The sequence below is a fragment of the Accipiter gentilis genome, chromosome 3 (genome assembly GCF_929443795.1).
Source record: "Accipiter gentilis chromosome 3, bAccGen1.1, whole genome shotgun sequence".
Classification (NCBI taxonomy): domain Eukaryota; kingdom Metazoa; phylum Chordata; class Aves; order Accipitriformes; family Accipitridae; genus Astur; species Astur gentilis.
Genome location: NC_064882.1, coordinates 43,449,483 through 43,521,571, shown reverse-complemented (window position 1 = coordinate 43,521,571; position 72,089 = coordinate 43,449,483).

The following is a 72,089-nucleotide window of genomic DNA, read 5'->3' as shown; positions in this document are numbered from 1 at the left end:
CACGTCTACCTTAGTCTGCTTAACCTCAAGCCAACGCCGAGCCTTTTACTCACAACCCCCACATTGTGCAGAAATGAAAAGAAGCGAAACAGGTTGTTCCTGATGAGACAGGAGATGTAGAGCAGGCTGGGAATTGGCCCAAGGGCTGGTGCTATTAGTCTTTTCTGCACACATAAGCATGGTATATTCTGTGCCTTACAAACCTACGGTGCCAGGTAACCCTCCACTTGTTCATCTTGCCCTACCTGCGAAAAGCACGTCTTTCACACAACCATAGACGTGCTGAAAGTCCAGCTCAGGAAGCCATTTCCAAGCGTCTCAGAAGGCATTTCCTGATATGGGAATAGGACAACCTCTGCTCTATGCTCAGAAGGAAAGGCAAAACCTCCTAATTCAATGAGAAATGTCTGATAAGAAGGTCAGTGCACAAACTGAATGAAAGATGCAGTTACATAACTTCCAGCATCTCTCCTATAATACATCTAGTATATAGTATTTTGTTTTCTACTAGATGCTTATAGTCTAGGACTTAGCCACGAGTTTCTATTGAAGAAATCCTTTTCCTCTTTTAAGTGACTTGCCATCAGATTAACTTTATTCTTTGTAATATTATCACCTTTGGTTTTGTGGGGATTTTTTTGTTTGTTTTTTTTTTTAATTTAAGTACGTGGATGTGAACTCAAGGCTCGCATGTAAAACTCTTGGACACAAAGATGCTGCAAACTTGGCATCTGATTTTTCTTTCCAATGTGCTATGTCTGAAATATGAAATATGAAAGAGTCTTCAGGCTTTTTGTAAAAGCATAAGGAAAATTGAATGACTGATCACTGACTCTACAAAATTACTTCTGCACCACTGCTGAAAATTGCCAATCCCCCACTTGACAAACTCGCACCAAAGAAACTGGCTTTGACCTGCAGGTTTACAGAGCAGATGGTATATTGCCAAAAGACGTTGAGGCTTCCTTCTTGAAGATGGAAGTCTGCTGTCGCTCAGGAGTAAAGAGGTGAGTTGGTGCAGAGCATTCTTCCTCGGGACAGCTTGCCAAAAATGCTTCCAGAGCTCCCTGCTTCAGACCACGACTGACCAACCTCAGACTCGGACATCAGGCATCAGCCCTCTTGAAACAGAGGTTTAGCAGCTTTCTGACCATATATGAAAATTTTGTTTGGCCATCATAGAAATTATTGTGTTTTACACAGTCTTCAGCCACTGCCAGAGTGGGTGAACAAATCCAGCCGAGAATTTTCTGTCTTGTTTCTCAGATGAGAATATTTCAGCTGTAAACTAGAGACTACTATTTTGTTCTTTACATACTGTCATTTTTCAGGAATGATTTGTTTACATTTACATTTATATGATATTGAAAAATATAAAATAATATATTTCCTAAAGTTATTCTATTCTTCTCTCTTAGAAATAAGCAGTAATTGCACTACCAGCAAACTTCCATGGGATTGATGCCAATAATTTAAGCAGCTGTATTTTTACATTTTGCTTAATAAAATTGCTTTTATGTAAAGGTCTGCTATTAAATATTTGATAGCTTCACACAAAAACAAATCTCTGGTATGGAAAGGCAATTATAATTTGAGGAATTATTGCTATAAACTTTAATGTTTTTCAATTTCAATCTATTGTAAGGCTAGAATCTCACTAGAGCAGTCGCATTCAATGTTTCATCATAAAAAAGAGTAATGGAATAAAAAATATTGTGCGATGTATGGAATTTTATGACTAAAAGGCAAACCCCCTCAAATCTCTCTCTGTAGTCATCTCAACCTTTAGTCTAATTAGTTGGCAGGAAAAATATCTCCAAAGATGCCTTTAAGCCCAAATAATTGTATACCTGGTCACATAACTTTTTGATAGAAGCTGGATATCTAAACATTCTTTTTGCCTTGGCCTTGCGGCTAATTCATCTTGCCAGTGCTGCATCTAGATTTACGCGTTTCAGCTAAACTCTCTCTCTAGACACTGGAGAGACATATCTCCAAAAGGTGATTTATCCTGTTTGTCTCTTTTGGCATTAGATAACCAGGTAAAGGCAGTTCATTTCGCTCCTAGGTGGCTAAGATTAAGGGAAGTCCTATTCTGGGTAACTAACTTCACAGAGAATTAGGCCTTCAATGATCTTGACATCCCTAGTATTGCTCAAGTCTTATACAGCACCGAGATAAGGTAGCGGTTCAACTAAATCAGTGGGAAAGAGGGTCTGAGTGTCGTAAAGTGGTGCCCTCGTCGATGCTCGGGTGACTTCAGGGTGTCTGGAAAGGCGAACATTTTCCAGCTGCTTTGCTCTACCCAAAAGCTACGAACCGCTCACCGTGGAAGCACTGAGGGAGAAGGGTCAACTTAACACACACGAAACTCTTTGCAAGGTATTAAGGCAGTCCTGCGAAATCAGTAATATTCCACTGATGCAGAATGACTCTGCACTCACGAGCTGTACGGGGCCAGCTCTGCGGACTTAAAGCTTTGGCCGTAGGAGCTGAGCTCAAGGTAATCCACCTCACCTATTTTTGACCTGCTGAAAAAAAAAAGAGCAACTGGTGACTCCATGAAAGCAACCGCTGACCTAGAAATCGCTCTCAGGCAGTCAAAGGGAAGATTGTTTGCAAAAACTGATTACTGTTACTTAAAAGTTAAAACTAAGTGACTGTCTCAAATGTTCCAAATCCTTCCAGTGATGGATTGTGAGTGGCTTTGAATCACAGTCCAAACCCTTCCAACTGTAAAACTTCGCTATAACAATGGGCTAAAAGGAGGAAAGAAATAACAAACTTGAGGACCTCTCTTGACTTCAGTGATAATAAAACTGCTGATCTGTTGTAATTCATCAGAGCAGTTAAGCATATGTTTATTTTTAAGCTTGCAGGCTGGCACAGTGATTTCAATGGAAGATGCATTTTATGAAGTACACCGACTTAAGTGCTTTGCTGGCTCCCAGTTTCATGCAAATGCCTGTTGAAATGTTTGTCAGCTTATTTCTGTAAGAGAAATCAGTGACTAAAAAGAGTTGGAAGTGAGCCTAAATAAGTCACATTAACTTTGAAGTCTTCAGGATGCCAAAATAAGATTTAGTGTGACATTATTCTCTTGGGAATTCATCTTAAAGTCCAAGAAAGGGGGAAAAGTATCTTCATTATAGTTACAAGATCTTATATTACAATCAAAATCTCTATCTACTGAAATATAGGCAAATAAAAAAAAAATACAATAACATTACATTATTTAGGAGATTATTTTTTTTTTTTAACATTTGGACCATCAGGATAAATATCTTAGATAAAAACATCGTTCTAATCAGATTTTTCTTGTTATATATTTTCCTTCCAAGTAGCATGCTGTACAGTCATTTATAAATGAAAAATAGGTAAGAATCAGAAAACAGAATCTTCTTCATAAAGACATCTCCTAAGCTAGGATCACATAACTGGCAGCTCAGATTATTGTCAGACAAAATCATAGGCAGTTCTCAAATACTTCCATCCCTCAACTTATCTCCTTCTGTCATGGGTATGTCCGTATCCCTTGGCTGCTCCTCCAACCGCTTCTTGCTTCAAACTCAGTCTTTCCTGGTGAGAGAGAGATTGAAAATATACCTTTGTTTTTCCAGCATGATTTGGTGTCTAAACCATTCTCAGGAATGAGAAAATATCTTCTTATTTGTGGTAAACAGCTGAAATTCAAAACTAAACCATATCTCAGCAAAGGTAGAATGTATTTCTGTAAGTACCTCTTATACAGTCATTGTTCATGTACACTGTAGCTAGTGAATTTTTTGCTCCTTTCTCGTGTTTTCAGGTAAAATACTGAACTGCATTCTTTTGGGTTGCCTACTGTTTGATTGCTATGTCCATAATCCAAGTAACACTTCAGATCTTTTGGTGCCAAAGACGAGAAATGCTATTTTTCTTTTACCAACTGTGATGAACTTTGGGTTAACATTACATTTTAGTTACATAAAGATAAGTAAATATTTTCAAAAGTTAATTTCTTTGAGGACGCTAAATTATTCCCACTATTTGGGAAGAAATAGGGAGGAAATTTTCAAAATGTTGTGTCAAAAATGCCATCATGCTTTATGTTGTTGTTGTAAAGCATCATTTTAAAAATTCAGGTTTTATTTTAAAATATGTAGTAAATGGAAGGGTTAATACAATGTGGAATTTGAAATTAAATCTTTGCGTTTAGGGTGGAAAGTAATTTCTAGTTTAACATTAATTAACCTAGGGATGCTCATTGTAAGCAAACCCATTCCACTATTCTGTCTCCACAAAACAAACAAAAAACCCCCCCAAAACCCCCCACAACCAAAAAAACCCCAAACCCCCTAAAAACCAAAAATCCCTATCTTGTGTCCTGTATTTCATTTTTACATCAGGAAAGCCATGCTCCGAGTTCTGTAACTGAACACAATGCAGGAGAGCAGGTGCAAATAAGACAAGAAAATAGGCTGGTGATTTGTCTAATAAACCTAAAAGAAGGTCTATTTTGGAGAGTAATATAGGTAAAATAGATTCTAGAAAATCTCAGGGCAGTGATTAAGCTACCTAAGGGTCCAATGCTGCATGCATCTTAGTGACTACTGTCTTTAACTGCAGATATTAAGTGATTTTTCTGACTCCGTTGGAGAGATGTGGTTTTTTGTTTAACCATCTTCGTTCCAATTTGAAACATAAGTGTTTTCATGGGGATTGGTCACAAAGGTTGCAAAGTTTAAAAAGAATGGGCAAACAAAACATCAAGGTAGTGATTATCCAATGTTTTCAGACATAATCTCCGATGCACTTTCCAGTGGGGGAGACAGGAGGGGGGGTGGATACTCACGGCTTGTTCCGTGCCCCCAAGCCTGTGGGTAGATGACGAAATTGTACAGAGTGTACCCGCTCCCTTCCGAAATGTGCTTCTGATTCTTCTTTTCCAGCTTGCGTGCTGATGTTAATAACTGGTTTTAGAGTAAACTACACAGCTGATGACTAACAATACCTTGCTTCTCTAACTAAATAAACAAATTGATCTTCTCTGGACAAGTGGTGCAATGGAAAATCCATAGATTTTACTTCCAGAGCTGCCTGGTTTTCCCTGATAACACCTTGAACTTGGCACCACAGGTACCCAATTCGGAGTTCTCCCTGAAATCAGCTAAGCTCAATGAACTTAAGGTAAATACGTGGGTTCAATTTTCCAAATAGATACAAACTACGACACACTTGTAGGTCACACGAAGTTGCCCAACGGTGAGTAACATCATAACTGACACTGCTATACATTTATGATCATGAGACAGATGATGAGCACGGGACTGTTCCTATAGAGGGATCTTGGCCAAACCAGCTCAGGCAACGACATGCAACAAGTGCAGCTGAAAGCAATCCCCTCCCTGACTTTTGCAGAACCAATGAGCCTCCGTTGCAGTTCACCTGGGACTTGGGGTGTCAGCACGCCTTAAATCTCAGCGTAGTGTCAGAAAGAAATGTCTGACCGCAGTCCAAACAATCATTGGAAGAGATTTAGCTCACGCTCATTTAAAAATGGAGTTTTGCTTGCAAACTGTTTGTTTCCAAGCACAGTAATAAATTTGGGGTTTGAACATGTACAACTTAATTATTGGGTTTTTTCCTATAGAGATTACAGCTCTGAGTATTTTTCTCTTTCGATCGGCTTGAGTTTCGTAATAACTCTCACAAACACCTCTGCTATTTTAAAATACTGAAATTTTCACATTGTATAGGAGCTATTATTCTGACCTAGGGATCAATCTTGTGGGTTATAGAAGGTAGCACAGCAGAAGGAAGTAGATAGGTGAGCAAAACTAGTAATTTTAACTTTAGTTCTGCTGGGTTGAGGTAATGCAATTTAGCTTTTTAAAATCGAAATTTACCTTTCCAATGGCACGATAAGCACATTCTGTCCTGTTACGTAGTGACCGGTATATGTATGCTAAGTTTCTGTAAAGACAGGTGTGCCCTCACTGGGTCATGTCGCCAGTAGTTGGGAAAAGCCATTTCAGGATCTTAAAACTCTATGAAGGACAGGGGTAAAAGCAGAGCATTTTCAGATATCAGATTCTCTGGGGAAAATCCATTTCACATTTACCTTAAACCTTTATATTTATAATTTTGTTCTGTGATTCATTACCATCCCAACTGCATCTGGAAGGGAAATGTGGTTTGTTTACAGCTGAGTCCCTGAAGAAGGTTGGATTTCTGAGGGTGGAATGTTTTTAGCTACCAAACTATTAAAAAGGGATCTTGTGCAGCCAGGAACTATGTAAGATCCAGGGAGATACAGAATTTCAACAGCTCGGATGATTAGTAGGGCTGCTTGCACACTTTTATAAAAAGCTATGGTTATATTTAAGCAGTTGTTTGCCCTGTCCCTGGTGTGATGACCACTTGCAGGCTTTGAACTAGGGGTCCTTAGCAGGTGAATCCTTTTGCATCTATTGTGCTAAACAGCATCATTTTTATTATTATTTTTTTTATTCTCCCTCTCTGCAGCTAATGTACAAACTTGCGGTTTAGCTGCTAGAAGGGTACTGGACCACATTAAAAGATGCTGGACTGAGTTTAGTTAATTAGATAATGATTTTCATCTTTTGTCTAGTTTGGTGATACATCATATGATGCATAGCATCAGCTAAGAACAAGACCCTCTTCTTCATTGACCATTTAGCCTGTCATCATAGTAGTACTTAAATACATTTATTTTTTATTAAAGCTGTTGTTTATATGCAGCTTTCTGCAGCTTTAATCTCAAGTGCTAGTTTCAGCTATAGTATTTTGTAGCATTCAGTGAAATTGCATAAAATTCAGATCAATAAAAACTGGCATGGTGTGATACATGTGGTGTTTAGTAAACAAAGCAGATGAGGTTGACCTGACTGAAAGCTGTGATCAGCACAAAACACACTGAATACAAAATGTGGTGTTGATGCATAGCAGAGCTGGGCTGTATGTACGCACATTTATCCAGCTATTTTGGGAAGATCTTCTCTTTTAAAAAAAATTAAATGCTCCAATCTCGGGTATAAACCCCACTATCATGTTTGTGAAGCCTTCAGATTTGTTTCAGTGTTTAAAAAATGAAAATAAAAGTGGGATACATTTATATTCTGAGATCTAACAGACACTACTGCTTTGCTCAAAATTTATTGAATTCAGTGGACTGCTTTTGCTATTTATATATTCCCTAAAGAGAAAAAAACAGGGTAACAGAACAAATTTTTTAAAAGCTAATAAATTTCAGATGGGCTTTTAGCTGGCTTTGGGTGGAAAAGTGTTACAGCAAAAATCCTGCTAAGTAACATTTTCAGGTGTGGATGCTACAGTGAAAAATCCAACAGGTTTATTTAAATCCTTTTTTCCTTCTCTCTCTCTCTCTTTTAAGTAAACAAAAATATGGAATGTAGACACAGGTGGGAGCAAATCTTTGGCACAAGAAATACATCAATTGGCTAATGAAATGTCTGTTTGTTTTCCTCAGTATTAAATTCTAATTCTTTTCATTTAGGACAAAACAACTATGGGAAAGGAAATGAGAATACAACTGCAGGTTACAGAGGTTGGCAGTCAAACATTTCCTACACCTTCAAGAGTCCACGGCAGCGTTTATTTCCCATCCAGATCTGCTGTGTTGGGACTGAGGGACTTAAAGCTAATGAAGTGTCTGGCAGGCAAAGCATTAATTGATGTGTCCATAGGAAGATATATGTCGTTATAACAGTTTTATTGGTGGGGACCTGGAATACAGTAGCCAGATGCTATGACTGAGTCCATATATTAGGTCAGTGGAAAACAACTTCCTTGACTTCCATCTTTCCATCTCTGTGAATTATCCAATTTCTGCTAATAAATGCATTATTAATTAAAACACAATACCTGCTGATTCTCTCTGATTCTGCCCTGCTGGTAGGGCATTTGCTATGAAATGGTCTTTTAATCTAGATGCATTTGCTAAAGCTAGGAGATTGTCAGTGAATACAACGATAAAATAAAGTATTACTATGAAGTCTGAGGAATATATGCCAAACTGTCTTTAAGCTAAGGTGGCTAAATATTATCCCAGTTTGAATTGTTTTCTGCTGCTTTTTGTTGTGGGTTATTTTTTTCCCCTCCTGAAAATCATACCATCCCCCCTCAATTTTACCCTCTAAAGCTGATATCCAGGTAAATTTTTAACCTACATACTGGTAATATAGGTAGGAAATGGCATATGAATAGACATGTTTTCTTCTAAATCTCCCAGAAAGCAGCAGAGAAACAAAACCAAATTCTTAGGCTCAACCAAAATAGGACTCAGAGGACTTTGGGGGAGATTTAGGCAATCAACTTTTAAAAACCTGCTATCCGCAACCTCCTGGAGATTTTTAAACTTTGTATTTTCAGAGTGATAGTTTTATTCTATGTACAGGCAGAAACACCTTAATCTTGTAAGTACTAAATGTCCCATAAATGGTCTTTGTTTAAAAAGATTTTAAAGCATATATAAACTCAGAGGTTTTGATTTAAGTAAACAGTGTAATTCATCTTTCCAAGTGGAGGCAATATATTTTTTTATTATTATTAGCAAAGCTGCATGTTGTGGTTTAGCCCCAGCCAGCAACTAAGCCCCACGCAGCCGTTTGCTCACTCACCCCCAGAGGGATGGGGGAGAGAATCAGAAGAGTAAAAATGAGAAAACTCACAGGTTGAGATAAAGACAGTTTAATAAGTAAAGCAAAAGCTGCACACACAAGCAAAGCAAAGCAAGGAATTCACTCCCCATTTCCCATGGGCAGGCAGGGGTTCAGCCATCTCCAGGACAGGAGGGCTCCAGCACGTGTGATGGTGACTTGGGAAGAAAAAACACCACCACTCTGAACATCCCCCCCTTTCCTCCTTCTTCCCCCAGCTCTATATGCTGAGCATGACGTCCTATGGTCTGGAATATCCCTTGGGACAGTCGGGGTCAGCCGTCCCGGCTGTGTCCCCTCCCGACTCCTTGTGCCCCCCCAGCTCCTCGCTGGTGGGGTGAGGAGCAGAAAAGCCCTTGGCTCTGGGTAAGCACTGCTCAGCAGGGACAAAAACATCTATTATCACCATTGTTTTCAACACATAATCCAAACCATAGCCCCATACTAGCTACTATGAAGAAAATTAACTCTATCCCAGCCAAACCCAGCACACTGCACTATAAAGAAGTGTGATACATTCTCTTATCAATGAAAATTATCTTTCAGCACCCAACTCTCCAGGCTCCAACGTCCACAGGACATGAAATTTGGAAGATTACACTGTTATTATAGTGTGAAATTAAAAGATGGAGAGTCATGGTAAAATCTGAAAAATTTTCACACCCTAAGGGAGGGGTCTGTCAATGCCTAATTTACATAAATTTAGGTGGATGATGTCAGAGGTAAAAACAGAGCAGGAAGGCAGCTGCATAACACGGGGCCTGGCCCACCACTACTGTCGGTGAACAACTTTGTGACCATGGACAATTCTTATTATCTTTCTCTCTTTTATCCATTTTTGCCTGATCAGGTGATTGGTTCCTTCCAGTTCACTAACTGACAGGAGCCAATATTTAGTCATCTTCACCCCTTTCTACATCACCCATGATTTTCTGGGGTTATCCAGAATGGCAGTGGGGGATCATCGTGTTCAGTTCGAAGGACTTAGAAAGAAGAGACTTGACGTAGTCCCTCCAGCAACTGGGTGTTATCTGGATAACTGGATGCTATCTGCAGGTTGTTTCTTGATCTCCTGAAACTAGGAAATGAAAGAGTCACTAATCACATCAGCAAAATAGAGGAAAGATTCATTAAAAGTTAATGCAGCAGGATGGAGCTAAAAGAAAACAAGGACAGAATTCATGTTGTAAGATATTATCTTATGAGACACCGAAGGTTTTAACAAAACAGTCTATGTTAAGATATTCTTCCAGCACTATTTTTATCTCCGTGCTTTTGAAATCAAGCTCCATTAAGTTTTCATGAATCTTTGGACATGTGCTTTGTTCTGTCAAGAACTGTTACATAGCAAATGATGTGTAAAAAACAACAGTAAAAAAATCTGGACAGAGATAACTACTTACTATAGCATATCACATTTTGTTAATTTATGAGGGTTTTTTAGCCCTCTGTCAAGAGTTACTTACAGCAGCTTTCCAACTTCAGTAAGATCAATGTCAAACCTCTTCTTGCTTATGAAGGGATGAGGCTGGATCTTTGCTAGTTATTTAGAAATACATATGAAAATTATATTTGAAAGTTAAGTATGCTTAGAACAGCACTATTTGAAAAAAAATAAAAGGGAATTCAGTTTTTCTACCCTGGTCATGCAGTTCTGCAAGGCTGCAGCTTTGATCAAGTTATCTCTATGAAAAAGGTTTTGCTTAAGGTCCTGAAACTGGTAACAGCTAGAATAGGGATCTTTCTCAAAATGCTATGGAAAAAAAGAAGGGCTTGCCTATTAAATGTGCTACAAAATATCTCAAACATTACTTCAGATTACTAAGTAGCAGAAAGATCCCTATTGTGTCATCTCTAAGAAGCTAAGTTACTTAAAATGGTACTGAAAACAGTTTTGATTCATGAAGCACACTGCCCACAGAGTAAATGCAGGGACTGTGGGCTCAATCCTCACACCTATTTCTGGCTATTTTGTCATTTTTTACAGCAGATAAGACTTTTCAAACAGGTTCCCAGAAGAAATATTAATTTCTAAAATCTGAACATGATTTCAGAAAAATTAGCTTTTATAGTTATTTTTTTACTTGAGGGTGATACTGTTGAAGCCCTGATATTTCTGCAATTAAATTCTTGGTTTATTCTGTTTTGTAATTTTTTTTTTTCCATGTAGAACATTAAAAGAGAGGAAAAGTTGGAAAACTACCAAATGTTTTGACTGACTGACTTCTTCACTTGAAAAAGTACTTTGAAATCTTAAATGCAAGAGTAATGGATAAACTACTTCCTTCACAGTCCTACTCACTCTTAATTCACTGCTGGTTTTAGGGGTCATCATCTCTGTGACTGGTTTGGACCAGGACCAGATCACGTTGTTGCAGTTGCTAAACCAGTAAGAAGCCAATCAGAAAAAAAAAAAAAAAAAAAAAAGAAAAAAAAAAAGAAAAAAAAAGATATAGTGCTTTTCAAGATCAGCTATCTAACTAATGCATTGTAGTAAAAGTCTGGATCTACATTAGCATGAATAAAATATCAGGCAAGGGAAAACAGATTGAATAACTTGGTTTTCCAGATCCTTGGATGCCTATCATTTTATAGTTTGCAAAATTATATTCTCTCCTCTCATGAGCAAATTACATAGAGATGTACACCTGTGCATCAGAAAGCAACTCCAAACCCTTTTGCCAACATAGGATAAGAAACTCATTACCCTCTGCCTAAAAGCAATTCAACTCACGCAGTTGAGAAAGTTTTGCAGTCAAACGTAGTGATTGCGAGACAGAAGCCTTAGGCATTGCTTGGAAAACCTGAAACAAAATAGGAAGGAAAGACAAAACAGACCAGAAGCTGAAGACCCTTTGTTCCCCTCATTTTGAAGTATTACATGATAATAAATTAAAGAAAGGGAGGACTGGGTAGGAACCTAACATATTTGAAAATATGTATTAGTATGATGGTTTTTATTGGGGAGAAATATATCACGTCAAAGATATACCTCAATTTATAGGTCTACAAACCTTTCTATACTATCATCATACTGTCATCCAGCTCATGACAAGACTGGAACATACATGGAGTTTAAAGAAACAATTAAAATTCACAAAGAGTAATGATGACACTCTTCAGCTACCTTCATCATCTGGCAAGGTTAAAAGAGATATTTTCTTCTTGAGAGAAATAAGAAAACCAGCTTGTTGTCCTTTCTTTTGTGGTGTATTTTTTTATTCTCTCTCAGAAAAAAATTACCATCCATCAAACTTGACATATAAAATGTCTGGACTGGTGATTTTAAAGCTGATTTCTAGGAAAAAAAACATGTCAAACACCTTTTCTTCTTCAGCAAATATTTAGTCTGATAATTCAGTTTTCATCTGCACCTAGAATGGGGAAAAAAAGAAAAAAAGGTTTTGTGCTTTCTGACAAATCCCACAAATGTTTCAAACAGCTGTAAGGGGAAGCAAAAAAAAAAAAGAAAACGGCAAGAAGCACATATAAGAACTGGGAAGAAGACACATGTAGCTGCACAATACTTATTTTATAATGCCTTGTGTAGGAATCAGAAGAGATTTTTTTTCAAACTTCAAATGTTATAACAGCTCAGAGTTGGTAAGAGGGAGCTCTACACACTTTGTGACATCTGCTGGGAGGCAGGAAGGGCCACAAGCCCAAAGATATCTGCTGATTTGTTCCACACAAAGAAGAATTAAGTCTTCCTACCTTACAGAGGAAAAACCCCACCTATCTTTATTTCAGTTATGATAATTTCTGTTCAGTCTCTACCTAAATAAGAAGTATAATATTTAAACATTCCTTATTTGCTTAAAGTTTGAATGCAAAGACCTTCATCCGATCCAAATTCAGTCACTGGAAAGGCATCCTTTGACTTCAGTGTACTTGAGTCACTGTATTCCCTTCCTCATTTTGGGGACCCACTTCTGGTCTTGTTTCCAGAACTGTAGACACTGCTCAATGGTTAAGAAGAAATTGAGTCCTCCTGTTCTTTCTTCAGTATCATTCAAAGCACACGTGCACCTATTTCTAGCCAAAAGCAGACTTTATCTTCAATGCAGCTACATTATCCAAAGTTTTTCTTTCTCCTGTTCTAGTATATAACAAAATAAATAATGGAAAGGACAAAAGGATCCTAATAACAATCAGAATGAACAGAAATAATATATAGGCTGCTTCCTGGGAAAGATGAACTCTATTAGGCATTTACTAAGTCTTTGGTGCTGATGGTTTTGTTGTCCATATACCATAGACACATAAAGGATGTTTCAATATAGTTTCTGTGTTGTTGGATTTATTTTGCTTTAGAAGTGTTAAGTTGCTTTAGAAGGTTTAAGGTATAAGTTCTTGCCACTGTATCATCTTTCGCATTATCTGGTAAAGGAAATCAGAGAAATTTCTTATCTATGACTACTATGGCTTAGTGTCATAATGGAAGTAAAATAATATGGTTCACGTGTGATACCATATTTTTTTTACTTTAACTAAAAACAAAATAAGGAAGTCCCAAAGTGTGGAGGGGAAAAAATCCCTGCATGCATGCAATGTAGAGAAGTAGCAATTATCATCTAAAATCTCTTTGAACCCTTCTTTGGGAACATTGAAACATTTATTTTAGTTGTGAGGCCATGAGGCTAGCTCCAGAAACACGTGCTGGTGGAACCAGAGTCCTACCCAACTTCCCTGAAAGCACCTGCCATTTTGGTCTTCAAAATCCATTATTGCAGGTCATCATAGCAGTTTTCTGTAGACTGAAAGCATCTATGTTTCATCTAACACATTTCCATGGAATGGTGACCTCTGCTTCTAGCCCAGACCCAACTAACTCAGAACAACACTGAACATAGTGATAGCCAAAAGCCATTCGGATTCATATTTGAGGAATTCTTCAAGTTCCCTCACTTGTTGGATGAACTTGCTTTGTGTCCTCAGGAAACTCATTCAGTCTAGGAACTAGAAACTTTTTGAAATCCCAGCTGTGATCTCTCCAGCTCTCTTGAATGTCTAAGATGATAATCCTTGATGGGTTTAGTACAGTTTTATTAATGTTTGGCAAAGTACTTAGGCTAGATAAACTGTTTAAATAATTAGATAAGTACAATAAGATAGTACTTCAAGATCAAAATTAAGAGTGTGTGATTCATTCAGCTTCCCTAAATACAAAAAATGAAGGAAAAAGACTCTGCTGGCATAAATTAGCATTGACTTTACTTGAGCAACACCAATTTGCATTAACGTGTACTCTGGAACAAAGAATGACTTACACTCCAAACAACACAACATGCCAAGTTTTTTTTCTTTAACAGGAAGGATAAATCCTCTGTGTGATCCAGCGTACTGCAGCAGTGAGCACCTCCATTACTCGCACAGGAAAGAATACCTGAAAACAGAACAGGTCAGTCACTATATCAGCTTGGTTTTTCTGACAGATGTTAGCTATGTCTCCGTCTTTCACACTACTAAGAGGTAAAGATTGGCAGTTCACTGACTTGGCTGTGACCTATTCCTCTTGTTTTTTCCTCTAATCTCTGATGATTATATTGCTGCGTGTGGCTTTGCATGTTTCTCTCATGCTGCTGGTTCTCTTTCAACTGTTTCTTCAAACACTCTGCGCTCTTCTTCACAAGCTGACATACAGACATGCTTCTTTACACGAACATCTCACAGCTCTGCAGCGGCCAGTATCAGAAAGGGGAAAAAAAAACCACCCAAAAAAAACCCCCAAAGCTAGGATGTTCCCTTCTTCCCCTTCCTGTTGGGAATAATGTTGTGATTCTCCTCCACTCTTCTGATGTTCATGCAGGGCATCACTCACAACATTTACAAAAAGTTTCATATATAGAGGGAAACAATACTTTAATAGTGAGGCACTCTCTCCAGCAGAAATAGGCATAACAAGTCAGAGAATGACTGGAAGTTTTTTGTATTTGTTCAAACTTAACGTAGGGCACATTTCTTTGGAGTGAAAGTAATTAGACATTGGAACAACTAACTAGAATCTTCTAGCATTGGTCTTTGTAAAACTTGAAGCTGGCAAACTATAGAGATATATGTAGAAGCCTATGTATATTAAATGTATATTTAAGTATGTATTGGAAAGATAAGAACTTGTTCAGCGAAGAATTACACTTGGAAATTCTTAATCTTTTGTTATGAAGGGAAGACAAACCAAAATTGTTGTATCCAGCCTGTGCTCCATGGATCTGTGGAGTACTAGTCAGGAATCTGCCAGAGGTAAATAAGAAAAACATGTTATTCACAGTCCTAAATTCGCTACTAGGGGAACTTTATCTCTGCTGAAAAATAATCAGGGGGTGTGCAAATCTCAGTGATTGGAAAACCCTGGGTGTACATGCTGAAAATGGCTCCTTCTGGTCCCACCATCAACACATCGATGAAACTCTCTGCTGCCATCTCATGCCATTTTCCTGTGAGTCTCTCTGCATTGGTTTCCTTAAAAGCTCCAGCTATTGAAAAAAAAAAAAAAAACCCAAACCTCAGCAAACTGTCAAATGAGTGTAATCCAGAAATCAAAGCCCAAATGGACCATATTTTTACTTTCCATCCTAAGTCCTTTGAGGTTATTACCCCCTGTTAGTTGCCATGAATTTATTTTCCAGTATGAGAGAAGCAGGATTTCCATACAGACAGTAGAATGTACATATACTTATCATTTTTATTACTTCATTATAGTCATATTTAGCAGAGCTACCATTGCATAACTTGATATTTAATACCTCATTCTATTCTATTTCTGCAGAAAGGACCTTTCTTCTTCTTTCCCCTCAACAGGAAAAAAAGATTACAGAAGATTAGTAAAACAGTTTGTTGGTAGCTTTTATTGTCTAGAATGTTTTTTTATTTTTCCATCTTACAGTTTTGCACAGAGCAAAAGAAAGGAACTCACTGTGCATTTCGCACACAAACACAGCCAAATATTTGGTTCTGCTCCCAGAACTGAATCGCCAGCACTGCTGTGAAGCAGCTGGGAGCTGGAAGTGCAATCTTGGTACTGGCATACCAGGAGGCATACAAACTAGCCCAGCTTGGTGTCTCAAATTCCTAGAGCTGGAGCTGCTATGAGTAACTTTCACAATCTAGGGCAGGTTTTTGCCTGCTGGGGGGTTCATTACTGCAGTCACCTTTTCTCTTTTACAAATCTTCAGCTCTGCTTGTGTACTTCTCTCTGCTTGTCCTTTGCCTGCCTCCTGTCTTAATCTCCCTCTTTCTCTCCCTACTCCTTTCCTTACATCATTTTGGCTTTGTTTTCTTTTTGTCCTTAAAGCCTTTTGCAGACAAGATAACAATTTCCATTGAAGACAGGTGTTTCTAAGATATATAAGAAAGGGTATGGCTTGGCACAGACGCTGGGACTGTAGATCAAGGACTGCAGTAGACTATCTTCTACTTCACTCCAGTTGCAGCTGTGGCTATGTTTATATTCAGAACTGGTACAACTGGGGAAGGCAGACCTCCCATCTCCAGTCTCCACTGTAATTAGAGAGGACAGAAATAACAAGTTGAAAGTATCAAAATACAGTTGTGTCCCTTTCTGTATTTTAAACACAAACTTTCACTGGTGTATGTATTGTTTCAGTCTTTAAAATATACCAAATGTCTTACATTAAATCTTAAAGAAAAAATTATCTTCATTCTGACCTCCATACTGCCTGTAGGGCACAACCTAAGATGTCTATGTTATTCATAAACTTTGCCTGAGTCTCAAATGTAGGTACTATCTAATTTCTCTTTTCTCACTGCCTTTTGTAAGTGCTTGTTGCTTTACAGATGGGGAAAGCTAACTCAGTATCAATATACTTGGTAATATATTTTAGCATTATCAGTATCTCAGCGTTAGAGTTCTTAATACACAGCTATGCCCACCTACAACTCCTCAGCCTACAGACGTTGATAGTGTCAGGGACTCTTCTGTACTTGTCCCTTGTAAAGGAGCATGCCTAGAGAAAGTGGAATGGGAAGAGATGAATAGGATAGGAAGGACCCCTGTGACCTCTATGCCTCACGGTGCACAATTTTTAAAAATTCTGTTGTAGAGAAAGAGAAAAAAAAAGGTAGCAAGCTCAAGGATGCAAACATCCAGATTCTTTGTCTTCATTTCCGTATTGCGACTAGCACTCAGGTTGCAAACCTTCTGTTTTCCTACTTATATCTGAAATATCCAACACTGTCATTAGAAAAGACAGCACCTCTCTGCCCTGAACTAAAGAAAGAAAAAAAGATATATGGCAAGTAAAAAGTTCAAATCCAAGTCTTGGCAGCTAAAAAAATCCACCTTTTCACCTAATCAGTTCCCCTTTCAAAGCCAGGAAGAGGCCTTGCACTAGAGATTTTACAATCTAAATAGAAATAACAGATAGAGAAAACTATCCTCCGGCCTCCCAAGTTGTTGCATCTCCATTATCTATTTTCTCTGACCTTGACAACTTGAGTGCTGTCTTGTTCAGCTCCACTTTTCATTTTGGCCCTTGCACACTATTTTATATACATTTCCCCATGTGCATCTGGCAAGTCCTTTACCTCAAATTCTTTCATATCACCATTCTACTGCCCTCTATTATTAGGTATTCAGAAATTAATTCCCGCTTTCATCCTGCCCGTTGCGCAAACATCCATAAGCACATAGGTATGTTCATGCTTTTTCCATGGGCAGATACTGCTTCCTGCATGCTGGGAAGAAACTGTCCTTTCTTTCCATTATCTCAGGTCAAAACCTTCCTTGAGACTTACCTTTGCCTTGATACTTCTAAGAAATCTTGACAGAAGTTCGGGTGTATAAGAAGCCCTGCCTCCCCTACAGAACAATAAAACATCAATATTTCCCTGTACTTTCAGATCTGTATTAGAGCCATTTCTTGCCTCTAGTCTCCTATTGAGATTAAAATCTGCTTTAGATCCACATTTTAAAAGTTCTTAAAGTCAGGTCCTGGCTTATGTGAAAGGTCATAAGTGTCACGACGGAAATTATGAGGTTGGATGGAAAAGTGTTATTATCTCCCTCTTACAGAGAGCTAAATCAGGAAGACGGCAAGTAACCCAACGGTGGCAGAGCTGGCAACTTAGTCCCCATCTTCAGAATCCCCAAATGGGCTTTCCATATGAAAACAGCCTTTCTTTCTTGTTAAATATGCATTGGAACTGTGCATTGCATCTCCCTTAATGTTATGCTCTGTGTGTGATTAACCTGAAGTCTTGTTATTGGACTTTCATTGCCATTCCTTGCTGTCAATGAAGAGGTCTTTCTATTTAACCCTTTACCCATACCTCATTTAAGCAAATGGTATTGTTCTGCCACTTTTGAGAGTCCTACATTTATCATTCCAGGAGTCAGAGGCAAAAATAAACAACTTATTCATTTAATCAATATTATGGCCAATTTTCTCTATCCCACATTCCCCTTTACTCTCCCAGCAGTTCTCTTCTTGGTCTCAGAAATGCCTAACTTCTAGGATTTTTTTTACCCATTTAGCTATTCATTTTTCCAGTGCCCTCACTTCTTTGCTTATAACAAAGACAGATGTGTGTTGATTTTTGTTAAGTTGCTCAATTTCAGGTGTAGTGTCTTATTTATCTTTTTATTTTATTTTACTTGCAGCCACTGAAGTGTAAGTATGGGCAATACCAGTATTTCACGGTGGCTGTCTGGTTTGTCCATTACAGTACCTTACCAAACTGTGCATATTGGTAAACTTTAGTAGTTTCCAAACTGACTATAAGGCAAATTGATTTGAAGAAGTTTGCATTGGAATTTAATATTATTATCATTGTTAATATGCATATAGTAGACCTCAAATTTGCAAATAGCAAGAAAAAAATTCCATCTTTTCACAAGATGAACTGCACATAGACTGTGTTATAGCAAGACCTGCTTAAGTTTTATAACATCTATGAATGGATGAATTTTATTACGTCTTTTTCGTAACAGAATGGATTGAGGCAGAAGATAGTCAAGCCAGCATTTCTTGATGTACATGCTTAGTCACGTTTGTGTGCCCTAAGACCTTACCACTTGCTTTTTTCTTTGGAACTGTTTGCAGTACCTATGCCCCATGGACACTTCTACACATAGAGAAAATCATCCTACTGATTTAAGGGTCTGAAAACACATTTAGATATCTACCTTCAGGGGGTGAATTTTATTGAGAACAGCATGTTCTTTGCAAGCTGTGTTTCAATGCCCAGGACATCACATCACACTGGCACTCAGCTGGTGTAAACTGGAAGGGTCCATTAACTTCCCAATGGGGAGTTAAGCATTACCCAAGTGTGATCTCTTGGAAATGATGCAGTTCAGGAGGACTGTCCATGTGAGTGTGTAAAGTACACTTTTTTTGTAATATCAGGAGTGCTAGCAATTCAGCGCTGTCAATTTTAAACTTGGATGATTGTTGCCCACCTAGTCTGCCCAAGTTGTGATTGATTATAATAGTCGTCCTCAGTTTCCTTGATACCAAACTGACGTGTAAAGAGCTGCACCATTTTACAGTCACTCAGATTTGCCTCCATCTTTCCCATCTATGGGAGGGTTGCTCCTACCTGTGGTGATGCAGTGCATTTCTTTCTGGAGTTTGAAATCATGTGGCAGTACTAGAGCTGTGTGCTGTAAGAAGGCATGCATACACCAAGCCTCACAAATTAACTTTATTGCATTTGGAGATAGCTCATTAGTAATGGCTAGATTTTCTCCCAGATCATATACTTCTGCAGAGCATAAGGCAGCTATAACAGGACCCTTGGGTGAGCACTTCAGATACAAATGTCTACATCCATCTAATATTAGGTGAGAAGACTCCCACAGTAGATATCTAGATGTTTGGCATCTAGGTTGCATTGAATCCAGAATTGCTGCAGTGATCTTAATGCTGCTATGAATGAGAAAAAAAATTGGTTCAACTGGTACTTTGAATGAATTTTTTTTTTTTAATATGAAATAAATCCCATACCAGCTGAAGCTAGTAACTTCTATTGCAAAGTTTGTCCAGTAGATGTTCTATGCATTCTTTTCTTGTTTTAGGTTTCTAGGATCAATAACAGCTATGACAGGTAATTTATTCCACAGTTCTCTTTAAAATTCCAGTTCTTATACTGTAGCTAATAATCCCAGATATACCTTAAGGTATATTATTTTCATAATTTAAAACTGGGCAATGCAACAGAAAAATTTCTTCTTATGGATAGTCATCAGCAATAATTTTAGCTAAATTATATATGTAGTTAATAATACAAATAAATCAAAGAATTTCTGTTGAAGAAATTGAGTGAAAAAAGAGTGGCAGGAATTCTTCTGTTACATAAGGCAATGCTTTGTTTTTCTGCATTGTAGGTTGATGAGATCTGCCTTAAACACAGAGGGATATAGATAATTGCAATGAATTATAAACTGAATATGAGTCAGCAATAGAAGGATTAATAAGAGAGGGCACGTGGGAGAGCAGCTGTTGGTGTGTGTGAATTTGCATGGCTTACATATCAATTTGGCTGTTGCTGAACTAGTTATAAACTGTCCATACTGACATTACTGAACAGAGTGCTGTTTCTTCCACACAGATCGATTTTACTTGCCGTCTAATACAGAGTTCTGCATCTAAATAACAAATGTTCAGCTATTACATCATTTTCTAAACATTGTTGGGGACCAGAATGACATCTCGGAATTATTGGAATGGTAACTTGTAAATGGTTTGAGATCCCTTCTGTTGAGTTCTGACCGGGGCTAATTTCAGGCTATGAACCACACACAAATGTGGAGATTTAGTGCAGAAAAAAAAAAAAAAAACAGATGGGGAAAGCTAAAAATGACCATAACCTAATACAACATACTGCCCAAAGAGGTAAGAATGTAACAGGGGATGTCAGAGCTTATGATTTAACTATTTCATAAGACAGTTTAGGTGGCTTTAAGGAAAACGCGGTTAATTTAGTAATGGTAGTAGTCACGAATATGACAGATGTCCACATTGTTCATTTCCTTAGCAACAGTCTAGATGATGAGACAGAGCGAACCTTCAGCAAATTTGCAGATTATGCTAAATTATGGGATGAGGTTGAGATACCAAAAGGTAGAGTTTCAGACCGGGGAAGTTTGATAGTCTGGAGGACTCAGTCAGAAGATAACTTGCAAAGTTCACCAAGGAGAAACTGAAGTTCTGCCTGTGGGCTGGGAAGTGCTCCGAAGTCTGCAGAGAGCTCTGCAAAGCCTAAGAACTCACTGCGAAAAAGGACCTGAGAGTTACAGTGGATGCAAAATTGAATAGGAGCCAAAGGTACACTCTCATCTTGAAAAAAAGCATGTAGAGAGATTTTGAAAAAGAAGAGACATTTTAAGACATCAATTTTTTGAAATACAGTTCAAATAATGCAGTCGGTGAGTACGGTCATGTTTTGACACACCACAGCTAGTTGACATTTACTTGTAACACCTCAGGAGATAACAGGGTAAGTCAAACTTTGATTATTATTATTATTATTATTATTGTTCTTATTGTTACCATTGTTATCGTTGTTGATGAAGATGTTTTTGTTCTGGTAGAAGCTAAAAGCTTAAGTCAGCAATTGGATCCCACTGTGCTGGCAGATCTTTATACATATCATGAGAAATCAGCTTCTGCTCAAAAAAGCCTCTCATCCTCTGTGTGGAATAAACAGTATGTTAAGAGGGGAAACGCGAGAGAATAATGATAAAATAAGGATTAGCACTCTAAACAACAATCCCAGCATGCCAACAGCTAAGCCTTTGTTCAGTGTTTTATAAGGTTTAAGATAGAGGTGAGTTTTAAGGAGGGAATTGAAGATGGACAATGAGGTTTGGTTATGCATGAAAGCTCAAGGAGGACATATAAGGAAAATAAAAAGGAAGCAAAGAGAAACAGGTTCTGAAACTGGTGGAGTAGGGCTACAAATTACACTAGCTCAGCAGTTTGCACAGAAAGAAGAATGCTTTTAGCATTTCCCTGTTGTGCTTTAACCCCAGCCAGCAGCTAAGCACCACCAAAGCCGCTCTATCACTCCCCCTCCTCAACTGGACAGGGGAGAGAAAATACAACAAAAGGCTCGTGGTCGAGATAAGGACAGAAAGAGATCACTCAATCAATTACCGTCACAGGCAAAACAGACTCCACTCGGGGAAAATTAACTTAATTTATTGCCAATCAAACCAGAGCAGGGTAACAAGAAATAAACCCAAAACTTAAAACACCTTCCCCTCTCCCCCCCTCTCTTTTTCCTGAGTACAAGTCCACTCCCAAATTCTCTCCCTCCTCCCCTCCGGCAGCACACGGGGATGGGGAATGGGGGTTGGGGTCACGTTGTCTCTGCTGCTCCTTCCTCCTCAGGGGCAGGACTCCTCACTCGTCCCCTGCTCCAGCGTGGGGTCCCTCCCATGGGAGACAATCCTCCACAAACTGTTCCAGCGTGGGTCCCCTCCCTGGGCTGCAGTCCTTCAGGCACAGCCTGCTCCGGCGTGGGCTTCCCACGGGGTCCCAGCCTCCTTCGGGCATCCCCCTGCTCCGGCGTGGGGTCCTCTCTCCCCGGGTGCAGGTGGAGATCTGCTCCCCCGTGGAGCTCCCTGGGCTGCAGGGGGACAGCCTGCCTCACCAGGGGCTTCATCCCCACGGGCTGCCGGGGAATCTCTGCTCCGGCGCCTGGAGCATCTCCTCCCTCCTCCTGCTCTGACCTGGGGGCTGCAGGGCTGGGGCTCTCACGTGTTCTCACTCCTCTCTGTCTACCATTTCTGTGCCACAGCAACTTGTTTTTCCTCCTTAAAAATGTTCTCCCAGAGGCACTACCACCATCGCTGATGGGCTCAGCCTTGGCCAGAGGCTGGTCCGACTTGGAGCCGGCTGGTGTTGGCTCTGTCGGACATGGGGGAAGCTTCTAGCAGCTTCTCACAGAAGCCACATCTGTACCCCTCCTCTACCAAAACCTTGCTATGCAGACCGAGTACACTTCCTTAATCTCCCTTAATCTTAGCGATCAAAGGAGTAGATATATACATCTGAGCATTTCACACTAGGTTATTTTAATACTTAATGAGGGAAACAATTTATTTCAGACATCTTCCTTAGAATAAGATGGTCTGTGCCTTAGAAACACTTTTTTTTTTTTTTTTCCTTGAATATGGAGATTTTAAGGTATCTCACAGGTAGACATCTGTGGTATTGACCTTTAAGGATGACCAGATTCATACAATACAATGCCTCCCGTTGTCAAACTTATTTGAGTGAATAACTCTACAAAAGAACCCAGGTGTTTAGTTCTCATTGGTTTTAGGTACTTAACTTTCCCTGATGACATGGCCAGATAACCATGGAAATTAAACCACAAGATTTAAATTTCTTGTGGTCAGAATGAGGATGGTAATACTTTTAAGCACTAAACCAGAATAACGTCTTCTCAACATTATTTTGAAATGGTTTAAGGGGAACAAAATGCCACTGGCTGAGGCAAGCAAGGAAGATCATGGAATCACAAAAACATTTATGTTGAAAAGACCTTTAAGATCATTGAATCCAACCGCTATCGTAACGCTAAGTCCACCACTAAACCCTGTCCCTGAGCACCACATCTAGACGTCTTTTAAATACCTCCAGGGATGGTGACTCCACCACTTCCCCGGGCAGCCTGTGCCAATGCTTGATCACCCTTTCGGTGAAGAAATTTTTCCTAATATCCAATCTAAACCTCCCCTGCTGCAACTTGAGGCCGTTTCTTCTTGTCCTATTGCTTGTTACTTGGGAAAAGAGATGAACACCCACCTCACTACACCCTCCTTTCAGGTAGTTGTAGAGAGCCATCAGGTCTCCCCTCAGCCTCCTTTTCTCCAGACTGAGCAACCCCAGTTCCCTCAGCTGCTCCTCAGAGGACTTGTGCTCTAGACCCTTCAAGATGTCAAAGTCAATAGGTAAAAAGGTAAAGGTTCTAGTTTTATCTTAATGGAAAAGCTGTATCTTTACAGAATCAAGCTGAAAAAAGGAAATATGAGTAATACCAGCATCAGATCATTGTTGGCTGTGCTTAGAATCTAGAAATACAATAAAAAGCCATTTGTAACATGAAAAAGAAAGTGCTATCAGCTGTCTCTAGCTGCATGTGAAAACTCATGTATAGCAAAGGCACTTTGTGACAGTTATATTTGGGCCCCCTAGTCCAGATGTATCCAGTCAATGCATCTCTCTGTTTCTCAGTAGCCTTTTTGTCCTGCTAATACAGGTCTAATAACACAATCAGAATAATACTTTTACTTCCAGCTACCTTTTTAGACTTTCTTTATTTCAAGCAAATAGGTCAAGCTTTAATATGCTTCAAATCTTATTTTCTTAAGGCAAATCTGTTCGTTGTAGTCATTTAGCTATTGTCATATTGCCTATTTTGTGAGGAAGAGTCATAGGCTTCTGGTTGGCTGCACATTAAACACTGTAGAGCACAGTTTCCAAGTTCTGAAGTTGCCATAAGCAAGAGATGCAACTTCTGTTGTTACCCCAAAGGCTATTACAACATCTAGCAAGATGACACGGACAAATAATGTTTCTGTACCATGGCGTATGTTAAATTCTACAACATTATCCTCAGAGGAACTTACTGAATATAAAAGATTTAAAGTTTAGTGAAGTCCTTAGGGGCGTAGCCTATCTAAATCTTTCTGTAAGACATGAAAACTCACTGACTGAATGTGTATGGACACCACTTACAGAAAGCTCGTCTTAGCTTTTTAGCCATGATCCTATGGGTGAACTCTCAGTTTTCAATATAACAAATATCTTAAGCATGTGAATGCTCCCTAAACATCAAAGTAATTACACTTATTTTTCAAGTTACGCACAAAAGCTTAAAAGCTTCTGTGGTTTAGAGTTCATCTCAGTAAGAGTAACCATTGTATTATGTTTTACCTTGGAGGCAGTTCTCACAGAAGCTAGGGTAAAATATAATTTCTTTCTCCATTGCTGCTTGAGCAGATATTGGAGAAGTTAACTCTACGCTTAACTCTTTCCTAACCAGGACATGCTCTTAGCATAATATAAAGAAGACTTCAGAATACTTTAGATTATGACAGACAGAACTCAAACACAACTTCTGTTGTGTTAACCATCTGTATTGCTACAATTGGTTCCTATTGACCATTTTGCACGTGTTTTCAGACCTATCTAGGACTTACATTCAGAGTCAACAGCCATGCCTAACATCATTCTGTGGCAATAAGCCTTGTGCATGTCCCAGAGGACAAATACTCCGACCTCCTTGCAGAGATCCTTATGGCACTATGTAAAAATCTGGAGTACAATTCCAGGAGTCCATTGAGATCACTTGCACACATCCCAGAAAGCGTGTCTTGGTAGTGTTTGTCATTGTGCCCATATCACACACTCCAGCTTCCTCCTGAAGAATGCGTCTCTCTAAAAGCATCACATACCCCTGCCCCTTTCATTTGCTAGATTGCTCTGCCACACACACAGCATTATACCTGCCGGGACCAAACTCCCTTGCAGTACAGAAGAATCCCATGATAAAATGTTACTAGGGTGAGACTGATGATGGTTGTGTCTATAGCTGGGACTGAGCTCTGCATCAGCCCCCAAAAAGAGATGTCTGGAAAATTCAGTACAGCTACAACCTCCAGAAGCTTTCCTTCCTCCCTGACAGCTGCTTATTGACTTTTATGATCAAATGCTCCCTGCTGAGAGGCTCCATGTGCCAACACTCCTGGCTGACTGTAGAGATTTTATTTGTCAAAGAGCTCAAATTAGGTTGGAAAGCAGAAAAGTCAAAGCCAATCTAGGGAGCTGGTCAATGTTGGTCAATAGAATCACAAGCCTCTCAGATGCTGTTACGTCTCCCAAAGTTAGTGTTAGAAGTGAGAAGTAGGTTGAAATTAAAATTTGTCTTATAGCTGTAATGTAGCATAGCAGAGTATCAGCACTGAGCCTGCAGGGCCACCCTGAGCTCCTAAATCATGGGTTCCTGGGTGACTCTGGAACTCCCCATCCAGATCTGCACAGAGAAGACAATGGGCTCACCTGAGACAAGGTGGCTGACAGAACTACCAGGCACCTTTGCAACAAAGCGTTTGCCTAATTCACCCAGGAGGACTCCAGATGGAAATTTTCAGCTCTCCTGAAGATTCCCTCAAGCAGTTCCTGCTGTACCTAGACCAATTGATAGGCACAACTTGTATGTTTATATTTGTTAATTAACATCCTGGATGGAGAATCTGGCCATCCCAGAGACTCCCCAAGGAATTCCTGCTGCAGAATTGACCGTTATATATAGATGAGACACTTGCAAATAATCCATAGCAAGAGTTCCTGCAGATGCAGAAATGGAAAAAATCTTGTACATAGCTACAGTAGGAGATTTTTTTTCTATGTAGTTTAAGATAATTAGTAATAATGAATCGTGCATATGCTGAAGCTGGCATATAGCTGGCTGGATAGATAGGACTTCAGCAGAATAGTGGTTAAGGGAGTTTTTGCCAGTGTAGCTGAAGGATTTCTGCATGGACTCCTTCACTGGACACTCTCGTCATTGTTCAGACCAAGACTGTCTAGTTCAAGAGATTTGATTCCCCATGTGGGGAACCGATGTTCAGTGCCAAGATCCCAATAATTTTAGAGGGTTTATTTTAAGAAACACTCTGACTATGAGTGTCTGTACAACATGACCAGCTACATCATTCTTTAAAGAGAAATGGAGATCGGTTCAATCAGACCAGTCCTCACGTTACCCTTTCCCCATTCCTTGATCTTTGTCATGCTTTACATGTCCTGTTATATATCTTCAGCAAAAGGCAGCTACATGGTCGTGAAAAATATCCTCAGTTTTCAGAAGAACTTGGAAAATATATCCATGTCTCTGGATTTCGCTCAATGGAGATTCTCTGGTGATAATAGAGCTAGATCACAGGATCAGGCTTGCTTAGCAGCTAAATACATAGTTTGAATAAAAGAGTAAGAGAGCAGAAGACTGGAGACCAGAATGGAACATTGCTGGGTTTAGTGGGGTTCTGTGTTTTTTAAAGTTAAATATTGATAGCAGTGGGGAGCAGTAGATCTGAATGCTTTGGGGATGGTCACTAGCAGAGTTGTTACTTTTTTAAAAAAAATCCTTCTTGGATTTATGGTGCAGATTAACATGTGAGCTGGTTTTTAGAGGACTGTAAAAATAGCCACCAAATTAAAGAATAACATTTAGATCATAGGGCGGATTTTGTTTTAAGAACTACATTCCAAAAATTTAGATTAATAGATCTTCTCTTTAATAGTGGCCACTGTGATAATTTTTGTGGTAAAGTATTTCATTAATGTGAATAGATATAAGAAAATATGGCCCTAAGCATACATGTGATAACTGGACTTTGCTAATAAAAAAAAAAAGGGGGGGAGAGAAAAGAAAAAAGTTGTCTATAGCTTTTTGCAGTTTTCTCTTTCAGTATGAGACTTGTTATCATGCATTCTGGAACAAAAAGGTTCTACGGCTTCTTTAAATATCATTTCTCACTAGAGAAATGTTGGAAAAGATCCATGATCAATGAATGGAAAGAGAATGAATAAAAGAAAATAGCAAACTGTATTCAGGTGCTTTACAGAAAACCAACAGAAAATCTGCGTCCACGTAGGATGGCAATGCATGAGCTCTGGTACATGTACAGTAACTCTTCACAGAGGCAGGCAAAGCTTGCTGTGGAGCTACGAAGCAGAAAAAGGTTATCTAAATAAGAAAAGGTGAACACTAGAGTCCTCTCCAATTATCACACCAGAATTTGTTGAATCAGGACCATGGGCATTGCCCATGAACACAATAAGTTTTGCACAGAGAAGTTATAGAGACATTGCATAGGCAGTGTTGTTAAAAGAGATACAGAAACATGGACAAGTCAAAAAAAAAAAAAAAGCATAAAAGGAGTAAGTAACATTTTTGTCAGCCGTGTCTGTGGGTCATCCCATGTTCATTCTGCACTGAGAATTGACTAGCTCTGAAATAAAAGTGCAGCTGTCAACTTATCTGGATGCAGAAACTTAATGGTACTATTTTATGCTACACTTTAGTGGCACCGCCTGATTTACATCTTTTAAAATACTTTTTTGCTGCAAAGTTTACAATAATTCTGTCAGTAAATAAAATGTCAGTCAGGAACTAAAATGTCAATATAGCCATATTCATGCAGGAGGCATTCAGAACATCATAAACCACTTCTCAGCTTCCGTATTCGCTATGTACTAGAAGACAATACAATTTTCCACTTTTGAAACTAAAAGAGGATAAAAAGCTATTTCCAAATTAAAAATCTCACCTCAGGTTTTCAGGAAACTTTACATGTACACAAATCTGTATATATTTACTTAGACCCACCTGAGACCAGGATCTTAAATTTGGCCAGGCTCGTAGGATTCTTTTTAGTCATTTTAATGGATTTCTAATCTTATTGACTCAGTCTGGCAGGACTTGCAACTGTTACCTTTGATGGTTGGCCTTTAAAACCAAGTTTTGTATTGTAGGCATTATGGGGCCAGTATTCTGTGTGGTACATAAAGTGCCAACAAAAGGAGAATCAATCTAATTGAAGCCCCTTGGGAATAGTTCTAATAATGATTAATGAATAAGAAGTGCAGATTCCATAGAAGGATATGCAAAGGGGATTGCATACAACCATAAATTAGAACGTACCTGGAAAGGATGGAATTCACAAGTATTTGCTAGAGTCCTTGCCACACACATTCACAAGCCAGAAGAGATTTGCAAGAAATGTTGGGGAAAGATGCCACTAACTGGATAGTGGAAGAAAAGGCCTTGTTTATTAAATTGAAAATAAAAGAGAAAATGGCTGATGTTAAATGTTTAAGACATGTAACTTGCTTTGAATATGACCTAGACTCATTGCTGGAAACATTAGTAAAAAACTGGACAAATGTTGAAACTGTATGTTTCCTGGAGAGGAAAAAAGGATGCTGAAGGAATGCTTTTGGGGTGAAGAACCAGATGATGGAGATCAAAGTTGTTAAAGAGCATGAGATTTAAAAAAAAAGTCTTGCACAGTGGGTAGATGAAGCAAAAATAGTTTACAGTATATCACATGAATGGACTCTGACTGTCTGAAATGATGAAAGTGCATCTTTTGTTGGAGAAATGTAGACAAATTAATAAGGGATAACATGTACTGCACCAGAAAAAAATAATGGTAAGATATGAAACAAGATAAAAGCACAATGTGAGATTTACCAAAGTGACTGCTTGTCACTTTTGCAAATTGTTATATTCCTGTTTCAGCAGCACGTCATGAAAGAAAAAAGCTATTTAATGATTCAAGAAGGGGAGAGGGGGCAATTTCACAATGCTTTTATATAGATGGTCTGAAGTTGTATAGCTGGAATGAGGTAGAGGTTAGTTCTTTGAATTGCTCTCTGAATATTTTTGAAGCTTAAAGCAAGAACCTGACAGAAGGACGAGGAGGAAGTTAACAGGCTATAAGACAATGCGGACAATATGGCTTCCTGTGTTTATTGGAAGGGGAAGGGATGAGTGCAGTCAATGATGCTGAGAAACATAGCTGTATAATTATAATTGCTATAAATAGAATTACAGTAAAATATCTGCAAGATAAAACTGAATTGACTGGATCTTAGTACAAGGTCTAAAACTAAATGAGCAGTATGTTTGTGCTGAGGGTCATTCTTTAGACGGAAGTAACCAGAAGATACATAAGTAGAAGAGATCAGGTAAGAAGTTATTTGCAAAAAAGTGTCTGTGGGGATGAGGTGGTTAGTTGTTTTTTCAATTGTTCTTATCTAATAAAAAGAAAATAACAAAGTGAATGATTAAAGAACAGCAGAAAATGGAAAAAAAAAATTATCTTATTGCACTTGAGATATCTACAAGTGTATCTTCATTTAAGCTAGCTGTAGTCACTCCATTTACAGGCAGTGGAAAGAAATGGACATTTCTAGGACACAATTCCTTTCACCCTAATGAAGACATCTAAATTAGGCCAGATGAATTGCACTCAAGTAGTGACTATGTCTTCCCAGTGAATATGAAGAGAATTTAGAAGCCTGTCTCAGGTGTAGATGTCTACATTTGTAGACATTTTGAGTTGGGTGATATGAGTCTCAGTCTAAGACTTTATTTAGAGTGGCACATTTGTAGTCACAAAATACATTAAAGCAAAGGCATTGGATAAGAAAGGATTCTTAAAGTAAAATAGCCAGACCCAAAGACTAATACCCAGATTCAAGCATTGGTATGAAGTTGTCAGATAACAATATCGAACAACATCAAGTCAGAAGCATTTCTCCCTAAGATATGAAACTTAGGCAGAAAATAAGTATTAAGAAAATGTTAAAAAATGTTCATGTAAAAAAAAGGGATTTTCAGCCATTATTTCAATTTCTTATGAAGTGTGTGCTGGATGATGTATACAGTAAATATGAAAAAAAAGGGAGAAAGTGCACTTCAACATAGACTTTTCACTTTGGTTCATTTGATCATTTATGTTGAGACTAGCAAAATATATCAGTATCTTCTTCAAGAGTTGAGAAACAGCTGGGTAATTTTTAAATTAAATTAAAATTAATGGTGATGGAGCAAAACAGCAATTCTTTTGGGTTTTGGGGACCTAATGACAGCACGTCAAAACTGTATAAGCTGGGGTTGGGTCTATGTTACATTTTTGCACGGTATCATTCACATTCCTTCCCATAGGAAACTGTGATGGAAAGAGATGATCATAGCAGTAGTAGTTATGGTGGTAATATTATCCAGATCAAATACAAGTGAACATACAGAGTGCATTGAGAATATGTACTTTTTTAAGCCTTTCTGTTGATTTCAAGAACCACAAATTAGACATTGAATAAAGAAAAAAATCTCTGCTGGAAGCAGAAGTATAGAATCTTTAAAAGAACTAGAAGACTGTAAGTAAAAAAGCCTGGAAGATTGTAAGGAGTTGTAAGTTTTCAAAAATATTTAGAAGCTGAAGCCTCATTACAATTAAAGGACATATGTTTGGAGATGCATGCCTGGTTTTGACTTTGAGACAGTTTACCTCTATAAGCTCTTCTTATAGCTCATATTCATCAGGTCTTCTATAAGCTTATATTCATCAACCATCTGGTATAACAGAACTTGAAACTCTGATGAACTTAATTTAAATTCATCGTTTTTCTTCTTCGTCCAACCTTTCCCATGACCTCACAGAAACTTCTTTAGAGGGTGTATCTCAAGCACAGGAAATCCACCAGTAGCTAAGACACAGCTTCCTAATTCCATCCTTTGGTCTTTATGTACATATAACTTCTCTCCCTCTGCCTCTCTCCCCCTCTCTCTCTTCTTCCAAGATATAAAGGTAAGCCTTTAGAAGAGACAAGCAGTCAGCATATCACAATGAAATCTGGGATTCATTTTAGTGCATGGACAAAAAAATAAGCACAAAGCACTCAGGTTCACTGTGGGTCACAATACACTATGTAAGAGAAGCTCAGGTGATTAAAGGGTTTGAAATGTCAAAATAGACTCATACTAGCACAGTTTCATTCACTCCCAATATTATTATATTGGGAAAAAAGAGACATGTACTTAAAATTACTTTAATGGGAAAGGTTTCTTGATATTGGATGCCATTAGGCATTTGTTGCAAATCAGATTTGCAGCAGAAATCTAATACAAAAGGACTTAACACCTTGAAATTGGACTGTAGAAAACACATTAACATATGCCTGTGGAGTGGTCCTCCTCTGGCAATGAGCGATCAGTGCTGTAGTAAGTAAAACCGGAATATTTCTGTGGATAGTCTTTATTGCGAATGTCTTCTCTTGTTTTGTTAGTAAATAGCTTACAATTGGTTCTGATACTCTGCTATTATATTATGTTTATTATTCATAAGATTTTGCCAAACAAATGTACTTTTAAGTAATTTCCAATTTTCTAACCGCTGTCTCAGATGCTGTGCTACAGATATAGTCTGTCACATACTGGTATTAATGGAACTTATTCTGCACTGGACTCGGGGTCAAGCCATATTCACTAGTCTGTGTGAATTTTATTACATTGGTTGCCCACACATTTTTCTGAGACTTGATTAGGTGGCAGATATTAAAAACAAGAAAAAAAGAGGAATGAATAAGAAATAATACACTTTGCTTTTTAAAAATTAAAAGAACCATGTTGGATTTAATAACGTCTCAGGATTCAAGAACCTTTCTGTAACTGAAAAGCACCTATTCAGATACAAACAAGTAACTAACAATACCTTATGAATCAAGATAAATTGGATGCCGTACTTCTCTTTTCTGCAATGAATTCAGAAACCATGGACAAGAAGAGCCCTATTCTGCTTTGATCTGGGAAAGTATAAGGTAGAAAAGCTTAAAAATTTGCAGCTTCAAAAGTAAAATGCGCACAAAGAAAAAGATGCAAGGTGCAAGTAGAGTGAAAGGAATGATGACATGTTCCATAATTTTATTTTGGCTGATTAGCATTATTTTGAGGATATGGCAGGTTTTGTTATAGAGCAACAAATCACATGGAAAGGCAAAACAGGAGATAGAGGTACTGGGACGAGGTGAGTGGAACAAAGAGAAGGAAAACATTATGAGAGGCAGAAACAAAAGTTAGTGTGAGGGAAAAGACTGCAGTATAGGAGACACATTGGACTAAGTCTCCTGGCCAGCCAGGAATGAGTGTGGCAGCAGAGGTATCCTGCCTGCTGATGACAAACCACCAGCTATTTCTTGAGAGCCAGTACCTTGGCAGGCTTAGGTCTCCCTGATGCAAAAACTTACATTTTCCTCTGTGAACATATTTGCAAACCTTTGGTTTCCTGGAGCACATCCATTTCTACTTTCTTTCAATAAATGAGTACTGTCAAAGCAGTTAAAGAGAAGGTAGTGGTAATGATGTGTTACCCAGGGTGATGTCAGATGTTGGGAAGCATGCAAAGGTAAATGCAGAAACAGTACCACTACACTGTCTTTGGAATGATCTTCACTGCTCCTGGAGCCATATCTGCTCTTCATTTCTCCAGCCTGCCCATCTGTGCTCAGCTTCTCCCCCCTCGTGTGCCCACTGCTTCTTTCTCTAGGACCTGGGATCAGTGGTGAAGAGGGAAAACTCTAGTGTGCATGATGCCAAGCAGAATTTTAGAAATTAGACGTTGTTCTTTTTTTCATCAATTTAACTTTGTTAATTTATGCGAAAGGCCAGACTGAATTAATTCTTTTTCTAATTATTCCTTAATCCTCTTATTAACTACTCAATAATTTCAAGTTAATTCAAAACTTCTTGTACTGTTTCAATACCATGCCGCAAAGAACTGTACCTACATGGATTCATTCATTCCTTGGTCTCTCCAAAGGCAAGAAGAATTCCAAGCAGCTCAGTAGGCCACAGCAAAGGTTTTTGTAATACAGAATGGTTGAACAGTAAAAACTTATGTTTATGATTCTGTCATTATTTTCTTACTCAAAGAAATGATTCAATGATTTAAAATGTGTGGATGGATGTGTCATCTGACTCTGTATTGTCTTCATCAGATCCACCCTGAAGCAAAAAAAGAAAAGCTAATGGATCATATAAAATGAAACAGCAAAGTCACATAAATGCAAATAACATTTCTGTCTCTTTTAAGACATTAATGTTGAATACCATAATGTGTCAGTTCATATTTTTGCTTCAATACGTTCATAATCAAATCTTCCCCATGCTTGCTTTGAATCAAATAAAGCTGCTTTGTTTTTCAGGACGCTAATGGAATATCAAAGGATCTATACAAGAATAAAAACGGTTAGAATAAAAAAAAAATACTGATTTATAAATGCAGTATTTTGACCTAAATAATGTGAATCTTTTTAGAAGCAAAGTTTTAAAAGCTGTAAAATCCTATAACAAGCATTTCAGAGTATGACAGCAGTTAAATAATTCTATATTTTATTGATGCAGACAAATAAGTGTAGTATATGTCCGTGGACAGAAACTCCAAATGCTAATGTTAATGCTGTTTCAAGAAGTGATTGCAGAAAAAGGAAAAAAAAAAAAAAAGTACACTGTAATTTTCATATCAGGTAGCATTCTGTGTATTGCATTGTTTGTGCATGTGTATGCATATTAATATAGCACTGTTTAATGAAAGAGGTTTTGTTAGCATTCTGTCTCGAGTGATGATATGCTTGTTTTCAAATCCATTGAATATCAGTTTGTAAATTTTGTTTACAAGTTGTGGTTCAACTTGTAATTAAACACCTCTTATTTAAGAAAAAACATTTTCCAGGAGGTAAAGTGTCATTGTTGTAGCTGTAAGCCAAGGCTGATCATCAGATATTAATTTTTTTAAGATTTTACTTTTCTGTCTCTCTCACCTTTTTTAAGCACAAAAAACATGCTTTGTAACTGATTATATTTTAAGCTAGAAGCCATTTATGGGACAGCTGAAGTGTGATTCATTGGACAAAATATAGAAAAGAACATATCCAGTCTTCACCAAGTAACCCATTAGTTACTTTATATTCTTTTCAGCAAGCTGGATGCTTTTAGATAGTTTGACTTATTTCAGATACCCATTTCGAAGTGAATTGAATTGGCCCTGTTAATTCCTATTTCTCACAACTGCCTACAAAGGGAGCTTAGGGTGGCTGGTACAGATGGTTACACTGCGTTGTCTAAAGCAGGGTGAGTTGAGTTGCTTCCTTGTTATCAGCTAAACAGATAGATTTTCCAAAAAACACAGCAATTAGAATGAGATATGTAACATGGAGATGTACATTTGAGTCCTGGGAGCAGCATAGACAGTTTGGTGACGCACCAGAATAAAAACATACTCGGATACACTAGAAGGACAAAGGATTACAATCAGTTGTATTTCTCCTATTTGCATAGCTCATGTGAAAGGATATAATTCACACAAACGTTGCTAAAGACTTCTCGTCACCTTAGACATGTTATTTGTTCATTCTGGGTCTCAATGCTTGTGCAGAAACAACTACCATCTTTTTCCACTGCATGCCTTTCTATTAAAAACTCTTTAAGACAGGACTGGTCTTTGTTAGGTGTTTTCTTAGTATCATTTCCTAAAGAATTCTCTGTTTGCTATGAACTTATGGAGAAGTACAAACACCCCAAAAATAATGAAAACAATTTTTTTTAACCATAGTTACCAGTAGTAGATGCACATACTTTTTAAACTTATTCAGAGATACCGGTCTCAATGCTCTGAAACCACATCAGTGTTCTCAGATGCTGCTTCCATTTATTGTAAAAATAAAAGTCACATTCAACTGAATGGCTGTGAGGGAGAATATTACATGACACGATACCAAAGGAGAAAGCTAAACTTTGCATTTTGAGATGTAAGCAAACTGATTGCTTGGTAAAATGGTATCACTAGTACAGGAAACCCCCAAGGCCCCTTCAAGAGCCACGAAAGGGGCTTTAAAAAGACTGCAGTAATTTCCTGCAAAGACTTGCGCGATCATTAACTGTTAGCCTGAAACTTTAGTAATGTTTTATTTTACCCACGAGTGCTTTTTCACTTTCAGAGCTAACAGAGCTCCGTCATACTGCCAATCTTCCCCCAAAAATCCCCTTGACTTTGCTGGTGTTTTGGTACAAAACTCAACCTGCTCTCTGACCAAACACTGCCTGGCATGTTGCTGGCACAAGCAGAAAGTAGTAACATAAAATAGTCACCTGTGCAATGTCATTGGAAGGATTTCCAAGAATAATATGGGGTGTTGGTTGCAAAAGCACAAGGAGAAGAAAAAGCCTGCAAATGATTTTTCAACCAAGTCCAAAAAACCCGACGTGCTCATTAGTCTGTACGGTTATCCTCCCCCCCCCCCCCCCCCCCCTCAGACTTAGCATGTATTTATTCCATGGTGTAAGCAATGTGGAGCTATACGTTTGTGTCCTGGAAGCATTATAGACAGGTTAGCTTCGTATATAGCTAGCATAAACACAGGCAAATACACGCAAGCAAGCTGGGTTGCTATAGGAGCTCTGTTTCTCCCATTAACACTGCTAGGTGTTGCAATTCCCTCCCCATTTACTGCAGGACTAACTAGTTGAAATGAGTAATATGTTTAAGCAATAATATTGCTATTAGTTCAGGATCTACTACAATTACAGGAAATGTGATTATCTACTTGTATATGCGCCCCTTGTATCATGGATAACTATGGACTGGTAGGATGCCGTATAATCATGTGCTTTTTAACCTACAAATGAGCAAGCATTTTGAAAAGGATACAGCAGAAATACAGATTCCTAGATAAACATTTCCACCAGCACTGTCAAGTTATTTAAAATGGGTAAATTAAAGTCATTTTCAGTTGCTTTATTTTCTAAAAGGGAAGAAGAAGAGTTCTAGATAAAACAGTTTGGGAGAAAATGTAGATGAAATATTCAAACTTAGTTTTCATAAAAGATGAAATATTAACCCAAATTTGGGGTTGGATGGATACTTAGGTTGGGTTTCTTCCCTGGGTTTTTTTCCAGAAACCTTGAAACCTTGGCAGGCATTTCAAACATCTTTTTTTCTGTGAACACAGTATCTTTCTCCTCACCAGATCCTAGACCAAAACACCAAGATCCAGTGACTAAAGTGCTTATGGACAATGTCTGTTAACAAGAGGCAAGTAAAATCATAGAATCGTTTAGGTTGGAAAAGACCTTTAAGATCATCGAGTTTGAGTGTTAACACTGCCAAGTCCACCACTAAACCCTGTCCCTAAGCACCACATCTACACGTCTCTTAAATACCTCCAGGGTTGGTGACTCCACCACTTCCCTGGGCAGCCTGTGCCAGTGCTTGATCACCCGTTAGGTGAAGAAATTCACACTAATACCCCGTGTAAACCTCCCCTGGTGCAACTTGAGGCCATTTCCTCTCATCCCATCGCTTGTTACTTGGGAGAAGAGACTTACCCCACCTCACTACACCCTCCTTTCAGGCAGTTGTAGGGAGCGATCAGGTCTCTCTCCCCTCAGCCTCCTTTTCTCCAGACTAAACAACCCCAGTTCCCTCAGCCGCTTGAAATTTTCACTCTTACCCCCAAATCGGATCCATGAGAAGCTAGTTCCAGCTTTATGCTGGTCTACACCCACTCGTTCAGTGGATGAAAACTGGTGAACCGTGCTTATCACAAGAACACTGAACAACAGATCAGAATTAAATCTTTTGTTTCTTTGTACTTCCCCATTATTTTATTTGCTTTCTACCTTTCATGTCATGTACTTTTCTTTCCCATCCTTTTTGTCTTGTATCTACTATTTTATACACAGTTATCCTTTCTGTTTCCTTCTTGTTCTGTTTTGTTTCAACATTTCAGTGTTTTCTGCCATTCTCTGACCACCTGAGTTCATTCAATTTTAATATTAAACTTATCCTGTGATATCTAATTTGAGAATATAATTAAAAGCACCTCTACTAGGTTTTGTCTTTCTGGTGAAAAACATGTTGCAGAATTTCAATTTTCAAGATATGATAACTAGCGCTATATTAACAGAAAAGCCAATGAAACATATCAGGTAATGTGCAATAGATAGCAGCTTGTGCGTGGTATCTCTTTCTTTGATGAATTAAAGCCAGGGTAGTGGTTTCTGATGCTTAACAGTGACTAAAGCATAATCACACAAGCAGTTGAGATACGTTTAGCTTTCATTCTTCCATGTTAAGGTCAGGAAAGGCATGAAACAATGTGAAAAGGAAATTGAGCTACAGTTAGAAGGGACTTTTCTTATTACTTTGGTCTATGAGTTCATGGGTTTTCAGGGAGTTAAAGAGGAAAAAAAAGAAAAAAAAATGTAGGAAATAAAGATAAAATAGTAATAGTAATACATTTAAACAAGGAGTGAGTAAGATTGGACCAGAGACTTCTATGACTGTTATAATTAGTAGAATTATTGGGAGGTATGTGCTGACCTTATGCTAGTCTCTTGGGGGTAGCCTGGGAAGAGATGTTCTACTGTAGAGCATTACAAACCAGGAGCTCAACGTAAAGCTTTTACTTGTTCTTCTTGCCTTTTTGTCATTGACTATAAAGTGATTCTCACAAGTTGGAAGTATTTTAGACTCTGAATTCACATCTCTATCTGCTGTAAGAACTCTGTGGTTATAAGGCCAGGAAGAACTTCTATGACTGTCCACTGTCATACAATGTTCTTGTCAGTCATTTAATATTTCTCAGAAATTAGATGAAAGAATAAACACAAGTAATCTTGTGAATATGAATTTTATAATTTATAATTACTTCAAATTTTCAGATAGAAATAGGGCCTAAACTCCATGATTCTTACCATTACAGAAGACTGAAGAGATGTGTGTGTACATATATATATATATAAGTAAATAGAATTTTACCTGAACTCTCTAATATCAACAGGGAAATGAACTGATGTCTTCCAATTAAATTTAAAAAAAAAACCCAAACACTCTAATCTCTATTTTTCTGTTCCCTGTTTACAACAATATAGTTGAAAAGTCATTTAAATAATTACACATAGAGGAAAGAAGCTACAGGTCATCCTAGGCGATAGGTTATAGAAAATCAAAAGCAATAGACTGAAAATGAAAAAAAACTTTTTATTTCCTTTTAAACTATCCAGCTAGTTAGTGATGAGGCCTGTAGAGAAACAAAAAAATAATTCTGTGCATGAGTTACCTAACATTAGACCGAATAAAGCTTCCTAAACTATGCTATAGAGAACAATTCCACACTAATGGCACATGAACTTAGATGATCTCAGATTATATTTTGCAAAGCTGATTCTTATGGGGCTACTTTTTTCTCTGATATACCCATTAATAGCTTATAAAGTAGAAGTAAAGAGAGCGAATGCAAAAAGCTATTATCAAAAAAGTTCCCTCTAATTGGTCAAGGGGTGTCTTTAGAAGAAGACACCCTTTACAGTCTCTAGTACCTCGATCAGAATGTTATAAATAATGTTACATATTTTCCTTAATGTAATTAATGTAGACTTTTACATGTGTTGATATGTGGTTGTGTGTTAGAAAGAAAGCTTGACAAACCAATGCAGATGTTTAATTTCTCATATGCTTTAATGCAAGTTTTTTAAATTGTCGGTGCCTTTTTGCTCCAATACGTTTTATTGTGTGATCAGCAAAGTGACTTTGGAGTTACACTCAAAGCATAGGCCTCACAATACACTACTGGAAGTAAATAGCTAGGGCACATGTGTGCAACTGGCATCGCACCCAGAACTTCGATAGTTTCCATAATATTAACAGCCACTATAAGCAAGGTGATCTGGGTTGTATCCCCACAGTTGCAGTGAAACAGGAGACATCTAAGGTATGAAAAGTAACTGCAGCTATAAAGTCCTAAATGGCTGCAGATGTGCTACAATATACAACAGTTTCATAGTATGTTGGAAATTAAAAGAATAAATCGCAATGTGACACCCATCCTATGACCCCCAAAAAAGAACTCTTAAAAACCAAAAAGAGATTTTCCTACTTGGTCTAGTCTCATAAGCCATTGCTCATCATGATATTGCCTTATAGCTCGGGAATATTGTCACCGGAGCATTGCTGTGGTATGGTGTTTTGCAGCCTGTTAAACGCTAGTGCTGTCGTGGCTCCTGCAAACTTGTCTGTATTGTCCTTGGAAAGCGCTCCCATGTACTCATCAATAAATCAAATCGTAATGAGAGTTAATGAAAGCAGAGTCTTTGTTCAGTAAAATACTAATGCCACTTTTTGTTATTCGCTCAGTAAAATATGGTTGTTTACACATCTCAGATGATGGTTCAGGTAGGGATTGCCAGGAGGGCAAGCCATCATCATTTCTCCCCAGTGGGACGTTCCCCAGCTCATCCTGAGGCTGACAAATACTTCCCAAATTACTTGACTTCCTGTGAAATAAGCAAGCTGCAAAATCAGAATAAAGAGAAGGGATAAACGTGATCTTAAGTATATCAAAGAGCTATAAAAATTGCAGACCCTGTTCTTCCACTTGATTGAGTGGAAGTGCTTAATTTCATTTAAGACTGCATGGACTTCAGGTCTCATCTGCAGAGTAAAGGATTTGCACGGTTCCTTCCCGCCGCCATTCCTTTCATTCGCACCTACCACCAACCACCCCAGGGTCTGTTCTAATAACTGGGAATCTGAGACACTCAACTGAGCTCCTACAATTTGAACTAAAGACTGAAAGTCAAAAGAGCTATATTTTCTCACTATAAGTGGCTTGTACCAAAGAACCGTGTTCTTTGATCCTTACTCATATTCAGAGGCAGACACACCAACTTGGCTTCTTAGATGGTACAAACCTGAGATGACGGTCCTGCTGTCATTCCCTGCCGTGGCCCCGTCTGGGGCTTGTGTCTTCATCATGATGCCAAATCTCTCATTCTACGGAGAAGAGGAGACAAGTCCCATCTGAGTGAACCTGCAGGAGACCTCTGCTGAAGACTACACAGATCCCTCAGTCCTGCAAAGCTGCAAAGCATTTGTCTGCAAACTCTTTCTCCTATTTAGAGTTATAAAATAAAAGACGTCTTGTAAAGAGAGGATCAGATAAAACAAATGCCCATCAGGAAAAGGTAATCGTACTCAGATTGCATTGTTTGTGACTTGTACAAGTTTACACGGAGATGTCAGCAGAGTGGTGTATTTCTGTTCTTGGTCCTGCATGATATTTCATTTTGGTATTCTCACAAGAGAAACTTTACCATTGCAAGGACCTCAAAATACACCAAAACATAAGAAAGAGCAGACAGTCATTTTTTACCTGTATTTGTTCTAATAAAGACAAAAGAATTTTATGAGATGGTGAACAATGAATTCTCTTTTGCTCTTCAGATATGGGAGCCACATCTCCTGGGTACAGAGTCTATTTACGTATAGAACATTGTCAAAAATGACGCCAGCGATAACTCAGTGGAGAAGTTGAAAATGGCAAGGCAATATGAGTCATCTTATTCAAAGTGGCAAAAGAGGAAAGTTGTATTCTTTGACAAGACAAATTTGGACCTAAACCGTGAAATGTGTATTGCCCGTTATTTGAAATTGCCAGTGAAAACCCTGTGATTCCCAAGCCAGTCTGACTATGGAAGATGATAAGAAGCAGATAGTAGCTCATTTTAGCCATTCTGCCAAAATAAATAGTATTTTAGAGAGCTTCAGCGAGAAACAACTTGTCATGCCAGCAACTGAAGCAGTGCATGTCAAAGAAATTAAACTCTTCTTTTTACACGCTTTGGTGTAATTGAAGGGAATGAGAAGGAGCTATTCTGTAAACCTTGCAGCATTAATAGGGATGGAAGTTACCTCTCTCTTCAGCCTGCTCCTCAGCAAAGCTGCCCTCAAGGTCAGCAAAACTTTTGCCTGAGTACCAGCTGAAGGGCTGGAATAAGTAGTGGGTCTAACCCAGATCAGAGGTGGCTGAGTGCTAGTTTGAGTGCTTTAATTTGGAACACTGGTCACAGCTACTCGGTGTAAGCTCAAGCAGCCCCTTTGTTTTAAAGGCAAGAGAAGGCTTCACCCCACCACAGCCATCCTCATGCGTACGTAGTCACAGCTTCAAGGATGCTTGAAAATTACGACCTGTGGACCCTGGAAACTTACTCCTTCCCAGCATGCATCAGGGTTGTTATTAGTTAGGAATCTGTACAATTTTAATCTCTTGCCATGCCTTCCTGTACCCAGCTACGCTGCTTTCCCCAAGCTGGGATGCACAGGGGGAAGCTGGGGACAGGACCCAGCAAGGGAGCACTGTCACAAGCAAGTGTCTCTCCTCTCCTTCAAGACAGCAATTCCCTCCTGGGCATTTGTTACCTGAAGAGATCACAGTTGCACAAAAATCTGAGCTCCCCTCAATCTCCCTCTCTCGGACCCTTAACACCTTTGAAACAACTTCTCATGGCTAATAAATGAGAATTGCAAGTATCGAAGGTTCCAGAGCTGTGTGACACCCAGCTTTGGATGGATTAACAGTGCGTGAGGTATGCCATAGGCTGGAGGTTAAAACTACCGTAGTTGGCAAGACCTAAAGAGTTAAGCTTCGCAGTTTCCAATATTTGCCTTTCAGGACTGAGAAAGAGCTGGTTTGCCTCAACTGGCTAAAAGAGTAAAATTTCAAAAACCATACCAAAGGATAAATGAAACATCAAAAAATATAGGTTCTTATTTTTGCCACGAGGGAAAATAATCCATTACAGGGCAGGATCCTCATATTTGGTGATTAGTTTTGTTTGCCAATTTAGTTTCTATGCACACAAAACAGGAGTTCATAGCAAGATTTGTCTCATTTAGTAAGTTCATCTCTTGGCAACCCTCTGCACGGACTCTGCAGTTTCTGGAGCTTATCCAAAGGTTCCGCGGAGTCTTGAAAAAAGCTGCAAGGTTCAGTACCGTGTTTCAGCCCCTGTATTTCCCCAGTTAGCTGGTAGTTTCTGTCTGCATTCAGAATCTCAGCTGCTTATTTCTTGCCATAAAAATGTCACTTTCCACAATTAACTGTCGTATGAGGGTCTTCTACAGTGTTCCATCCTCTTTTCATTAACATTCAGGGAAGGGGGATTTGCCTGCATGGAGGGCCACAGATAAGTGACCAGGGTAGTAACGTGCTTCTCTTTCTCCACTCTCTCCTCTGCTTTGCAATGTCTCTAGTTATAAACCTCCTGCTGATAATGCCAGCTGCTCTGCAAGCGGTTTCACCACTGAGTCCTCAACTGCAATCTTTGCAACTTACTAAAGATGTCAGGATTTAGTAGGGCTTTGGCTTGCACCTAGGCAGAACCAAAAAGGCTTCCAAATTCATTTTAAAAGGTTTCCCAGCCCAGTACCTGCAATCACTAGAGGATGGGTCTAAAATCTGGGACTGGATGTATCGTTATCCCCATCGCCTATTCCTCTGAGAAGAACAGAAAGGAAAATTTATACTGAGAATTTCCCATGTCTAGGCGATTTGTCAGAGAAGGGACCCACTGTACAATGTCTGATAAAGTTGTCTAAAATCACATATTTTTCTTTCCTTCTTTCAGCTTTCTTGCTTTCTTTGTATCTATCTATCTATTGACTGATGTATCCTATTTGTCTCCAGTTGCCCCTTCATTGTCATACTAAGTAAAACTATAAAATGTGAATGTAGAAATACAGAGTTGGCTAAGTCTTTGACTCTGGGATTAGAAAGAAGACCGTCATGGCATGTCTCAGCACCTGAACACTCTTTAGCCTTTTTTTTTCCTCATAAATGTAATTCTTTAGATGAAAACACTTCTGGTGAAGTAAATATTCCTAGGTCGAAGTGTAGTTTAATTTGTCATTGTAAATGGTATTTGTTCTACATTCACTTAATAATTTAACTTGAAAAGATTTACCCTTGAGTATAAAAAAATAAACCTTTTCAAAACCCACTTAGCCTGTGAGTAGTTTTATTTTCTGAGGCATCCATAAGTGACAACTAACCTAAAGTGTTTAAAAACATTTGTCCGTAATAATTACAATAAAGTCTAATGCTATGAGGCTTCTGAAAATGTCATTTGCATAGAGAATAATATTGCCACAGCCGGTTTGTCCAGTTATTTAGGGGAAAGGGAGCGTTGTTGGCCTGCATAACATGATTGAAAACATTATTTTCTAACTAATTTTCATGTCCAATTTCTGGATATGAAATGCTACAATGTAAAAAGAATCTAATAAATTTCTATTTTCTTGTCATATAAGATTTTATGATACAGCTTTTGAATTTAGTTTTACACCTTGCATAAGGTGATAAATCAGTATGTTCTGATAACAGCATCTATTCAGTCACATACATTATGGCCTCCTGGCTTCAGAATACTAATTTTGACCACTGGTTTTAAAGTGTCAAATCTCAGGTGATTTCTTTCCTAATGTTCATTTTTAGACATCACTGAATATAAATATAGGTATGTCAGCAGCTCAGTACAAACTATGCTAGAAAACCATTTATCTTTGCTTGTTGAAAGAGTTTTTCTAGATATTGATTCACGTTCATTTTTCCACACAGATTCCTTTTAATGCAGCTACTTCAACAGTACACAATAAAGTATGTCCTTAATGGAATAATTTTGCATATTTCTCTAGATCAGCAGTCTGTTTAAAATGGAGTTTGTCAGACTCAGATGCCACCACCTATTTGTCCTTTAATGGGAAAAAGAGAGAGATAGTAGATAAATAGGTGGATACATAAAATTTGTGAAGCTCCATTTATTTGCTCCACAAGAGAAAGTGAAGCTTTTTATTGTCATCATGAGTATCTTGTTAGAGGACCAGCTGAAAAAAATAATGCTGGATGCACACTGCCCATTTAAAACAGGTGCCTGGCAAATCCTGATCTGAATCCACCAGCTGTGTGGATTTACATGCGATATACAGTGCTTGCACTGCAGTGAATTTTAAAATGGAAGGTTACTCTTCAAAGCTCTCGACCTAGTCCCAGTAGATCTTAAACTATTACTGAGACCTTCCACAAATTGTCCATGTGAACAAGGAGAAGAAACTTAATTTCTTCACATCATTGCTTTCCAACCCTAACCCTAGTTTAGACGTCATTTGTCTTAAAATGTGAGAATTGAATGGCAGTGACAGACTCATTTGATACATGACGTTTCTGATTAATATTTTTAGGGAAAGTAAATACCCTTTCCTAACTCCCAATGTTATCTAATGCTAAACCAGGGAAAATACATTTTCTTGACTAAAGCCATAACCTCTGAACACTGAAACACAAGGCTTAACAGGCTGCTTAGCATTACCCTGACTCATGGAACTGCAGAAGCAGCACTTGGTCACCTATGTGTATGTATTTCTTTAAAAAGAAATCAAGTTATTTCTTCTAAAAAAATTCTGTTACAGTGAATTCAAAGAGTTAATGGCATCAAGTGTGTTAGCAGTTCTATATGAAGCTTCTTTTATGCTATCTTGTGTATTTCAGGATTAGCTATTCCCATAAGAGTATAGTAGAGAATGTGGCTAAGTTGGGCTAAGCATAATATTTGATATATTGGTAATCCAGAAGACATGTTCTTGTGTTATTAACTCTTGACACTAAATCTTCAGTAGGACTCTTGACCTTCCCTGGGGTTGCATTAACACCTATCACAACCAGTAGCCACCGGACAGATCTGCTTTGCTAAACTTCGTATAAGGCAATACAGAGAACTGAAAAGGAATTACTGAGCATCACTCTGTAGTCCATGTCTATTGGCAAAACTACTATGACAGTGTGCTCTCCTGCATCCCAAAGCCAATATAAATATTCCCACCTCAAGTCAATGGGTGTGAAATCACGGCAAGACTGAGCTACCACTGCAGATCCGAATCCGTGGGCTTTCTAAGTGGTTTAGTGCTTGCTTACACCATGATAACATACTCCTACACTTTTGCCGTCAAAACCACCTTTTGAAACCTTACTTTTTTTCTTGCATGAAACAATGTATGTTACTTAGATATTGTTGTTGACATCCTTAATGCTACAGAAGTTTCAAAGATGCATATAGTTCCTAGGCAACAAATTCCTACTACCTTTGAGGGCAATCAGGGATTTTTTTCCCCCTTATATTCTTCTGAAATACGATAAACAAATGTATTTAGCTTAAAATTGAAATAATATATTCAAGGTAACTAAGTGTAGTTTAAAATACATTGCTTTGATGAAACTAAAACATTTCAAAATAGTGAATACTGTTCAAAGTATTGTCTTTACTCCGCTGAGGAGCAAAACTAAATTTCAAAACCTTAAAAGGTGTTGAAAACTTCAGCAAGTAGGAATTCCTTAAAACATCAGCAGCAGCTCTTGGGGCAAAAAAGCAGATGACGCATTACAGATTCACACAAATACTGTTCGCACACACTCATCACGTCCCTAGTAAAACTTGGGCAGTCTTACTCCTATGTCCCCTACAGAAGGGTGTGGGGAGTAGTGAAAATAGCTCCTGAAAAATAGACTCACGAGGGAGTTTTGTCACTGGGTGGATTAAAGGTTTTGACTAAACGAATTACATTGCTGAAAGGACCTTTAAATTGTACATCATCAAAACCATTTATTTGGCAGTCTAAGTCACAGTACACGTCAAGGTGCTGCTCTACAGAATAGATTTAACTATTTCCACAAAACTCCTTCCCTTTGCAGAAATATGTTTTGTTTGACAGTTGAAGCTCCCAAACAAAGACCCTGGTGAAGATACACGACTAGGCAGAACAGTGCAGGGCTTTACAAGTGAAGAGAGAAGGAGGTATTTCTGTACATCTAAGGAGAAAGTTATCAGGCAGACTTCAGATACTCAGAGTCACACCAGCACCTTGTTGCTCATGACCTCAGCACCCTCATACTATGTTTAAACTGAGGCATTCATGAAAATGTCACATTGGTAAGACTGAACACTGAAATACATCACGTATTCACAGACTACATGGAAAGAGTTAGAGAAATGCAGTTCAGAAGGAAATACGGGAGAGTGTAATCAAAGCTCCTGTACATCCCAGACTCTTGAAAGTCTGTTGGAGAAACTCAGTAAATTTGTCCAAATGACAAATTTTGTGCTTGAAGGGTCTTTGGTTTAGTATTGTAAAACAGAGTACCAGCCCATGATTTCCTATATTCCATAGAGATTAGTTAACAGGCAGCACCGGTACCAGAATGAACCAGGTAGTTCCTTCAGAAAGAGAAACTGGAAACAGCTGGAGACTACCTAGCACGAGGCTCTAGACCTTACAGATGTTAGGTGGAAACTGCTCTACGCCATTTCACTTGTGGAATCCAGAACATATTCTGATACTGATACAAAGGTAGTGTTGACATACCCGCGTGGCAGAGTGGATAGAGGACAAGAGACATCAAGTTGCTAGCAGCTTCTGCTTCAGCTAAGAATGAACTGAGATATGCTTAGATGACACTAGAAGGTGACATATGTTCTAGATAGAGAAGATGGAAAAAATGCAGAAAGAGCCTGTCACTGGTATTAAAGAATATGCTGTCTTGGCCCCATAGCTGACTATTATTTTGACTCTAATATGTGTAAAAAGATATTCTAGTCAGAGATCGTAGAAAGAGGATTTTCATAGCACAGTAGTCCACTGCATTGTGTCTGCTAACTTAAATATGGTGATATAAAGAAGACAAAAAGGGAAATATAGAACCACATCTGTCCAAGGTTATTTTATCTAGCCAGTAAGCTATTTTAACTCCTTTTATTGTAGCTCAATATGCAAAAGGTACATCTCAAGTCATGTTCAGCATTAAGATCCATGAACTACAGAAGCATCCAGGTGATGCTACAAAACAGCATAATTAGCCTGTGCAGATAAGTCAGAGATGGCATCTGTCCCACCACTGCCGTACAGTTGGGCAGCCCTAGAGGAGTTAAATGGATGTTCTCGGGCTGTTGGTCACTGTTCTATTTTAAGTTACTGTTATTATTATGACTATAGCAGCAAAATAGTCCTTGGGTGTATTTTTCTTTTCTATTTCTCCCTCTACTTCTCTAGGTACACTGTTCTAATGGCAGATGTGTAAGCGTATTCAGCAGGTGGGATGAGGACCAGTAGTCTTAATCATTTGTCCGTCTGGCACTACAGAGTAGGTTAAAGCATTGAGATAAATAGAAATGTAAAATGTTGGTAAACCTACTTCTTTCTTGTCAGCTATAACCTTTCTTCAGGTGTCATAAAGTTATAAATTCAGCAATGATGTTCAAAACCTCATTCAGTGAAAAATGAATGCATAAAATTCTAGTATTATCCATGTAGGAATCAAAGTATGGGCTTGTGTACAGTAATCTCAGTTCAGAAAAAAAAAAAACAAAACAACATATTGAAGAATAACTGCATATATTGCCATGTTTTTATCTTTAGCAAATTTTTTGCTTGAGAATCAAGCAGAGGAATTATGGGACACAATACTCCCAAGATTTTGTTCCAACTGTCGGTATCAGGAATGCTGAGAAAACCCTTCAATTTCCACCAAATAGTTCACATTGTCTCACATTGTGCAGCCATTGATCTTTGTGCAAATATATTCATACTCCCGAGTACCAGTCAGTCTTCTTATTCAGTTTAGGATATCCAGTTCAACCTAACCTGCAGAGAACATATATCTCTGGTTTATTACATGATGATAAAGATAACTAGGGACAAAACAAAAAGTATCTGAAAATCTTTTCATGTCAAACTGTATATTTGAAGGGGCAAATTTTTAGCTTTGGAAAATCACTGCTTCTCCCTAAACCCAGTGGAAGCACATTTGTGAACCTACTCAAACCCTAACTTCATGAAAATAAGCAATCAGTTAGAGTTCATTGTGCTCTCTGAACAACGGTGGTCTTAAGGCAGTCTCATGGCACAAATGAGACCTCAAGAAGACTGGTTACCTGGTTCTGCTATTCTCCTGTTATTTGACTTTTTTCAAGCTGCTTCACGCCCAAGGACCTTCCTTCCTGGCTTTTGTATATCCTGTCATATTACACTGATTATTGCCCAAGATATTCTGCCTTTGTATCTGGTTTTGCTGACAATTTTAAGCACAATAGGCACAATTCATGTTCAGCCACTCCAAGGAACTGCAGACAGCTGCTACTTTAGGACATTCCTTAAGCATAAGGTGATAGCTTTTTCTCAAGTACCTGCATTTATAATAGATTTCATTTAGATTAGGCTCCTTTATAGTTTCAAAAGAGAATGCCCCAGGAGGAAAGAAATCAATGTTCAAGCACTTACTCCTGGAACTGCATCTTCTATATTTTTTACAATGGTTCTTATTGAAGGCGAGCCTGAATCCAGGCTTCACTTTACAGTAAAAGCCCTCACCACTAGGCTGGAAAGTCAAACTTTTTCTGGTCCCTCTTTCTCTCACACAGTGAACAGGAGGCAGAGATAAGGTTCCTCATCTAGGCTACTTTTATGGAATCATAGAATGGTTTGGGCTGGACAGGGCCATAAAGATCACCTAGTCCAACCCCCCCGCCATGGGCAGGGACACCTTCCACTAGCCCAGGTTGCTCCAAGCCCCATCCAACCTGGCCTTGAACACTGCCAGGGATGGGGCAGCCACAGCCTCTCTGGGCAACCTGGTCCAGTGCCTCAGCACCCTCACAGTGAAGAACTTCTTCCTCACATCCGATCTAAATCTACCCTCTTGCAGTTTATAGCCATTACCCCTTGTCCTATCACTGCATGCCCTTGTAAAAAGTCCCTCTTTGGCTTTCTTGTAGGCCCCATTTAGGTGCTGGAAGGCTGCTATAAGGTCTCCCTGGGGCCTTCTCTTCTCCAGGCTGAACAACCCCAACTCTCTCAGCCTGTCCTCATAGAAGAGGTGCTCCAGCCCTCTGATCATCTTCATGGCCCTCCTGTGGACTCTCTCCAACAGGTCAATGTCCTTATGTTGGGGGCCCCAAAGCTGACTTTATTATTAAAGCCCTCCGGACTAGATTTGGATCCCCTCCAGTACGAAAAAGTGCTGAACCTGGGTCTTCCACTTACACAACAAGTGCTCTCCCTGATGCTGGATTTGCAAAAACGGGTTCCAGTTACCATTGCACCTGTCCTAAATAAAAGCACGAGACTTCAGATTTCCGTGCTTTGATTTCCATGAAAGCTCTATTAGCCAAGTGGTGTGTGATATATTTTCTGTCATTTTAGAGATGTTATATTTTTCATGACCATCTTTATTTAGTTGAAGATTCCAAAAAGAGGAAAAAGCCTTTGGCATCCATAACAAAAATAGCACAGGCTAGGAAGAGTCCTCATTTGGATTTCATAGTTCCCTAGTAGAGAAAAAAGAAGAAAGTAGGGACAGTCAGCTCAGTGGGAAGCAGTGGATCACAGTTGTTCATAATAATACTAATAGTTTTGGCCTTGGGGCAATCAGACAGGTTGTACAGTGCATTGATGTTTCAATTGGAGAGGTACTCAAGTTCTTTTTCTGTTTTTCCGCCCTTTATGATAATGTATGTGCCCACAGGTTTGTCTGGAATGTGCAGAGAGCTGAAGAAGCAGAGAGAAAGTTTTTCATGAGTACAGAGATGTAAGATGATATCTCGTTTCAGAAGTAGCAAAATAAAAGTGGATCTAAAGAGAAAAAAATTACTAAGAATATCAGTGCCTTTATGTGTTTGAATCAACACATTGATTCATATTAGATTAGTTCCAAGAGAAAAGAGGGAGGGATTAAGTATTTGAATTAGCTGATACTAGTGGGATCGGTATAATATCACTTACCATGACAGGCTTTGTAGTGGTACTATTGCTTTCCTTTGTTAATTAATATTTAGTTTAATCCTATGTATGATTAGGAATGTTGGGATCTTGACCATCAGAAAAAGGGAAAAAAAACCCTAAGGTGGTCTTCTCACAAAAAAACCCACAGCTTAGACTTGTTGCTTAAACACTAGAGTTTGGCTTTCCAAGTATTTGAAATTTTATTATGACATCTTGTGATGGAGATTTGCCATCAGGTGTCAGACTTGACTTATAACCTTAATTTCACGAGACTTTGATGATCTCGATACTGGTAATCTACAAGCAAACAAATGTGGCATTTCTTAAATACTGTTAAAATTTAATAATTTACAGGAAGAAACTCAAGTAGTAGAACTCAATTATTTCTTTAAAAAAATAAGTTCTGGCTAGATCCATCACTGAGGAGTTCTGCTGTTAGTTATTTTTATTATTAATATTTTCCTTTAGCTTTTCAAAATGTCAGCTTCACCAATAGCCTCTGATCAAAAGTTTTGCAATTTTATTTATGAGAAGGTCCAAAGAGAAAGGAGCAAAGCAAGACACAAGAATAGGTGAGGAAGAAATAGATATGCTCCACCAAACCTAGCATACGACACTATGTGTTTATTATATTAAGAAAACACAAATGTCTTTATTAACATTACTAACATTCTTTGTAGACTTCACAGTAGAAAAAAGACTCTGACAGGGATTTTCTACCTAATTCCCTTAAGAAATAAGGTTTATTAGTTCATTCTTTCTTTATTAGTCCATCTGGCACTTCTGCTCCCCATAAATATTGAACATATTTTCCAGTTTTAACCAAATTCACAAAAGTAGGGCAGATCCAAAAAATGTTAAATTACAACAAATGTGAAAAAAGTCAGACAAATTGAGACAAAACAACCTATTTCTGTAACAACTGAAGAAAAGGTTTCTGCACAGACTCAGCAACAGACAATCCACAAAGAAGGACAAAACCTTATAAATATCTCAACAAAGTTAGAGCTTTAATGAATATTGTGGTTTCCATTATTGTGGAACAGATGTGTCCCATCATGGACTGCAAAGACAAAGACAGAGACAGATCGAAGCACTGTTGGTGGGACAATTGACTGAAAGGGGTTGGAATTCAGTGGGCCGAAGGACTTATTTTACAGGGTTTTTCTTGCTTCTTCCCTGGCAATTTGAATTACCTAGATTTACATTTGAGAGCAGGACCCAATGACATGCTAATTCTCACCCAGAGCAATCTGATGGCTCTGAGGTTTTTACCATTGTTGGAATGTGATGGAATCAGGTATTACTGTTTACTTTTTATGAACTCACTTAGAAAAAGATCAAGCTGCACTACAGAAAGCAATATGCTAAGCTCATATACTGCAGTTTTACTCAGCTAATTACAGCTGCATTAATGAAATGATCAAATGAAGGTCATAATTAAGATCAAATCAATAAATCAATGTTTTTTAAATTGTTCATTTACCAGAGTAATACAGAAGTTAATATATCAAATTTTGATTTTACTACTAGAGGTATTGTTCAGATTTAGCCTTTGCTTGGGATTATTAAGAATCCTTGGCTTCTTTTTATCTGAGACTCAAAGTTCATTCTGTCCTAGTTGGTGTCTGCACAACTAAGAGCCAGATGCAAAAAAAAAATCAGTTGTCTAAAACATTTAGATGTCTAATTCAGTTTGGAATTCTATTCACAACAGAGCAATGAAAAAAAAAAAAAAAAAATTGGTCTGCAACCACGTAAAGTCAGTAGATGCCTTGAGATTTTCCTAGGTGTATTTCCTGGTCCTGAGGAAAAAGGTAAACATGGCAGGATTGTACTTAAAGGCTTGGCTTTCTGTCTATGCCCCACACCATGTCGGCTGTTCATGTAACATATCAATAGTATATATACATTGTAAGCGACGTTCAGTGAATATATTGTATGTACTGAACAGGAAGACCTAGGCATCTGTACAAGGTCAGGATTGACAGCCTAAAATTATTTCCCGTCCTTTAACATTTAAGTCATCTAAAGGGAAGTGGGTAACTGTCATTTTATTTCTAAAGGGAATTAATGGTGGTGTCACTTCTCTTTTCCACAAAACCTCTTGCTAAAAACTTCAGCCCAAAAAATCGTGTATAAGGTTATGACATTCTTGGTTTGACAGGACTAAAACCCACACCTTTCAGATAAATTCAGTCCCAGTCAAGCTAAGAAGCAGAATTATATGATTTAAGTGAAGGGGACATTATCTCTGTTGAAGGTAGGACACGGTAGCAAAAAGAATCAGAAATTCACACAATGAAAGAATAAGTAAAGAAGAAATATCTTGCTATAATCTTCTTTGTGACCCAGGCACCTTTCAAAACGTAGCAGTTTATATTTGCTTTAAAATGTGAAAACTGGGGAAAAGCTGAGGGGGCAGGCATCAGCATGTTCTCATTGTGTGTGTTCATGCATGGTTTTTGCTTTGAGTATGCTTGTTGGCTTTGGTTTGCTTTTATTTCACATTCTATTCAAATCGAGCTTACAGATTTGATGTTTTCTTTTCTTTAAAAAATCATGAGAATAGATTTCTGAAAAAGGAAACATGAAAAGGATGGACTTTACCTCTTATTTTCAACTAGTTCGTTCTTATACAAAACACATAAGAATGTTGAATTACCTAAAGAATCCTTTCTCCTAATTAAAACATAATTACTTTGCACATCTAGCTGTTTTACCAAGTCTTTTTTATTAGCTAAAGATTCCACTCCTTTACTATTAAAATTCTTACAGGCCAAAAAATCTCATTTAAAAAACATACTTAGCTCATTCATTCCATTTTTTTTTAATACAAAGAAGACATATATGCAACAGTTAAGGAAACGTCAAATTTTCTGGACTGAGCTGTCTGATGTTTGTATATTGCTGGCAAAATTGCATGAAGCAATTACTTAATGTTTTTATTTTTTCTTAAACCCAGGAAATGTGGTTCATGGATTGAAAATTCTTTCAAATACAGGAAAGAATCCCTGCATAGAAATGAGCCATTCAATCACTTCCACAGCATAGAACTCACAAATATGTGTGGGTCATATGGATAATAGAAAGATCCTGCTTAAATTCTTAGTGCCAGCAGAAACAAAAAAGCACCAAGGCTAAACCATTATTAAGATATAAATAGGCTTGTAAACAATTTAATTGTATAAAAGAGTTGGTTTCCTTGGGACTACAGCAATTTGCATAATGAACTACAACAGTAGCCCTGCAATATTCTGTGCTAACTGACATCAAGTGAGATTGTCAACTTTTCAAATTCTAGACAGCATTTGCTTGCAATCCTTTATACAGGGAAGGAGCTCTGAGAAGGAAAAATATATGTATGAGGGGGAATTTTTTCTGCAGATTTTTTTTTTTTTTTAGGATTTCATCCCACTCAGTCTTTTTTATAAGTGGTGGTAAAGAACACACACTTCTTTCAAATAATATCTTGATGAAAATTATTATCTATCTTATTAGAACTCAGATTTCATAAAGAACCTCCCAATCTTGCTAGCTCTGCCTGAAACAATGGCTTCCCTTTTTAGGAGCATTTTCCCCTTGAAAAAAAAACATTTCATTTTCAGTTACAACTATGGGTTTTGTCCAGTTCAAGGATGCTGATGTCTTTCCATTATTTAGTAGTCTAAACATAAGCGCCTAGTGTCATTTTGGATAATCCTCGGATAAACAAGACTTCTGAATGAGACTTGAAGATATAGAGTCGCAGGATTGGAAAGGACCTCAGGAGGTCTCTAGCCTGATCCCCTGCTCAGAATCGGGTCAACCATGAATTCAGGCCAGGTTGTTTAAAGCTTTAGCTAGTCTGTTCCTGAAAACCTCAAAGGGTGTAGATTCTACAACCTTCCTGGGCAACCTGTTACACTGCTTCATTGTGGCTCAGATATGCACAGCATTTTGAAGGAGCAGCTGCAAGCCAGGCAAATTATATTCTAGAGATATTATAAAGCCACGAGATGCACTAAAATATATTAAACTGTGCATAAGGAAGTAACCGTAGTGCTGCTGATGGAGATTTCTTCAACTGACAAAGAAGGAATTAAGTTGCAAAGTTAGACAGTATAATGCACAATGAATAATCAGAATACTACTGGGTGGGGTTTTTTTTGTTGACTGAAGTTCTCAATGTGTTTGGGAGATGCACAAGCTTCACAGAATCATAGAATGGTTTGGGTTGGAAAGGGATCTTAACAATCATTTAGTCCAACCCCCCCGCCATGGGCAGGGACACCTTCCACTAGACCAGGTTGCTCCAAGCCCCATCCAACCTGGCCTTGAACAATTCCAGGGATGGGGCAGCCAGAGCCCCTCTGGGCAACCTGGTCCAGTGTCTTACCACCCGATAGGCAGAATCACCTCCCTTGACCTACTGGCCACTCTTCTTTTGATGCAGCCCAGGATACGGTTGGCTTTCTGGGCTGCAAACACACATTGCTGGGTCATGTTGAGTTTCTTGTCAATAATACCCCCAAGTCCCTCTCTGCAGGGCTGCTCTCAATTGACTAATTGCCCAGCCTGTATTTGTGCTTGGGATGGCCCCAAACCATGTGCAGGACCTTGCACTTGGCCTTGTTGAACTTCATGAGGTTCACACAGGCCCACCTTTCAAGCCTGTCCAGGTCCCTCTGGATGGCATCCCTTCCCTCCAGCGTGTCGACTGCACCACACAGCTTGGCGTCGTCGGCAAACTTGCTGAGGGTGCACTCGATCCCATCGTCTGTGTCACTGACAAAGATGTGAAACAGCACCGGTCCCAATACTGACCCCTGAGGAACACCACTTGTCACCAGTCTCTACTTGGACATCGAGCTGTTGATCACAACTCTTTGAGTGTGACCATCCAGCCAATTCCTTATCCACCGAGTGGTCCATCTGTCAAATTCATGTCTTTCCAATTTAGAGACAAGGATGTCGTGCGGAACAGTGTCAAACACTTTGCACAAGTCCAGATAGATGACGTCTGTTGCTCTTCCCTTATCCACCAGTGCTGTAACCCTGTTGTGGAAGGCCACCAAATATGTCAGGCATGATTTGCCCTTAGTGAAGCCGTGTTGGCCGTCGCCAGTCGCCTCCTTGTCTCTAAATTGGAGATTGCAGATTGCTGTGCACCCTCCTTGCTGCCCTGAGGGTCTTGAACTCCACCATTTCATGGTCACATTTCATGATAATGTTTTGGAAAAATCCCACTCATTTTCACAGCATATTTGGGAAGCCATAGGAGGCTTCCCTATCTGCTGGTCATGCTTCTTGTAAAGTAGCCCAAAATGCTAGTTGCCTTGTTCGCGGTGAGAATGCACTGCTGGCTCATATTCAGCGACATATCCACCATCACCTGCACAGGCCCTCGTCTGCAGGACACCGCTCAGCAAATCACCTCCCATTTAAAGCTGATGTCTGGGGTTAGTCCAAAGGGCAGAACTTCGCACTTCTCCTGGCTGAACTCAATTTCTGAACCTTACTGAAGTTTTAATGGTGTCTCGTCACTTTTACTTTTTTATATACAGTATATACAACTGCCCGAGAAGTAATGTGACAACATTTGTGTGTTAATTTGGATTTGGGCTTCTTTAAGGTCCACTACAATGTTGTATCAACACCATGAATTATAAAGCAAGATAGGTCTGGAGGAGACAGATTTGCTCATTATGGAAGTAATTATTGAATCACTGTTATCCATAGCTACAGATGGACATTGTTAAGCTGACAAGAGGTTATGCATAGATGTCCTTTTACACATCTACATATGGCTGTTCAACTCATCCTTCACCAAGAGACTTATCTGCAAAATTTACGTTTCCCAGATACTATAATTTTAGATGATTTTAGCTCAACTTTATGAAATAATAACAGTAAAGAGAAAAAATCCTCTTAAAAATAAAAATATCAATTGATGTTGATATTAGATTAGTAAAACCACACTTGCACAAATATATTGATATAAGACATTGTAAGTTTAAATTTTACAATTAGGCTGAAAAATAACCATAGTGTATTCCTAAATTTGGGAGAAATTATTTTTTTTTGTTATTATTTTTTAATTCCACAATTAGAATGAGTTAAAAAAAGTCCTATCAGGTTAGGATGTTTTACAAATAAAACGTTCACAGGAGTTTGAAACTTTTTTAGCCATATTTCAGTGCACATCACTGTGCAAAAGACTACACTTTGACTAACCAGAATTCTCTGGCCTGAGATTCAGCATGCAGCAATATAATTGCAGCAAACAAAAATATTTATTGAATAGAATATTTTTGCCTCTCTGGACATTGCTGTGAACCCTATATTCCTACATTCCTATCAAAGTATGTCAGCTGGCTGTGTGGCAGAAAGGGGTTTTAGGGGAGGATTAAGGATAAGTCCTTTTCAAATATATTTTTAAATGTAACCTTGGGAAACTTATCCGTGAAAAAAGACGTTCAAGAGTTATAAGAGATACCACTAAGTGCATCCCTCATTGCCAGTCCTTTTGGCTAACTCTTTTCTATCATTTTTCCCTTTGTTCAGAAACATTAACTCACTTTTAATAATTTCTTTGTGAACAGAAATAGAGAAAAATTATTTAGGTTTTTTGGTCTTTTAGTGGTCCTTAACGCTTCATCTAGAGAAAGTTTAGCAAATGTGGCAAATACTGAACTGATGTTACTTAGATGTCAAAGGCCAAAATCATTCTTAGGATATGTAAAATATTCACAGCAGATGCATAGGCCAACAATTTGCTGACGGAGCACATACAATATTTTTAACAGTCTTGAGGCCATAAGCAGCTGGTAAGGACCTAAGGGTGATGACTGTATTAGCACTGCAGATTTGGATTTCAGTGTTGTTGCGATCCATTCTATTCAATTTCTTATAGTGAATAATGTCATTAACACTGAATTTCTTCCAAAGGAACAACACAAACTTATTAACTAAATTAATTTTGAATCTATTTCCCTTCCCTCAGTCAGCCGGCGCTCTTGGTCAGACACTTTGGAAGATTATTTCCTGGACGAAAAAAGAATGAGAAAAACTATTCTGACTAAAATTATGTTGCAAATAATATTTCTGGAGGATTATAACAGTCATGTTCACAATAGTAGCTGATTGCTCCCTGTATTTTCATTACTCTTCCCTGTTTTGATCTATTCATGGTGGAATTGGAAGGACAATCAAGAGTTTAATTTCTGTGTGTTTCTGGAGAGTTAAATAACTGCTTTTTCAGCTTGCAGAAAATTGTTACCTAGTTCCATATTCTTCATAAATGGGAAATATCCATTTATATACGACTACTTTCTTGTGAAAAAGATACGAGCAAGGTTCACGAGATTAAAGGTTCACACTGTAGTCATGTGTCACTTTCTGTGAGGACGTTGCTGCATTAATTTATCCCTGGCTGCTGTTTATTGTGTCAGGAATGGATGTTTCTTCACCTTCCAGTTTTCCAGCATAACGACTTGTGTGATGTCTCTCTAGGCAGATTCAAGCGACATAATCACAAGGATCCATATGCTTTCAATATAGATGTTTTCTAACCTGTCTTTTATCTAATTAGTTTAGAGAGTTATTACTCACGCAGGCAAGTTGGAAAATCTGAAGGGTCAGTACCCTTTGGAGGAAGAAGGGGAAGAGGTTGAGGAGTCATCTCAAGCAAGGCAGAGCAGAATATATGTGCTCAGGGTTTCCAGCTAAAACAGCAACATACAAAAGCTTGGTACTAGGTGTTCCAGCTTCCTCCATAAGAAGAAATTTAAGCACCAGAGGGGAAAAAATAGCATGCTGCAAGAGGAGCTAGGAACAACCCCAGGAAAATGCTCAGTCCTGTATACGAGCTTGAGAGCTGGAAGATAATGAATAGCTATTTCTTTCAGGTTCAATGTCTGTCTTTGTAGGTAGCGGGTTCCATTAGAGAACTTAAGTTGATTCATTATGTTCCTTGCAGACTTTGTCCTGGGTAACGATGGTGATGATGATGAAAGTCTTCGATGCAACAGATTAATGGTTGTCCTACTGTTTTTTTAAGAGGCATTATGGGGTTTTAAAAACTGAAGGACATTCAAAACAGTTGCATTCCAAAGAAAATGCAGGCTGTAGGAGAGTCCCTTTCTCTGCTGTTCTTCTGTGCAGGAAACAATATAAGAGTCTCAAAGCAGCTCAAGGAATGGGTTGGATCTTGGAGAAGAAGGAGAGGTAGAGAGAAAAGGCATATTTCACTGCATTTGGCTGGAGAGGGTCCGCAATGGGAAAAGAAGGGGAGTAAATTGAAGAGCAAATTCTATTCCTGTTATCATTTGTACATTTCTGTTAAATAGACTTTGGTTAAAAAAACCAAAAGGTGGAAGTCAGGCCTTCCTCTGCATCACTGAGAGAATAATTTAATTTATAAAGTAGAGATTAATGGCTTCTGTGACACACAGATTAGCCTTGTATTTCTTTTCACATAGCAGAGTAATAATGAGATTACAGTTTTCCTCACCTTAACTTCCTGGGCCAGTGTCTCAGCTCTGGGAATCTCACGTAAAGGTGATAGGTGGTAAGATTGGGTGGAAACTTTGAGCCACGTTTTTCTTCTATTTAGCTACCAAATGGTAGATTTGTCTCAGCTGTAGACATCTAAGAGTCAGGCATCCAGTCCAAGTTAATCATATTAACTTTGTATTAACTCAAAAGATAGACCAAAGGTCTAGCTTATTCTCAGGTCTGACTTTAACTTCTGGATGGTTAGGTGATGTGGTCACTCTCCCTCATGTAAGGGAGACCCTGAAGTTTCTAATACTGAGTTTCAAAGATGAGAAGAACCATGCCTCAGATAGGTACAACATAGGCTTCAGGTTGAACTTTTGCGAAAGGATTATTTCATTCTGTGAGCAATTTTGTCTTCTCAGTTCTCAGTCTTGACTAGGAAAATCCACCTTTGATGTAAGTCTACTGCTGTATATAAGCAATAAATTAAGTCAACTTTTTAACAATATTTTCTATTGATAATAAAATACTATATTCTATAGTAAAAATATAATACTGTCCTCACTAAAATTTGCAGTGCAAGAAGAGATCATTTTGAATGAAAAAGCATTTACAACCTTGTTGAAGAATAGCAAAGCTGATTTTGTTAAACTTTAAATTATTGCTCTACTGCTCGCCTCCATTCAAGAAGCGTTTCTGTAATTACCGCTTAGTAACAATTGCTAAATGAGGGGGAAAGGAAATGGCTTAACTACATCTCTCATTTTTCATAATGTTAAAGCTATTTAAGAAGAAAATTTAAATGTTCTCTTCCCAAGGGAGAAAAAAAATCTGAAATACACCTGATATGTGTATTACAGAGATAACAATAGGACACCATTATACATGTAGTTGTATGAAAGCTGTATGCAGAAGAAAATAAAATGAGATTAATATGGCACTTCTTAATTACTTTGTGGGGGTTCAAGTATTTATGTGTAGGTTTTAACAGATGCCACATTCAACTGCTCACAGCATTGTTGAACACCTTGATAATACATTGCCCTCTGTAGGTCTGAATGCAGCCTCAATCCAAGGAGAAACGAAATGGTGGGGAGTCTGATAACCCATAGGACTAGCTGCTAAATCCATGCCTAAATTTCTGTTGACTTTGCAGAGTCAGAGCTATGTGTCCCTGGTGGATTTTCTGGAATCTTGCATTGATCTGAGTCCTGCAAAGTTTTGAGCTGTGTTATAAAAAAGTGAATAGCATCTTTGACTATTGTGGGAAAAGACATTAGCTAACTTGTGCTCTTAAGGTTTGTTTCTGAAAATCATATGCTTATCTTTGTTCATATAAGTAACTTCATCAAAGTTAGCATTTTTCACAGGTACAAACACAGCACAAAATTGGCAGCTGTGTTGTGAGTGATGAAATAGACAGGAAGGGATGAGAATTCATAGCAGGAAGATGTTTTCTCTCTGATATTTGCCAATTAAGTTTGAATTTTGGCTTTGCTTGAATTTCTGGGAAAAGTACTTTAAAAAAAATACTTTTCCTAACAAGCATTCACTGTGTTGCTTATTTTCTAGGTGGATTATTTGAGACATTTGGAATTGATTTTGGTGTCTGCTGAATATTCACAATACCTACTGAAGAAAAAGAGAGCACTACAGAAGCTCAAAACCTCTGACAAAAGAGGCTGAAGGATCCTCAAATGTTGATTAATGTTACACAAACAACTTTACTTCCAGCTCCTGCCTGATTTTTGGCACTACAAACCTGCTACTGATGTAAAACATCACTTTTACAGGATATTTATTACTGTGCTACTGCTCTGTGAAATAATGTGGGAAAAAATTTTATGGAATCATAGAATGTTTTGGGTTGGAAGGGACCTTAAAGATCACCCAGTTCCAACCCCCCCTGCCATGGGCAGGGACACCTTCCACTAGACCAGGTGGCTCCAAGCCCCATCCAACCTGGCCTTGAACACTGCCAGGGATGGGGCAGCCACAGCCTCTCTGGGCAACCTGGTCCAGTGTCTCACCACCCTCACAGTGGAGAATTTCTTCCTCACATCTAATTTAAATCTACCCTCTTGCAGTTTAAAGCCTTTACCACTCATCACTACATTCCCTTGTAAAAAGTGCCTCTCCATCTTCCCTGTAGGCCCCCTTTAGGTACTGGCAGGCTGCTGTAAGGTCTCCCTGGAGCCTTCTCTTCTCCAGGCTGAACACCCCCAACTCTCTCAGCCTGTCCTCGTAGGGGAGATGCTCCAGCCCCCGATCATCTTCGTGGCCCTTTAAACTTATGAAGTCTTCTGATATAAAATCATATGTGTATATATATATGTGATAGTTTCAAGACTGATGATAGTAGTGAAAGAATAACCAATATTAATAATATTAGCAGTAATAGCAAAACATTTTTTTTTTTCCGCGAAGCTGCAAGTAGAACGTTCTTAATTTGTGATCAAAATTATGAAAAAAGCTAAGGGAAAGACTTTTGTCACACAGTATCACAAACTTTAGGAATAGAGAAGCTTAGAGAAACTGACACATTGCTAAAGGTTATGAGATCGAGAAGGCATAATTAAAGTATTAAAGAAAATAGGAAAAAATAAATAGAACATACAGGGCAAGTTACCAAGGAAACCAGTTCAAACTGAAGTCCACAATTTCAGCCTTTACCATGTGGTGATACAAATGCAGGCATACACAGATATACACCCCTAATTTTAATGTCTGCAGCTCTTTTTACATTCTGCCAAAAGCTAGAGTCTTCAAGGATTAATTTTGTATACAATAAAGTCAATTTATTTTGCATGAAATGTACTTTTGACACTATATTAAACAATATCACTGCAAAGTCATTAGATTGGATAAATGGATCAGTTAGCTATTCCACTAAAGTTGGTAATCTTTTATTTCTCTATAATCAATCCCAACACCACAATAAATAATCTTCATGGTTGTAGCTTCAGTATACAAATATACTAATAACCAATGCAAAGTCCTGATGTCTCTGCAGCAAACCGACACAACAGATATTGCCTCCATACATCTGAACTCTCCAGAAACAGTATCTGCATTCAAAGAATTGTAAGCAGGAGTTGTCCGATGGCATCCTGGTGGCATGCGGTAAAACCACGTCATAGGGTAAAAAAATGACAAGAACAGTGCTAACACCACTATGGGCAAAGGTGAAACAGTGCTTAGCTCCATGTCCTTCACTAATTTATTTGTGCAAATGTAGCCTTCGTTATAAGCCCAGGAAACATTTAAGTCCCACTTAAGCCTCATTTAAGCACAGTGTTATTTGCCTACCAATTTACGGAGATCCGCGATGAAAAAAATAGCTTGGAGAAAGCCCTCTGTACTTTGTGAGATATTTATGAAATGCTTAATGGCATCATGCCAAAACCAGCCAGGAATGTCAGCTTCCCAAATGTGAGAAGAAAGGCACTTTTATGCCATTTTACTGTGTTGTGTAAGCAAAAGAAAGAGAAAATAAAAAGAAGGACATCAGACAGAGGGAGGAGCTGAAAGTAGAAGAAAGAGGAACCTAATACACTTACTTCCAGAAGGGAAGGAATAACTGAAGGAATAACTGAAAACAAATCCTGGACAGAAGGAATGTAGGTGCTGTGGGAGCAGAGAGAACCAGTAACATTTTTCTCTTACTTTCATAGCAGAAGTAATCTCAAATTACCCTTTAATGCCTAATGAAAAGTGATGTGTCAGGTTGCGTTTTCAGGAATATATTCTGATAAAGTTCACTCTTGGGCCATACCCGTTGTTTTCTGTAAAGGGTCAGGGCAGAAGCACGCAGTTAACTTCCAGATGTGCTCCTTTGGTTTTCCCAGCTCAAACTTAGCAAAGACCATTAATCTGGACTCACAAATGATAAACACTGTTTCAAAACTATTCTGGGATCTTCCAGATGTGAATGTGATGGTGCAATTATTAGTGTAAATACAGATACAGATGTTGTCTCCACTGTGGGAGTCAACACTCATGCACTCATGTCACTGTATACTCATTATACTGTGAAGATATTCAAGCAGCTTTGCTGGCTTTCCGAGTCACTAAAAATACGTGAGCATATGGGTAAAACACCAAGCTCAGGTTAATGAAGCATACTCAGAGGCAATATATGCCACAGTTAGAACTCAATACAACCTTAAAGAAGTCCACACAGCTTTTGGGCTGAGGTCAGCTCCGGTCCCACCAACCTGGAGTACCAACAAAGTCAGATCATAACTTTCTACCATTGCCCATGTAGAAAAAACCACTGAGTGTGCAGGTACTCCTCCCTAATGCTAGGCAGAAGCCTAAAAGTGAGTGTAGAAATATGCTTTACCATTACTTTATAGCACTTTTTTACACATAGAACTGATTCAGAAATTTTAACATTTATATGAAGTCTGATTTTTTTTTCTCCACATTTTCTGTGCAGTATATCAAGTCATGCTGTGTCTATCACCTTTCCTAAACTTCTCTTCCAGCGCAGTACTCTATACTTGGCAAGAAGATGCACTTTTCAGATCTTTTTTTTATTGTGTTAGAAAACCAGCTAAGACATTTTCACTGTCAGCTCTTTATTTGCAGTATTTTCTTCTTTGTGTTACAGACAGAACACATCAAATGCAGAGATACAATGTGAAAACCTAAGCGACAAAGAGACAAGACAGACCTTCAGAGGCACTGCTTGATATTTACAACATAGATAAGGCTATATAAAGTCTCTAGAAGGAAAAATGGCTAGTTTTTCATAAGTACTGTGTACTGCCCTGAAATTGTTTCAGCGTTTGCTTTAGATAATTAAATAATACTGTCTCATTATTAAATTCTGAAATACAGTCCATTAAAAATTAATTTACTAGCCTATAGCAAAAAAAATTCAGTTATGGTATTGCATTGAATAATAGCGACTCTGGCAATAACTAATTAATTAACAGTAAAACAACTTTCTCCAGTTACTTCTAAAAATTGATTAGCGTTTAATGTTGATCGCATAGAAGTCACTAATCCAAGATTTTCTCATTCAAGAGGTAATAGGGGTGAGTTTAGACAGACTTTTAAATTGGTAAGTCTAAAATGTTATTCTATGGGTAATAAAACTGACCTCTTTATCTTTCATCAGGTCAGAACATCAAGTCAGGTGATTCACAGATTTAGAGGCAGCACTGAAGAAAGATATTCTTTATTTTATATTTATAGCTATGAATACCATTTCAAGTGTCAGTAGAATATCCTGTGGATCTATTTATGATCTTAGAGCAGAATTCACAGAAAGAGTTTAAATGTACAGCTCCACACGATGACCGCAAGTTGAAGCCTGTGTTTTTAATATTTGTTCTACAGCAATCTGCTAAGATTCATTCATTAATCATTTCTATTTAACCACTATCAGATATTAACAAATCACTAGAGATTTAAAAGGTTATTCTGTATAAACACAATTAAAACCCATTCATTGTTGTTCTTGTTCCTTTTTTGGTTTTGTCAGATTTATTGTTCAGAACTAAAACTTTGTGTATTCCCTAATTACCTGAAAAATATTCAGGAGTTACTTCCAGTGATCAATACATATTTATTTGCTTGGAATCCAGTTTGTGCCTGCAAATCTATGGAAAAAAAATCCTTGTAAATTATACACTAAAGGATGACAAATTAGTTACCAGCTTATGCAGGACTGGAGGGAAAGTGGAGCAGATATCCACTTTCTACAAGAAAAAGTAAAGGTTTCAAGATGACAGATTTACAAACACATTTGTTTTTTTAAATCTGACTTTTTTTTCTTTGTTTTTATATTAACTTGCAAATTTATAAGAATGGCTAATCAAGTACTCATGTCTTTCTGGGAAGTCATGAAGTTAATAGGAGACAGTGGTAAACCCTCTTATCTTCTAAAAGAAAACTGTCATTAATCTCTATTTCTAATATGTAAGCAAAACTTACTGCAAAATAAAATGTAGGTGAGCATGTTTTGAGTGAAAAACTGGGCACAAGCAACAGTGAAAAGCTGCATCATCCAGGAGTAAGAAATAGATATCTGGTAGGTCAAAGTCTAAGATGTGGGCCTTGCCTTTAACCCATGGAAATTTAATACCTTTTGAATCAGAATCAAAACTCAGTTTCCAAGCTGATAGTCCAAAATTAATAATAACACACGCATTAGAAAGGTAAAATATAATAGTATATTAAGTAATAAAATATTTTTAATGGAATCCTACCCCAAAGTATTTTGCTGTGTATGCCTTAGCTCTATAAAATGCAATTTTCTAGTAACCACAGAACTATATTAACAGAAAATTACTTTAACATTTTACTGGAATGGTCTTATCGTGGATGATCTTCCTGTTTGGGAGGAGAGTTAGGTTTCTGTCAGTCCTCAGACAAACATACCAGCAGAGAAACTCGGCATGGTCTGTAGCAGTTGTCAAGTTGATAAAGGTTTGAAAGATTATGACAGTAATAGAAAGTCAACATCATTAGAACACAGGAGAATGACGATTTTAAATCTCTCAGATTAGTCATTCATTCATATTTCGTGAAGTCTCGGACAATCATTGATCTTTAAACCTTTACAATACACAATGAAAAACAAATTTTGGAATCCTAGTTTCTGTATTTGAACCATAAAACCATGACACTTTTTCCAGATGTCAATGTGATTTCTTGAAGCCAGACTTATTTAATACTCTATTTTGTTAATAACAATTCTAGAAAATTATGTCTTCGTACTTTCTTCTGATAAATCAGACTCATGAGGTAATGTTAGGGTTCTGTTTCAGCCTACCAGAATTGCATTTTTATGCCGTGAAATTGAGAGTATACACTGTGTGTCCTGGGATGGAAAGAAGGCTTATGGGGTATTTGCTTAAGTGAGTAAATCCTGAGATAGTGTTGGAGACTGTTTAGATCATAAGCAGCCAAACTTAGTGCATTCTTAACACTGATGGTTCGTGAGAGGGATCCTTGGGGTGAATAATCTTCAAAACTACCCATGTTATTTGTTCTGTACTTTGCTGAAAGAAAAAAACAGGAGAGATTTAATGTTTATGCAGTCTGAATGATGATAACACCAGTATCCAGCTCTGAGGAATTCTTGACCTGGGCACGTAACCCTATTCGTTTACACAGACCCTCCGTGGACAAAGGCACACCTTTGTTTGCAGGACAGGTTCTCATCCTAAAGAAAATAATTCAAAAAGTCTGTTTTTTAAGGTTAGATGGGCAAAACTTCCCCACTGAAGTAAAAAGAAATTGTGACGATGAAGGCCGTCAAGGACAGAGCCTTATTTCTGCTTTTAATATCAAGTGTCTTTCTCAAGTCCTGTTACTGACTGGAGGCAGGGACTCTAGGACGGGCCCCTTTCACCATTCTTTTCAGAGCTTCTTTTTTATAACATTGTTTTGGCTTAGAAAACAACAAGCTTCAGTCTCGTTGTTTTTGCAGTTATTACTGGACAATCACAAAGCAAATATTAATCATATTAATGACAGCGTACATCACTGAAATGTTAACCTTCAAACCAATAACTCAGGTTCAATGGATCGTTTCGGTACAGGCTTCTGAATTTGAAATGACCTTTCCCTGTCTGAGAAAAATTGACACTGTCCCATTTAAGTCACAGTTTGTCAGCCTAGATGGTCACACACAATCAGTCAATGCAATTTAGACTGGCATCTATGAAGGCAAAAGAAAAAAAAAAGTCCCACAGGATTTCAGACAAAAACACACAACATAATCAGGGTACTGTGGGCAAAGACATAACATCTTAAAGAGGAGCATACAGCTGAAGTGGACGTGACCTACACAAACAGCCAGAAGTTTGCTGATGAAATTTTGAAGGTTTTTAAAAGCGACAGAGATGAAAAAAAGAATCCCATTTTCATTGGGACCCAGTTCACTAATCCGAAGGTAGTGAGGCTGGACATACACTGTGAACACAATTATTTCCCTATCTCTAGGAAGGGGAAAAAAGCAGAAGGAAGCTTACGGCATTTTGTATTGCCTGCTGTTTGCTTTCTTTCACATTTTTTATTGTCACTTTTCTTAACAACTTTGTATTAGGGAATCAGGGAAAGAAGATTTAATTATGTGCATAGCATTACTGAGATCCTAAGAGTGTCAGTGAAAAAACTGTTTCCTAGAAGTCACAAGTGAAATATATCTCTGAATATCTCTGGAGGCATAAAATAAACCAAATTTTCACTTAGATACCCTTGTGATCTTCCCAACATCTGTTTCCAGGATTTTAAGTTCTTGGTTTGGGTTTGGTTTTTGGGGATATACTCCCATAGAGAGCCTTTCATTGTTTGTGACACAAAACAATGATGGAAACAGGAAGATCACATAAAGCAGTGAATTATTTTTTTAGAAAGCTCCTCATAGCCTTGGCTTTTCAGATATCCTAAGCCTCCACAATGAAGAAGAGCAGTCACTTTTGCAAATTTTCAACAAGAACTGTCTGAGTAAAGAACCATGAAAAAGCAAGAAAAATGAAGTTAGTTAATCAAATTTGGATTTGTTGTATATCTCACATTTACTTTCTGTTTCCATTCACTTTGAACCTGATCATGACTTATGTTAGATTTTCACATGCAGGATGTTCCGCCAAGGGTAGGACCTCAGACAAAGAATATTTTATATATGCAGATTTAATCCATTTTAGTGGTGTATGCTTTGCAATAAAAATTATCAGGATTTTGTTCCTCTTTCACACAATTAGGCTTTGATCTTACCCCATAATTATCATGGTTAATAATGACAGGTATGTAAATGTTTCAAATGTTCAGCATCTAATAGTTTTCAGGGAGTGAAATGATGGAGGATATGGGTGTGAAGATGATTTGGGATAGCAGTGAGGAGAGAGAAAAAAAGAAAACAAAGACTCTTTTTCCCATGTACGTTTAGAATTTTAGTCAGCACTTTTACGTCACTGTAGAAAAAAAATACAAAGAAAAAGGGGTGTTTTTCAGAAATTTTCCTTTCTGATTGCAAGACTTTAAAAAAAATATTCCTTGTGATCATAGATACAATCCATAAAGTCTGTTCTCACGCATAGTGGAACCATTTTGGTCTGAAGTTTACAGAAGCTTAATTCTCTGAGGTGGATGCTGGAAAACTTCATCTCAAGTCTTGAGACAATGTCCTGAATGTTCATGTATGAATTTCAGAGAACGGTGCCTATGTGATGAACATGTGAGAGAAGAGAGCACAGTGATAATAAGACTGTCTCCCTGTCCTATAGACAAACAATGTATAAATGCAGGAGGTGATCGAGGCTACAGATTTCTCAGCAACTTTTCTTCCCTAGGAAATTATGAAGGTGGAGGCAGGACCTAACATGCTTGCCTTTATCGACTGCAGCTATGATGCACTTTAAATAAGTGTTTCACTCTGATCTGGCTTAAAATTTTGGGTGGAGGTATAAGTTTGTCTGAAAGTCTATTGTTTGCTTTTATACATAACACTTTAACAAGTAACTATTTCATTGTATCATTATTTTAACAAGTAATGTAATACCTTTCTTCATCCAGACATCTGTCTCTGTCCAAGTTTCAGTCCTGTCTTCAGACAATGGTTAGTTTGTGCTATCTTTTAATTACCTTTGCACTGCTGCTAGACTTTCTAAGAAAAAGTAGTGTGCTGAGCTCACAGCATGAGTTTTCCCATCAAAAACTTGTTCACTGCTGATCCAAACTTATTTATAGATAAAAAAGGAAACCATCTCACCTAACCTATGGGAAAAAAAAAAAAAAAGTATGAGAGCATGCAACCTATTGTTCTGACTTTTGAAAGAAAAAAAGAGAGGATGTGCGCATTGGAAATATCACTATAGTATATTTCTTTCAGACTACGTTTTTTTAAGCACAGTAGCTTTCCAGCAATACTACATCAGTGCTAATACAGTGTTGCTGATGCTCCTCATTTCCCCCTTTTGACCTGACTCTTTGCCATACTTGCAAGTGACCCCAAATCAGGTTGACCAGCTCAGCCAGACTTTTCCAGGCCCTTATTTCTATTAACAGGAAAAATGTCTATTCTAGAACAATTTATTTCAAACCTAGCAGCTATCCAGGTGTTTATCTCAGAGTCTGCTGTACTACACAAGCCAAAGAATTTCATTGCATCTCTTGGTTGAACTGACACCTTGTTCTTTTGCACCTGTTCCCAGAAGCTGAGTGATAAGCAAGAGACTAGTTCTGTGGGATTTTTTTTTATTTTCTTGAGACAATTTTTTTCTGTGAAAAAGGGGGACAAGTTTTCTAAAAAAAAATATTGTAGGTTAGCATTCTCATTAGATTAGGAAAATAAAAAAAAAAAAAAAAAAAAAGAAACCTAATCTCTATTAGCATTACACTGGAACCATTAACTGTGGTATACTGCTTCTTATACTCTTGGTGGTTGCTCTACTTTTCAAGTGAAAAAAAGGACATGAAACTGCTTTGGAGAAGCTAGTACTTTCTTCTGCTGATCATTTTACCCAAACAAATAATTAATTTGAAAGGAAAAAAAGCTTAACCAGTGCCTTAACTGGTTCTGTATCTCTGCAGACTATGCTTTTCTTAGGGTTTCCAAATGTGATCTACCTTATGTGAATTCCATCCGCATCTCACACTTGGACTTGTGCAAAACACATCTGTAGTAACCTCTTTGGCCATAACCAGCCATCAGGGTTGTAGCAAGGTGAAGGTGAAGAGGAAACTACATATCTTCGTATAGCTGTCAAAGTCAACAATTTCTTCTCCAAGCTAAGCAAAAATATACTTCCACCTAGCAGAGGTGCACTGTAGTACAAAGTTTGCATAAATAAGAAGACCTTGTTCTAAACAGCTCTCTACACTCCTAAAGCATATTTAAGCTAAATGATGTACTGGTTTCAGGGAGGAAAACTGATGATAGATAATACAATGTTCTATTAAATGCTGCAGAACACGAATCACCTTCAGATAATAAACTCCGAAAGAAAAGGGAGGATTAGATTATAGCTTACATTAAATTAGATCAAAGGAGTTGTTCTTCGTTTACGCTCTAATAAGATGGAGAAGACACCAGCTCTTATTTTTATAAAACTTTTATTAAATCAAAAAACTGAAAATCATCATCCTAGACAGAAATATAATTTACTGCTGAAGTTTTCTCTTTGACTTCCAATACATTTTGTTCCTATATTTTGTTCTCATGTGAAATTCGGTTTCTCTGTAGAAATAAGATCATCGTATAATAAACATGGAACTATTCAGAATGTTTGCAGTTAGCTGGTTGTAATGTGTGTGTGTGGGGGGGGAGTCATCATTACCCAAAATTTTAGATTAAGTTCCAGATACTGAACATTCAAAGAATTAATGTGTTGTATTGGAATTTGGGTTCATCTATAAGTACAAGTTCTGGTTGCAAAATTTGGGTCCAAAATATGAAGATGTCGGACTCCAAATTCAAATCCAGCATTTGAGCTCAGTCTGTTTTATAATAATTTACAGAAAAAAGCAGTTCCTCTGAGAATTTTGATCTTCTAAGTTCTGAAATTTAGGGATGATCAGTTTTGCAATAGAACTCTGCCACCTTGCTGTGGGAGATGGCCTGGAGATCCTTTGACTTCAGTACTATAAACTCAAAGAGAGCAAGGGAAAAACAAACAAGACCATGGCAGTATATTTTCTCTATGTTTTGAGGAAAGCCAAAGATCTCTTTTTGAAACAAACAATCCTCAGTGTTTTTTGTTTACATTTGGCCCTCAGTGGTAGAGCATTGGAGACACAGCTTTCGTGAAGCAGAGACTAAGAACACAGTCACCCTAGTCTCACCAGAGACTAACATCACCCTGACCGCTAAAGAGACAGGAGATGTTTGCAAGTGTTAATTGACTCTGTGATTCCTTTTATATATCTCTCATGACCTAAAAGGTTTAGATCTTACACACAAGAAGTAGTTACTGTGGTGTGCCTTTAGACAGCTTCCATGAAAGGGCAGAAAAACAGGTAATTTCTTATTGCTTAGTGGCATTTATTTTAAGAAACTTGTATTGCCTGTGAGTCTTGGTTCCTTCTACAGTTACATCAAAAAAGTCAGCTCATCTCTTCCTAAAAAGGGTGTCTTACAGTGTTCAATATATTCCAAGCAACTCTTGGAAAACTCAATTTATTCACCATTAAAACAGTGTATATAATAATCTCAAAAAAAAATGCTGATGCTGATGCTGATGCATGCTTATTCTTCTGAGCAGCCTAGGACTATTAGTGTGGAAACCACTGCTTCCCAGCTGTCAACTTCACAGCATCACCTACAGCATCAGAAACTTAATCCACTTAGGTTCCCTGTAAACTCAATGGCCAAAATCCTGCTGGTGACCTTGGCTGGCCTTTCACATAACCCACATTCTTTTATACGAGCTACTAGTAAAATAAAAGTTGTGTTGTGCTATTCAAAGGGAAAAGACAGATGCCCATAAAAAAGATGTAATCCACCGGTTGTATGCTGCAGTGGGGAGCAATTCACTGTGACCAACACATACAAATGCGTGTTCTCAGACTTCACCTGGGAAATAAGCAATGTGACAGACTGCCTACAATGCCCAGGAAGAGGTTTTGTTTTGTTTTTTGTTTTTTTCCTGGGAGCATGTCTAAGTGAAAACTTGTAAAAGTTGTCCTCTTCTATGCCTATCCTGTGACAGTGCCTTCATCTATTCTGAAAGTTATTCTAAGAGACATCTTGTCAGCAAGGCTTGTGAGGAGCAATCCTCAGACACAGCAAATGGCTGTATAAAAAAACAATGACGCATTTAAGATACAACAAATCTGACCTTGAGGTCCTAGTGTCTGAAAAGTTTCCAGCGCTGATCTACTCATTTTTTGCCACTGTGAGAGTCATCTTTTTGTCTGCACTCATTAGTACTAAGCCATGATTATAAGCCTCAAAGCAAGAGGGCAACCTTTCAGAAGTCCTTAGACATTACAATCTATAGCACAGCAATGCCTAAAATTTATATGTAAAACTCTTTAATGGAGTTTGCAGGATGACGGATTCTCTTAAGTCAATCATTTACTATGATATGGGGGCTCAGAGCCTGAAATTGCCTAATGTATTTAAATACTTCAGCTGAGTAGATTTTAAGTAATCATTCTCACAACCAAAGAAGCCCACTCTACTGATCATGCCATGAACCATTTCCAGTTTTTGTCTTCCTCTTCTGCTGAAGCTGTGTCAGTATGTATCAAGAAATAAAAACCTGAAAAACCTTGGAAAAAGGAGATTAAAAGGGACTCTGACCTTGACTGAAAGCACAAGAGCAAAAAGGAACTTTTCTTGACATATGAATCCTAGATCCTGTTCCCTCAGCTTTTTAAGCAATTTATATTAAATAGTCATTACCTAAAAAATAGAAATAATTTAAGAATCATATCCCAGTCCCTTTATCTGCAGCTAAATGCTGATATTGCCGCAGTAGAAATTGAGTCTTTCTTGTCTGCTTTACTTCTGGATTCCTGAATCTGAACAGCGGGCTATGCAGTGATTACTCCTGCCTTCTCCCAGCATTAGCAGAAGAAACACCGTTCCCATGAAGATTAGCCCTTCAATTTCAGATGAAGGCGCTTTAGATTCATACCACAAAACAAGGGCAGGATCAAGGCATCCCAGCCTTAAAGCCAATGTTCTTGTCACTAGTTTCTTATGAAAGAGCCTTCCAGCAGCAGTTTTCTAACTCAATATTGTTTAGTGCAAGTGAATAAGT